General features: G+C 37.0%; 3 protein-coding genes and 3 pseudogenes across 3 annotated transcripts; 3 read left to right on the top strand and 3 right to left on the bottom strand.

The window, feature by feature from the left end:
* The first annotated feature begins 5,115 nt into the window (after positions 1-5,115).
* LOC137934864 (WEB family protein At2g38370-like) lies at positions 5,116-8,538 on the top strand. The gene is made up of 2 exons (XM_068779423.1): positions 5,116-5,492; positions 6,811-8,538. The coding sequence occupies exons 1-2, from the start codon at positions 5,280-5,282 to the stop codon at positions 8,284-8,286; spliced, it is 1,689 nt and encodes a 562-aa protein (XP_068635524.1). The 5' UTR covers positions 5,116-5,279; the 3' UTR covers positions 8,287-8,538.
* Positions 8,539-24,374: 15,836 nt separating this feature from the next.
* LOC137942927 (ERBB-3 BINDING PROTEIN 1-like) lies at positions 24,375-25,667 on the bottom strand. Its single transcript, XM_068788647.1, has 2 exons — positions 25,333-25,667; positions 24,375-25,267 (listed from the first exon to the last, which is right to left on the bottom strand). The coding sequence occupies exons 1-2, from the start codon at positions 25,665-25,667 to the stop codon at positions 24,625-24,627; spliced, it is 978 nt and encodes a 325-aa protein (XP_068644748.1). The 3' UTR covers positions 24,375-24,624.
* A 24,306-nt stretch (positions 25,668-49,973) lies between these two features.
* Positions 49,974-51,387, top strand: LOC137942926 (uncharacterized; annotated as a pseudogene).
* A 1,421-nt stretch (positions 51,388-52,808) lies between these two features.
* Positions 52,809-53,988, top strand: LOC137942925 (uncharacterized). Its single transcript, XM_068788646.1, has 4 exons — positions 52,809-52,812; positions 53,247-53,386; positions 53,507-53,576; positions 53,681-53,988. Exons 1-4 carry the CDS (start codon positions 52,809-52,811, stop codon positions 53,986-53,988), a joined length of 522 nt encoding a protein of 173 aa, XP_068644747.1.
* Positions 53,989-55,937: 1,949 nt separating this feature from the next.
* On the bottom strand, positions 55,938-56,056 carry LOC137943337 (5S ribosomal RNA; annotated as a pseudogene).
* Positions 56,057-56,446: 390 nt separating this feature from the next.
* Positions 56,447-56,565, bottom strand: LOC137943344 (5S ribosomal RNA; annotated as a pseudogene).
* Between the last annotated feature and the right edge of the window lie 15,524 nt (positions 56,566-72,089).

Genomic DNA, 72,089 nt, shown 5'->3' with positions numbered 1-72,089 from the left:
GGCAGTCAGATTGGAAGTGGAATTACTTGGTCTGACAAATTTAGACTCAGCAATGAATTATGCCAGAGCTGTGGAACACAAACAAAGAGTTCTAAAAGAGTCATTACAAAGAAAACCATTTTGGCAAAACAGAATACAGGGTACTGCATCTGGTCCACGTTTTGGGTCCTCTGCCCCTAACTGAGCAGACCAGGCTACTAGTGTGCCTCCACACTCTATGCCAAGTAAATTTTTGACTAAACAGGAAATGGACGCTCGAAAGGCAAAGGGCCTATGTTTTAATTGTGACGAACAATTCCTGCCTGGACATACCTGTAAACGTTTATTCAGTATTGAATTGTTGGAAGAAGATTCAGAAGAGCTTCTTGAAAATGAACTTGTTGAAGAGGTACAACAGGAAGCAGAGCTCTCCCTCCATGCCATGCATGACTTGCGTAGTTCTAATACCATGCAGGTAAAGGCCAGGTTACATCATCTCATGCTACTTGCTTTAGTTGATTCGGGCAGCACACATAATTTTATCAGTTAACCAGCCGCGTAACAATTGGGATTGGAAATTGAACAACAAAGGGGACTCTCAGTTTCAGTGGCCAGTGGGGCCAAAATTGCTAGTGTGAGGTTATGTGCTAACACCCCTTTCACCATTGAGGGGCATTCCTTTCAGGCAGATTTACTAGTCATTCCATTGGCTAGATTTGATTTGGTGCTCGGGGTCAAATGGCTCCAGTTATTAGGACTGATATTATGGGACTTTCAGGCTCGGACTATGACATTTTCAGCACCACAGGGCCAGATTACATTACAAGGCATTGTGGCACAGGTCCCTAACGCACTTCACACTTTGCATATTCAACACACGGGTGATTATCAGTTAGCTCCTTTACTTACAGCATTTGCAGATTTATTTAATGACCCTACAGGTCTACCACCAGTGTGTCATTGCAATCACCACATTCATTTAAAGTTGGGAACTGATCCAGTAGTGGTGCGACCTTATCGTTACCCGCATATCCAGAAAGATGAAATAGAACGATAGTGCATGCATATGCTCTCTCAGGGTGTGATCCAGCCCAGTCGATCTCCTTTCTCCTCACCAGTGTTACTTGTACGTAAAAAAGATAAATCTTGGAGATTTTGTGTCAACTATAGGCAACTCAACTTGCACACAGTTAAGAACAAGTTCCCCATTCCAGTCGTGGATGAGTTGCTGGATGAGTTACATGGTGCTACAATTTTTACCAAATTAGATTTGAAATCGGGCTATCATCAAATACGAGTTCACCAGGCGGATGTGGAGAAGACTGCCTTCCGCACACATCACGGTATTTCGAGTTCCTCGTCATGCCCTTCGGTCTCTCCAATGCACCATCCACCTTTCAGGCCCTCATGAATGAGGTCTTTTCATCACTTCTGCGCCACTATGTGTTAGTCTTTTTTTATGACATTCTGGTCTACAACAAAAATTGGGAAGAACATCTCCACCACCTCCATCAGGTATTTACCATTCTACACTCTCATCATTTGGTTTTGAATAAATCGAAATGTTCTATGGGTACATCTGAGGTGGCATATTTGGGCCACGTCATATCAGTTGTGGGCATGAAAGTTGACCAGAGCAAGATACAAGCAGTTACAGATTGACCGATTCCCACCTCCACCACAGCATTAAAGGAATTTTTGGGCTTAGCGGGATATTATAGAAAATTTATCCAATCTTATGGCTAGATAGCAGCACCACTCAACAACCTGCTAAAAAAAATGCCTTCCACTGGTCTTCTTCAGCAGAACATGCCTTTAACTTGTTAAAGGAGGCCTTAGCCTCAACGCCAGTCCTACAATTACCAGATTTTGAGGCAGAATTTGTGGTGGAATGTGATGCCTCCGGGGGAGGTATAGGGGCAGTGTTACAACAATTGGGACACCCCATTGCTTATTTCAGCCGTCAGTTGGGACAACACCACCATAAGTTAGCTGCATATGAGAGGGAATTGATTGGGTTAGCCAAGGCTGTCCAACATTGGCGACCTTATCTTTGGGGACGACCGTTTCTCATTCGTACAGATCATTGCAGCCTCAAGTATCTTCTTGAACAGCGCCTCACCACATCCCCACAGCAGCATTGGTTAACTAAACTCATGGGCTTCAATTTTACGGTTCATTATAAGCCAGGTAGTTCGAATTTGGGGGTTGATGCCTTATCACGTCGGGATATTTCTGCCACTCAAATTTATGCTATCAGTCACCCACGTGCACTGCTATTAGATTCTATTCGTGAGGAAGTAAATCAATATCCGGATCTCATGTCATTATATCAGGATATTCAACAGGGGATAGCTACTCCTCATTGGACAATTCAGGATCGTCTCATTCTCTACAAAAATAGGATCTTTTTGCATAATACATCCCCACTTCTTCATACCATCCTGTCCTCTATCCATGATAGCACATATGAGGGTCGACAGAAAACATATTTCCGAATCAGTCGGGACTTTTACTGGAAGGGCATGAAGAGCACAATTGCTGATTATGTAGCTGCTTGTCAGATTTGTCAAAGAAACAAGGCCGAATCTTTAAGTCCAGCCAGCCTACTGCAACCTCTACAACTACCATCTCAAATCTGGTCTGATATTTCCATGGACTTCATTGCTGGACTTCCCATTTCATCAGTTAAATTGGTGATATTCGTCGTCGTTGATCGGTTTTCAAAATATGGGCACTTCCTTGCTTTGGCGCATCCATATACTGCTGCTCAGGTCGCTCAATTATTTATGGACAACATTGTCCGATTACATGGAATTCCCTCATCCATTATTAGTGACAGGGATGCCATTTTTACCAGTCTCTTTTGGAAGGAATTATTCAAATTACAAGGCAACCAATTGGCATTTTCGTCTGCCTATCATCCACAAACGGACGGCCAAACAGAGGTTGTCAATCGCACGATTGAAATGTATCTTCGTTGTTTTGTGGGGGACGCACCTAGAAGATGGGTGAAATGGCTTTCATGGGCAGAATTTTGCTATAACACATCTTACCACACAACACTGGGTACTACTCCTTTCAGGGTAGTTTATGGCAGAGATCCACCTCGTTTGTTACCATATGAACCGGGGGCATCCAAAGTCGTCACTTTGGACCAAGCATTAGCTGAACGAGAAGCTATGCTCACTGAGGTACGTACACATCTGCAGGCGGCCCAACACTCTATGAAACACTTTTATGATAAGAAGCACCAGGAGGCATCTTATTGCCCCTGGAGACTATGTGTGGTTAAAGCTTCAACACTACCGCCAGCTGTCCCTGACTGTAGCCAAGTGCCATAAGCTGTCTCCAAAATATTATGGTCCATTTCCGATATTGGACCAAATTGGGCCCGTGGCATACCGCTTGCAGCTACCACCGGAAGCAAAGATCCACAATGTCTTTCATGTCTCCTAATTGAAGCCCTTCTAGGGTGACTCGCCCCTACTGCACACTCTATACCGCTACTACATGAGGGCAGAGTCCTTTCTATTCCGGGTCAGGTAATACAAGCATGCCACATTCAAGGGGATTGGGAAATTCTAGTCCAGTGGGCAGATGCCGATCCCAGTGACACCACATGGGGGCCGTTATCAACATTTCGACTTTTATATCCTTCCTTCGAGCTTGAGGACAAGCTCTTTCTCCAGGAGGGGGGTGATGTTATGGACTCTATAGCATCACGAGTTACCAACAGGCATAGGAATTAATGAATGTGTTTTTCAATTTCCATGTAATTGTTTCTTGGTTTGGTTTTGTCTTTGGTTTGGGTTGGTTTAGCATTTATTGGTTTGAACCATTGACCCAAGAGGTCTTTAGGGTTTTGGACGTCCTCCACCCTATTTAAGGGGACGGCTAGGGTAATGAAGATTATCAATTGAGTTCACTTTAGTTAACGTAATTTAGATAAACAGGTCAAGAGCTCCTTCAAGCTCTCTTCTGTTTTTCCCCCAATTCTCCTTTCCGAAATTCAATTCCCTTCAACCCCTCATTCCATCTCAACGTCAAGCAAGGTAATGGAAGGAAGAGAAGAGAGGAGAGTGACAAGATCCATGGCTCGTGAGGATCCTAACAGTGCGGACGGAATTTTATCGTCAGGTGGAAGAGTAGTTGCATTGAAGGCGGCTGGTGCGGACAAAATTTCATTGTCAGGTGGCAGAGCAGCGACATTGAAAACTGTTAATGCGGACGGAATTGCCTCGTCCGATGGAAGAGCAGTGACACTAGAGGCGGATGGAATTGCATCGTCCAAAGGAAGGGTAGGGTAGCGGTTGGGGCGGATGGAATCACATCGTCCCCTACCCATGAGATTAGTAAATCTTTTGTTTTCCGAGTACGCAATACTCATAGTACAATTTTTAACATTTTACAATCCTATGGGCAAAATGTACCCATGAGATTAGTAAACTTTTTGTTTTCCAAGTACACAATACTCATAGTACAATTTTTAACCTTTTACAATCCTATTGGCAAAATGTGATTATTAAGAGGGAGTTGGTTAGGGAAGGGGTGATTATTGTTAATGTGATTATTACAAAAGATATTATTAAAAGAGAGAAAGGTTAAGGTGATTATTACAAAAGATATTATTAAAAGAGAGAAAGGTCAACTCAAGTCTAGTCACCCGTTGCTTGTACCCAATTTTTTTCTTAGAAAAGTTACTCAACGCATAAAAAGATCATTTACTTCATTATGTTTTAAATATTAAAATTATCTTACTTAAATAAAATTAATAAAATTTTAAATTTGAAATAATATTAATATAAATACATAATATAATAAATAAATATAAAATAAAAATAAAAATTTAGATGATTTTACTTTTGATTATAAAAAAAAATAGATGCACTTACACAAGGGTTCATACGTGTTTTCCTTCTTATTTTGAATTGTCCCGGGTCGAGTAGCCCAATTAATGGGCCCAGCCCCCAAGAGATCCACTTCAAAGTTCAAAAATACTTCCCTCCACAGTTCCGCGACAACCCGTAATTATCCGAAATGTTAGGCCCTTTTATCCAATCCCAAAAGCAAAATCGAACGTTTCCTTCAGAGTTAACCCCCTACACATTTCCCCACCACCATCGACATCATCATCACACCCTCTCTCGCCATTTCCGGTACTGTGGACTAGGGTTTATATTCGTTCCCTATTTTCAGTTTGGATCAAATAACGCAAAACGGTCCACGTCTGGCTCCATTGACTTGCATTTTTATGCTCATATCGCTTTCTTCTTCTCGATCGATTCAGTTTGGTAAATATGCCGGAATCCCCACATTCTGAATGGAAATTTGAAAGTGGAAGGTGTGGAACTGACGAGGCTGCCTCTTCAGGCAGCTCAGAGACGAAGAAGGTGATCTTCGGGAGAGCGGAGATCGATACGGCGCCGCCGTTCGAATCGGTGAAGGAGGCAGTGAGTAGATTTGGAGGGAGTGGCGTATGGAAGCCTCAGCGTAAGTTAGTGGACACTGAGGTGAGAGGTTCGCAGAAGCTCTTTTCTTGATTCTTTTTCTATGTTTTTCAAAGAAGTCTGTATATGTCGTTTTCGTTATGACTTAAATAACTCTTGAAAACCAGTTTTTCTTTTAGTCTTTGGTCTCTCTCTCTCTTTCCCTTTCTCTCTTGGTTGGATGGTTAAAATGTTGAACGAAAATATTTGTTCTCCTTTGGAAATTTGAAATTTTACTGGAATATACGACTTTTTTTATTTTTTTATTTTTGGAGATGATTAATTGATTATAGTAAATTGTATGGGCATGAGTTGAACTGGATTTTGCATCGCATTGTCTTTGTCTTTTTCTTTTTCTTGGTCATTGTTTTCCGAATACTTTATTCTTTCTCTTTTAAAAGCTTTAAAAACTAGTCATTTAACAGCTGCTTTCTTGTCTATGTTCTTTGTTTTACGGTCCGAAATGTTCTGTTTGTTTCTAATATCTGATTTGGGTGGTCGGGCTTTCCGTCTTTGTTCGAGAAGAGTAATTCTGTCATGAAAAGTGTAGATTATATTATTTGTGGTCATTCTGTTTTTTCAGTTTGTGAACCTCTCAACTTCGTGACATGATTTTGCTGGGTATGTGCCCAAGATATAAAATTATTTCGAGTTTGCAAGGACATTTGACAGTTGTCTTGTTTCCAAGGCAATGAAGGGGGGGAGACCATATCAAGTGGATTCTAGTACATTCAAATTAAACTGCCTATTGAACCCACCGGGAGCCTTTTGTTGAGAATTTTAATCCTTTTAACCTCAAAGGAGGTCCAAATTTGGTCGTGGTAAATAGCTAGGTCCGAAAATTACTCTCTTTCTCTCTTGAATCACTCACTCCAAAGAGTGATATGCAGAATAAGATCATCATAGAAGTGCTACGGATTATAATGTTTTTGCATGAATTTTCAGATGTTGTTTGCCTAAATTAACCTTGGTTTAGAGCATTTAGTGAAGATGGAGGAAAATAGGAAAAAGAAATGGTAACTTATCAGTTTGACAACATTGGAAGGAGTGTGTAGCTTGTTACATGGAGTCGTAGATCTCAATTAGCTTTCATAGAAGAGTCAATTAATGGATAACCAACTTACGGATAGTAAAAGGGAAGGTAAAACTTTTGCTCAAGTCAACTTCCTGTTAAGTTGATTGATTTGCATCTCATAAATTGAGATTGAACTCTAGATGCATGTATTTGGAAACTGCCCTTCAGATAATGCTTTTTCCAATTCTGGAATATTGAGCTAAGTTTTCATCTGCAATTTTTGTAGTCATTAGTATGTCTTGGGGTTTTGACTTAAAACTTTATCAGGCAGGGGACAACTACAAAGAAGCCAGTGTTGCAAAAGTGGAAGAACAAACTGCAAAGTTGGAAAATGATCTAATTGTGAAAGAACGAGAAACTCTTAAAGTACTGAAAGAACTGGAAGCTACCAAACGAGTTGTGGATGAGTTAAATTCAAAGCTACAAGAAGAAGAAACTGAAGTAATTAGCATCTCAGACTTGAGTTCTAAGAACAGGAAATTACATCATGTCACACAAGCTCAAGTGCCTACTGGAAATCAGATTCCCCATGTGAGGTCTGTTGAATCAAGTGTGGGACCTACATCATCGCCTGGGTTGATCTTAATGGAACTGCAGCAGGCGAAGCTCAACCTGAGCCGGACAACGAGTGATTTGGCTGGCATTCAGGCTTCTGTCGAATCTCTCACCAAGAAGCTAGAGAAGGAAAAACTCTCACTTGAGAACACCCGTGAACGGCTGGCATCAAACTCTGCAAAAATTTCACTTTTGGAAGAAGAACTGGACAAAATGAGATTAAAACTGCAAATAACAAAAGATCTTGAAAATAAAGGCAGTGATAACCCCACGGATATTTCGATGGAAATCCAGGAGCTCACTTCAGAGGCAGAGCATTTTAAAAACATGGCTGAAGCAGCTAAAATGGAAGTTTCTAAAACAATGGTTGAGATTGAACAGATTAAAATCAGCATAAGAATAGCTGAGATAAGGTGGCATGCTGCTAAAAAGATGGAAGAGGCAGCCAAAGCAGCAGAAGCTGTTGCCCTTGCAGAAATAAAAGCCATTACAAATAGTGACAAATCTGTTACTCTCTCTTATGTAGAATTTGCAGCTTTAACTAGGAAGGCACAAGAAAGTGAGCAGCTCTCAAGGAAGAGAATAGAAGCTGCTATGGCTGAAGTAGATGAAGCAGAGATTTCGAGAAGGGCAATTATGAAGAAGGTAGAGGAAGCATCAGAAGAAGTTATGACAAGTAGGAGGGCTTTGACTGAGGCACTTAACAGAGTAGAGGCTGCAAATAAAGGAAAGCTTGCAGTTGAAGAAGCTCTGAGGAAATGGAGGACTGAACATGGGCAGAAGAGGAGATCAGTTCATAATTCTACTAGGTTTAAAAACCCATATCCATCTCACCACAGAAGGGATTCTCGGCTGATTGATTTGAATGGGGTGAGCTTGGCTGGTGATGGATCTGACAAAATTCTAAGGCCTACATTATCAATTGGGCAAATATTAAGCAGAAAACTGCTCCTACCTGAAGAATATGAAATGGGAATTTCCAACAAGATTGGGAAGAGCCCCGGCAAACCCAAAATCTCCTTGGGTCAGATATTGGGAAAAACAGGTGGGGCCTTTTCACCTCCTAGAGCAGAGAAGGACGGGGGCACACAGAAGCAGTACTCTGTGAGGAAGAAATTTGGTTTTGCCCGCATTACTCTTCTCTTGGCCAAGGAAAATAAGAAGAAAAAGAAGGAAGGCACTAGGTAGGTTAAAAAGTGCGAGACTTGCAGCTGTTGGTTTGAGATTATGATATGGATAGCTTCTGTTAAAGTCGTTCTTGTTGAATGTTAGTGTTGGTTTTATCTGCAATTTAAGATTCCTTTAGGGCGATGCTTGCTATGTATAAAATGAGGAAGGCGTCGTTCTGTTGTTTTTGGACCTGCTCTTTAGTCATGGAATCTTTTGAACATCTCAGCTTGTATTGCCGTGGGATGAACGACTGTGCATTTTCTCATTGGGAGAAATTCTCTCGTTGAATTCCATCGCAATTCCCTGCAAGGAAACAACCAAGTAAACAAAGAAGCCAAATCCCAAGATTAGGTTCAGGGCAGGCGGACAACATTTTGCTCTGAGAAAGCATAATCGGTTTTCTTCTGAGAAAGCAAAATGACTTGACCACCTCTCTAACTAATTTAGTTTATATATCTTAATTGTTAAAAAAAAAAACTATTGTCAAGATAAAAAGCAAACGGTTAAGGAACCGTAGTTTAATATTTTTAGAATAAGGGTGTAATGGCAATATAATCATAGTGAAAAGTTGTTCCTTAGATGAATAGGTTTATGTAATTTTATTATGCACTCATTTTTATCTTATTATCTGTCATAACTTAAATGATACAACGGGTATAGGTAAAATAATTAGGGGCATTTTAGTAAAAAAAAATGAAAAGAGGAGGGAGCAAGAGCGAGAGAGAAGGAAAAGAAGAGACGGCTAGGAGGAAGAAAAAAAAAAGAGGAAGAAAAAGGGGAGAGAGAGAGAGAGAACGGGAGCGAGAGCGAGAGAGAGGGAAAGGAAGAGGAGGCGATGAGAAAGGAGAAGGGAATGGAAAGGGAGGTGACGAGAAAGGAGAAAGGGAGGAAAAGAGGAAGGGTAAGTTCAATTTCTAGTCACCCTTTCTGTTTTTCCCTTTTTCCCCGTCATCTGTTTTTTTTTTTAAATTATTTATTTAGCAGTCTTCTCATTCTTCTCAATCTCTTGGTTTATTTTCTCAATATAGGCGATTAGTGCTGGACTGAGGGGCTTTACATTTGGTTTAAGGTTATTAAGGCCAAGGGTTGGATTTTGTTAATGTACTGAGACAAAATTTCTTTGAGATATGATTTAACTTATGTTGGAATTCTAGATTTAAGGTTTTCCATATGAATCTCGAGATGCTCTTTTTTGGAAGTTTGAATGATTTTCTGTTTTATATTGTTTCCTTTATGTGCTTGCTGAGATGTAAACTTCCAGCAATTATATTAAATTGCATCTCGATAACTAGAAGAGGGAAAATAGTGTGCCCTATCTGCATAGAAGAGTTTGGGTCTCAACTAGGTGACCAGGAGAGGAAAAATAATTGTGCTTCAAATTGTAGTGGGAAGTCCGGGCTTCACCTGGTTGTTCGAAGGAGGACTATATGGCCCTTGTCAAGTGAGGAATCAATACCTCTTTTCAGGATGCTGATTGAGGATAGTGGACTGGCCAATACTATGTTTATGGACTTATTATGTCCAGCTATGGAACATCTACAAAATAAAGACCTTATTGGGAAAACCAATAAGGGTATCTGTGTGTGTGGAGTACCCACTACATGAGGAATAAGGACTATATTGGAAAACGATATGGGTATGTGTTTGTGAGTGGAACTACTATTACATGAAAAATTAAGACCATATTGCGGAAAAAGACCAATATGGAAATTATCACTGCATGAATAAAGATCATATTGGAAAACCAACATGGGTATGTATGTGTGTGTTAGGGGGGGTTAGTCCACAATGAAGTGGAATGAATTCCCCCCGCATTACTTAGTTCATCCCACTTATGGCGTTAGTCCAGAATGACTTGAATTGAAGTGAGATAACACCATTTCATTCGCTTAGGCAAAAACGGGGGAAAACTGTTTCTTACTTATTTTGCGAATCATCAGCTTTCCACGCGCGACGCACGTTGCTTCTTCCCTCCCCCCCTCCGCTATTTTGCTCTCCCTCTCGTCAGCCTCTCCAGACGACCTCTGCTCCCTCCCCGACCGTTATTTTTTCCTCCCTCTGCCCCCACCCCCATCGGCCGTCCTCCCTTTGCCCCCACCTCTGTCGCAGAGCACGGGAGGCTCTGTCGCAGAGCCCCTCGGCCTCCCTCTCTTTCCGCCCCCCCGTCGGCCTTCCTTCCTCCCTCTCTCGACCTCCGTCTCTTTCCGCCTCCCCCCCCCCCCCCCCCCCCCCCACGTCGGCCTTCCTTCCTCCCTCTCTCGACCTCCCGACTTCTCTTCTCTCTCGGCCTCCCTATTTTCTCCCTCTCGGCGCACCGTCGGAGCGTCGCCTTCATCGCCGTTGCCCGCTGCCGTCGCCGTTGCCAAGCCCGCCGCAGAGGAAGAAGACGAAGACGATGTTTAATTTTTCCTAAGTTAGGAAAAATTAAACATCGTCATAATTGGTTTAATTATCCAATTAATTAAACCATTAGTTTTTCATTTTTTGTTAATATATTATTAATTAATAATATTTAAAATATATATTATGTTATTGATAAATTAATATATTTATTTATTTATTATGTATTTATTTATTTTTTATTAAAATAGTGAGTTTTAATGTTAAACTATATCTTATGTTATTACAGAATAATTTATTTATTTATTATATTCACTTCTGTTATTTTTAACTTTTTTATTTATTTTAAATAATTTATTCTAGTCACACGTAATTAGTATATTAATTTATAATAAACTATAATCATTAATTGGTTTAATTATCCAATTGTTATAATTAATTAAACCATAATTATTGTTTTAGTATATAATAAATTATAATCATTAAGTAATATAATATATTTTTCATTAATTAGGATATTAATGTATTCTAATACTACACGTTAAATCACTTGTAAGTGTAGTAACCATGCTTATTTTTGTTAATTATATGTTTAAGTATATGTTCTATTTAAGTATATTATAAAATATTACTTATTCTCTTTTTTATATCATATTTTTCATTTGGGGGCACTAACACTGGAATCTGTTTTCTAGCCACTTGAACAGGTCTATACTAACACCCAAACATGAGTTGAAGTGGAAGCAATTCATCTCACTTCAATTCAATTTTCCACTTCATTTCCACTTCATTGTGGACTAACCCCCCCCCCCCCCCCCCCCCCCCCCCCCCCCCCTTAGTGGAACTATTATTACAGGAGAAATAAAGATTTTATTGGGAGGCTAATATGGGTATGTGGGTGTGTAAACAACCTCTATATGAGGAATAAGAACATTATTAGGAAATAAATAAGGTGATGTGTGTGTGAGTAAGATGACTACTACATAAGAAATAAGAACCTTATTGGAAAATTGATAGGGGTATACAAGTATGAGTAGAATAACTCCCAAAGAATAACTAGGGACCCTAATTGAGAAGTTAGTAAGGGTGTGGATGTGTGAATTCATACAATTGAACTTTGGAAGTTGAAATAGATTCATGCATATGCTAAAAGTCTTTATAAGCTTCCATTTTTAATCGATGCATTACTGTTAAACTTTCTTCATGATATTCATGGATTGACATTTATAGGTTTTCTTAGGTAACCACATATAAGTTTTGAATTTGATTATACTCTAGACTCTTTTATATGGTTTTGTAGTTTTATTGTAACTTAGAGTAGAACTTACACACTCACACATGTATTGAAACACTTTCAGAGGATTAGGGAACAAATTGAGAGACGCCAGCTATTAGTGCCAGTTAGGAGAGCCTCTTTTAGGCAGGAACTGGTAAGCATGAAGATTAAATAATTTTCTTTTATCACATAGTTGTACATGTAATCTCTTTAGGAGACCTTCTTCTTGTAAGGGAAGACAAATGGGGTTGTGCCCCTAAAATATTTTGACAGATTTATAATATTAGGAGGGAAGGTCTTATTTTGTTCAAGAGGCCGACGCCAATATAATGGTCATCAATAGTGGGCTCAAAAGAGCGATTATCTAGTACTGCCATGTGTATGTATATAATTTTTTTTTTACGTGGATGTGGTGAATGTCATTTCACAAATCTGTTAATGTGTGGTGGGTTATTACATTATTTTTATTTAATATATTATCATTTATCTGAGTTTCTACCAGCAAAAAACATGTAATAAGGTTAGGGGAATAATTATTAATTATTTAAAAATGTATTAACTTATAAACATTAGATGTTCAGATTCACAGAATTCCTTTTGATTAGGGTTTACCTAGGCTAGTAGGGCATACACATAAAATTTTAAAGCCTATTTTAGGATTAGGAGAAGTTCTTTGTTTTTCACCTTTAGACAAGATGTATGATTTGATTGGGATTGACTTTTATTCCTTCTACATCATCAAGATACTTTCGTGAACTAGCAGAAGGGAGAGCCTTGAGAAAGATTGTTGAGTGATTTGGGGTATTTTTATAATTTTACTTGAAGTAAGTCTTGTTTTAGTATCTCCATTAGCGGTCAAAACAATTTCATCTAGGGGACACATCTCTTTTATTTGCCATGATTATGGAAGAATAACTTTTTTTTCTCATTTAATCAGTTGATTAGTAGCTATTTGGAAGACAATGAATTGGTTCAACCCTTTGTGGTTTTTCCTGGTTGACTTAATAGTCGAGCATTTGGACATGAAGAGAGCATTACTTTAAATTAATTCCAATAAATAATGCCTATTGCTTCAACTACTCGAAGGAAATTATAACCATGAGTCTTGATATTAAGATGCGTTGCCCCATGCAAATGGAGATTAGACAAGAGTAGGCTTAAGTGTGGGTAAACATTAAAATAAACAGGATCATAACTTAAACTAGTTTCTACGACTCCCATTAAAGAAGGTACTCAATTAAGGAATCTAACATTTCTTTAGCTAGTGACTTGAATTAATCCTATATGGAGGAACTTAGATTTGTCAACATATTTTCACTAATATCTCTTTCCCTAATTTATTTAAATAGTTGTTTTATCAAGATTAACAGTTTGTTTTATATTCTTAATACTCAAATGAGTTCTAAAATAAAACTCCTAGTTTATATATAAATGCGGAACATGAACAGTAATAACAACTACTGTGGAGATCATATTTATAAATATGGAATATGAACAGTAAAAACAACTACTGTACGAATCACAATATTACAAACATGCGGAAATATAAAAAACATTGTCTAAAACAAAACATATAAAATACATACCCTTAAAAAAGGAAAAGAAAAACTACTTATCTACATAACTCCCGAAGTTACCAACCGTGGCACCGGTCGGTTCCCTCTGTTCTACTCAGGCATTACGGCTGTTTAAGCACATACCGTGCTTGAGGAACTTGCCGGAGAAAGATCGCCGGAAATCGCCTTCTTCTTCGGAACTAATGCTCGTCTATTGGTGAGTTGCTCCAAGTTTCGATGTTTCTAACCTCTGGGGGAGCATCGTATTTATAGCTAAAGATTTTTCAGCTCTTCCACCTTTACCCTTGATTGTAAGGTGTGCGTTTAAAGACAAAGGGTAACTTTTGTCTTTTTGGCATGTCTCTTTTGCCCTTGTATTATTACCTTTCGGCGCCGAAAGCAGGGGTAGAAATGTCTTTTCGACGTGTGACATCATGATGATGACGTGCAGGAATCTTTTTTAGCCTTCTTTGTTGACTTGGTGTAGTCGTCATTGATGACTTTTGTGGCCGCCATTGCGGACTTTTGAGCCGCCTTTGCTGACTTTGTTTTCGTCTTGGGCCTAGTCCGCTGACGTGGCTGCTGACTAGTCGGTTGACGTGGCTGCTAACTGCTCATTCGGACAGCTGCCTTTCTGTGCACAGTTTACAGGTGTGCTCCTTAGAAAAAGTCTTCTGGGCCATCTGGCAGAAGCTTTCCTTTGTTGTTTTGCTGAAGGGGATATTTCCTCCAAGGAGTTTCTTCAGCGTAACTTCAAGACTGGTCTGGACGGAGGCCGGAGTCTCTTTATAGCTTTTAGAGATGATCGTCAATGGGACGGAGGTCTTGTAGACGAAGCTTCTCTTCTTCTGAATCAGCTGCTTCATGAGCTGTATCAGGTTTTTGAGCCCGTGGATACGCCTGGTTGGCCAGACTGCTTCTGGGCAAGGCTTGGCTTTTGGAACATGTCTGGGATCATATTCCATGTTGGCGTCACCTTCTTTGATGCCTTCAATAGTCACGACGGAAATGCTTGGAAACATTTTTGTGTCAGTAACAATTTCAACAATACAGGAAACGAAATGCAGTCGAATTCCTTTAGTCTTCGTTATGGAGATAAAGCTTTTGCAAGCCTCCATAATGTCCTTTGGTATTTTCTCCAATACTGATAAGTCGGTGGAGGGCAATACCATTTGTTTTATGAATCCATATGCATAAAGCATGGATGCATATTTTGAGTCTATTTCATGACTCAGCTTCACTTGATTCCAACTGTTGCTGGGCTCAGTGGTGAAGAAGGGAGTGTTCATCCCTTGGCCAATTTGTTCATTCCATCTCTGGAATTGAACAGTATGATCGGATTCGATCTTTGAACGAACGCTGTCCACCTTTTGAGGGCGTAGCGAGGGTTTCTCAGACATAATGTCCGAAAGTTTTAAAGGTTTAAATTTCTTTAAAAACTCAAACTCATTAAAACTAGTTTTATCTGGTTTATTTAGGCTTTTCAACCTTGTAAACTCAGACGGGGTAACCAATTTTGTCTTGAATGATTTTTCATTCCTAGACAAGTCCGTTTCCATCAGGAATGGATCCGTTAAGACTTCCTTTTCAGCTCTAGACTGACAGGTAGAAGTCCTTGATTCCGATTTCAACGAAATCGTTAAGGTTTCCTTTCCAGCTCTTGACTGGCTGGTAGAAATCCTTGATTCCCCTATCTTCAGAGAAGATTGGGTTATGATTTCCTTCTCATGCCTGGCATGACCGGTAGAAATCCCGGGTCGACCTATGTTTATCAAAACACTAAAGTCATCCGTCTGCTGATTAGCTGACGTTGTGGCTTCCTTTTCTCGCAATGGAGATCCGGTAGAAGTCCCGGAGGAGCTTGGCATTTCATGCCGTAGAGTGAGTTCTTTTAACTCTTCGGTTAATTCTTTAACCTTGAGTTGTAAGAGTTCTCCACTTAACCCGTAACGGGCACAATTCTCATAAATGTCTCATCGTTCTGAGAGAACTAAAAGACTGTCGAATAGTGACTGTAGGGTTGAGAGCAATACCGTGAGTGCGGCAATTGCTGCTGCTAGGTCTGTCAGGGTGCTGCTGAGGGATCCATTTTACCTGTCTGTAACACAAGAAAATTCTCGAGTAAGAGTGTCAGGTAAATAGTTTTTATCTCCTTTAATGTGTTCAACAGTAAAAGAGAATTGAAAGAACCATTGCTGCCAACGGAGTAACCTACCGCGACAAAGTGAGTCTTCTAAATTTCTTGTTATAAAACCGACAAAATTTTTACAGTCAGTTCTTACCAGAAATTCTTTGGGAGCGAGATAAATATAAAACTTTTTTATCCCATTCTTTACTGCTAAAATTTCTTTTTCATAAGAATGATAGTTTGTTTCAGCAGATGAAAATGTTCCTGATGTATATTTGCATATTCTTTCAGAATCATTGATTTTAAATTTTAGGACTGCTGCCCAAGTGTGATCAGAGGCGTCAGTTTCTAAAATCAGATTTGCATCTGGATCGGGTAGAGTTAACACCGGGAGGTGTTTCATCATTTGTTTGATCCGGATTACTTCAAGACTATCAGTGGGTGTCCATTCCCATTTGACGTCTTTCTTTAGATTCTTTTGAAGGGGTTTCCTAATTTCTGCTAAATTCTGTATGAATTGTTCTGCATATGTTAGGCATCCTAAGAAACGTTGAAGTTGTTTTATATCTTCAATTTCATTTGGAAAAGCAGCTAGTTTTTCCAAAATATGATTTTGAAGAATGATTTCTCCTTTTGAGATGTTTAGACCTAAGAAATCTATCTTGGTTTTAAACAACTCTGATTTCTTTTTGCTGAGTGCTATCCCAACATTTTTTAAGGCATTTAAGACCTTCAGTAATTGCTCTTTATGTTGATCCTTGGTTTATGAAAAGACTAGGATATCATCAACATAAACTAAGCAAAATTTAAAGAATGGTTTGAGGATATCATCCATTCTTCTTTGAAATATGTTGGGTGCTTGTTTTAACCCAAAGGGCATTACAAGCCACTCATAATGTCCTGAAGGACAACTGAATGCAGTTAGGGGAATAGCTCTTTCGGTTAGACGAATTTGCCAAAACCCAGATTTGCAATCAAATTTAGAAAACCATTGTTTTCCTCTTATGGCAGCTATCAATCTTTCTTTGTTAGGAAGATAGTAGCCATCCATTTTTGTGGCTTCATTAACCTTATTATAGTTAATGACCATTCGAGCTTTACCTCGTTTTATCTCTGCGTGATTCCTTACCAGGAAAGCAGGAGATGTATGTGGAGAATGACTTGCATGGATTAAACCTTGAGCCAGCAAATCATTTATCTGTGTTGAGAATTCTTCAACATTAGAAGGAGTATAAACCATAGGTTTTTCTCGGATTTCTTTTTCAGGATCAAGAAGTTCGAGGTCTGCATATGGTTTTTGTTTATGCCACCATTCTAAGGGTTTCTCAAAACAAGTGGATTCTAGAAGTTGCTGAACTTCAGATTCACAGGACTCAGCGAGGAGTAGAGTTTCTAAGGAAGGAATCTCATCACCACGCTTGCTGCGTTTTTTGAAGACCTGATGGAGGACAACTCCATTGCCAGAAATGGCATAGGCTTCAGTAGGTTTTACTGCGTAGACAAAGACAGCAGTATTGTCGATTTCACGTCGAGTGCGACATCGAAGTTTATAGTAGGCTGGTGTTTTCTCGACAGGGGCATGAAACATGAGCCATTCATTTCCTAGGACTAAATCTGGTCCGGAATTTATGTTTGATCCTAAACTAATGAGTTTTGGAATCATAAACTTTTCACCTCCAATGTCGAGATGAATGTTGCGGGCTTCGGCAAGAAGAGAGATAGTTTCTCCGGAGCCAACTGTTACTTGAAGGGGCGCTTCAACTGGTTTCCATAGATCTGTGGGAAATAGATTTTGTCTAGCTAGACAATATGAACTTCCTGTATCTATGAGAGCGTGTATATGGAATTTGATATATCCTGGTAGTTTAAGCATGACCGTGATATAAGAATTTCCAGATGCAACATGCTCTGCGTTTATGCAGATACTAATTTAGAGAAGGAGCCTGAACAGTCTGACATGTTCTCTGAGTTTTCCGAGGAGTAGGACTCAGTTTCGAGATGAAGTTCATACACTTCATCTTCTGACTGGATGTCATCGTAATGGATGATTTCCAATCCATTTTCTTCGGCTAGTAACATATATGTACTGTACCGCCGTTGTTGTTTATCATTTGGACAATCTCTGGCGAAATGTCCTTCTTTCTGGCATATCCAGCATTTGCATTTGCTTGGGGTTTTCCCCTTTGGGCAGTATGCAGTTGACCCTTTACTAGATGTGGTGGGGCAAGAATTTGTTCTTTTCCGAAAGTATCTCTTTTTAGGAGTATACCTTGTTGTAGAACTTTTTTGTATCCTAAATTTTTTTTGTTGAAATTTCTTAGGATATTTTCGTTGCTTATGGGAGATGGTTTTGCAACCATAAGCTCCGACATTTTTGTTCTGGTTTGAACAACATAATGTTTGTTTATTTGCCTTACTACTTTTCTTTTGTAGTTTTTGGGCTTCACAAAGATTTGCCAACATGTCTTGTACAAATCTATGTCTTCTTCCTAAAGTATCAACGTTTAGGAAAATATCCATGGTTAAAGTACCAAGTTCTGGATTGTTTTGCCAATACTTTGTAATGTAGTCTTTTTCTGCTACATGTGCAAATGGTTCTGGCAATTTTGCATAAAAGATAGACAGATAAGGTTTTTGATCTTCTTTTTGTAGTTTATAGAAGTAACTTGAAAACTCGCAGTAATACTTCTCATAAAAACAAATGTTACAGATTTGTAACTTGTTTAATTTTTGAAGAGTTTCTAAACGTTTTCTTTGTTTAGTACTCTCATTGTAGGCTTCTAAGGTTGGATGTATTCCTAGAAATTCCTTTGATATCTTAGCCACTAATCCTTTCAAGATATTGGCTATCGATATTGAGGTATTAGCTCGTTTTTGGTCTTCGGGAAGGTTGTCCCACCAAAGAGCTACATTACCCTGTAAAGCATGGGTAAAGAAATTAAATGCTGATTCTTGGTTCCAAGATTCATGCATATTTGCAGCATTGCTCATGCTTCTTTCCCAATCTTTAAGGATTTTTTTTCCATCCTTGGGGCAATCCAAGTTGAGGTAAAATCCAAAAGGGTTTATGCTATCTATGGTTTGGTGTACCTTAGTAGCATTTGAAGGATCGACATTTGTGTATTTTGTCGAATACCTTTGTCCTCCCAGGGATATTTTGGAGTGGGAGAAACTTTCTCGTTCTTGCGGATGAACCGCAGTACGGTTTTGGAAGTTATCTTGAAAGCTATCTTCCATGTGGGTATCTCGTACCCTTGAAGTTTCCGCTTCAAAATGGTCACTACCACGAAGCATTCGAAACCTTTTACCAAGATCATCTGCCTTTTTGTCTTTAGCAGAGTAGTCTGTTTTCTTGGTATTTTCTTCTGCAACTTCATCAGATTCCCAGGCTTCTGGTTCACTGTCGTGTTGCTCTTGTTGTTTACTAGAAGAAGGTTTTTCTTCTTGAACATAATAAATCGGTTGACGACCGAAGGTATTATATTCTGCGTAAACTTCATCATCGGTGGAGGATGATGCTTTTGAAGCGATCCTAAAAGCAGGTGGTGCTGGATCTTTTCTTCTAGGTACTATGCAAGGTGTTGCAAAGTACACTAGGTTTTTAAGCCATCTGGTGATGTCAGGAAGGCCTAATGGTAATCGAGTTTCTATATCCATTAAATAGAAAAACTCATTCATTTTTACAAAGCTAAGAGGTTTAGCTTTTGTTTGATTTTGTCGATTTTGCATCGAAATAGATGGATGCGATTCGTATACCTTTCCCAATGGAAATTGTACCATTCCCTAGCTAAGGTAGTATCATCTTCTAGTTGAAGCATGTTTCTTAGCAAGAGAGTGAAGGCTAGACCTTCTCTCTTTTGTTGCAAACGATCTAAAAATTTTTGCCGATAGATCATTTATTTCGGGATGCTGTCCAGGCTTGTTCAGTATCGTCCTTTGTCCGGAATTTTCTATGAGAATTTTCGGGAAATCCTATGACTTGAGCTTTTGCAAACGATCTAAAAATTTTTGCCGATAGATCATTTATTTCGGGATGCTGTCCAGGCTTGTTCAGTATCGTCCTTTGTCCGGAATTTTCTATGAGAATTTTCGGGAAATCCTATGACTTGAGCTTGGGCTTCTTCCCAGCTGTCATATATTCCTGTTGCTCTTCCTATGAAGACAACATACCAATATTTTGTTTTTTCTGGTTTTTCGTATGTACTTGTAGAGGCTTCTCCTGTTGAAGCGGTGTCTACAGGTTGAGATACGGTTTCTTCATGGGTCATTCTGTAGATTTCTCTTTGCAGAATGATTACCAAATCTTCTAAGAATTGCTTAGATAGCATATTCTTGAAGTTCAAGTTGTTCAATCCTGATTTGGTGTTTCAGGTCTTTGATAACTTGTTTTAATCCTACTGGACCGAGTCCTAAGAATCGTCCATCTCGGATTATTCTTCTTCATTCGTTGTTATAATCTACAACTAAAGGATTTTCTTCGAGCTCTTTGAGTTTGGCTTGAACTCGTGCGAGTCGATCTTTTAACTGTCGAATCCAGACCCTCTGGAATTCGATTTGATTATCATACCTTCTGGTCATGATATATTCTCGCAGTCGCGAATAATTTATAAGTCTTATCTCTGGATTAGACCTATTTTGTTCCATAATGGACTTTTGGTTTTGTACATTTGTTCCTTACAAATGTTACTTGGGATGTGACCGGTATGGGTCGTAACTGTTTGGGAGTATGTATACCTAAACAGAAAGAATCAAAGGTAAGCTTTGACCTTTTTGACACATACAAAACCAAGTCTAATACTCGGCTCTGATACCATTTTAAAGCGACAAGAGTCTCTAGCAGACTCGGACAGCGGAATACTGATACCAAAGCACTATTGCAATGATTTCGACACAAAGTCTCTAATAGACTTGTACACACAACGGAAGACAACCTAGGGATACAGGGCAGCGGAACAAGAATCCTAGGGACTGCTACCTGCCAGTCTCGTGAGTACAGGCAGTGGATGACATCTACGGACAACGAAAAACAACAATGACTCACACAATACTATTCCTATAGTCACACTTCGTCCGTCCTATCAGTTTACCATTAGGCCACTTTCTTGCTTCCTACCACATGTCACCGTTATGTACTCAATTGTTTCTATTTCATAGCTATCTAGTAGGCCCAACATGACTTCTGTTGCTACCTAGAACTTCTTCGGGGTTTGACCCTATTCCTGCCGGCTTACCACCAAGTGGGCAATTCCGTCGATGCGGTCCTCACGTTCTCCAGAGGGCCCTTAGCCGTTCCTATTAACTATTGCGGCTCCATGACTGCTTCAGCAGGGTAGAGCACAGCTCCGTTTCATTTTCTACCTCGGAGCGTAGCCGAATAATTCTAAGTCTCTAGCATCTTTCCTATTTGGCACTATTTCGATACTATTTGTCTCGGAGAGACATAAAGTATTGGTATTTGTGTTATTTAAGATTTTATTTCTTATAACTTTTTTCATTTTCAAAAGGTCTTCACAAAGATCTTTTGTCCTCTTCTTTCCTACAAAAGGAAGTGAGCCTTTGCTATTGCAAGAGTGGTACCTTGGTTTTCTATCTTCCATTTGATGACCATGTGCTGACTCTCTTCTTGCTTTTGATAATACCAAAACTTAATAGAGCTAACAAATTGTAAATTAAGTATTTCAGATACTTTACCTTCAAGAGACATGCATTTCAAGGCCTAAAGCTTCAAAACGAATCAAGCTACTGAAAGACCTCAAACTTTATGGAAAGTCACTCTTGTAGAAGCACCTTTGGAAAATGAAGACAAGTGAAAACTAGAGTTTAGGATTTATTGAGATATGTCAAAACTCAGTCTATGTAAAAGAGAACTTCCAAACTCCTACGATTTGAGGTACAGTGCAAACTTGGAGCTTTAGGACATACATGTTTTAAAACTATCATATACATTTTCTAAACATGTTAGAGCACTTAGGACCATTCATTCCCATGTTTTTAAAGTCAATTTAGATGAACTGGCAATGGAATGATTGATCAACATCTACTAATGATCAATCATCCAAAAGTGCATAGGCCAAGATTATAAAGCATGATCGATCAACCTAAGTCGATTGATTGATCATCCAAAACATCGCGGAATCATGCTATAAAGCATGATCAATCATCCCACTTGGATGGATTGATCAATACTCTCCAAGTAAGTGAATTTAACATTCAATGATTAATCATCTTACTTGACTTTTGCAAACAGGACAAAAATGACTAGTTTTGTTTGGGGAACTTATAAATACCCCACCAAATCTTCCATAGAGAAGTTAATAAGCATTTATTGGCATATCCATGAGCTTTTATTCTCAAATACTTGAAAAGATTCTCAAAGTGGTTTTGAGTGAAATAAAGAGCTATTCCCTTGAAAATTCCCAAATTTTTTCCTCCATTCATCTCCTTGCATCTACATTAGACAAGCGAATTCATCTCATTGTGATGCAAAGTTGGATGCTTGGTCTCTCAAGGAGAAGGTACTCTCCAAGTGTAAAGGGTGTAAATGTTTTACCTTACGTCAAAGAGTTTTCTTTTGTGAAATATTCACCTAGAACCTATTGTAATCTAGATTGAAATGACATAGTTAGAGCTAGAATTTACCCAATCTCTTGGGGAGATGGTTCATAAATGCGTGTACTTGAGCTGCACGTGGCTTAAAGAGAGCAAAATTATATTTGATGTAAATTCCAACTATTAGACTTAAAATAGTGGAATTTTCCCAAGCATAGGTTCTTGGGCAGTAAATACTAATAGGGGAACATCAATAACAAAAAAATTTGGTGTTATCCTTGTGGTGTGTGGACGTTTTACTTTTGAAATTAGATGATTGGATGTTTTATATTTCCATGCATTAGTTAAATTTTAAGTTGTAAATCTTAATTCACTCCTCTCTTGAGAAAGCACATGGGACAACAATTGGCATCAAAACAGGCCAAACATTTTACTTGAATCAAAATCCCCTTGATTTTGAATCGATTAAAAGGTATCTCAAGATAAATTGCTCTCCATTATTCAATGGAACAAATTATGGCTATTGGACGGTAAAAATGAAATTCTTTCTCCAATCCATGGATTGGGACACATATGAAACATTACCAAGAATGGGCCATTTGAGCCTCAAAAGATTGAAAATGGCATTCTAGTCATAAAGTAATTTATTGAGTTGACTAGGGAAGATAAGTAGTAGCTCAAAAACAAACTCTAAAGCTATTAATCTTTATTTTTATGTACCTTAGGACCCAATGAGTTCAATCGGGTCTCTATATGTAAGACTGCCAAGGAAATACGAGAAAAATTAGTGGTCACTCATGAGGGAATCACTAGAGTTAAGGACTCTAGAATTAGTTTGTTGATAGCTCAATATAACAAGTTCAAAATGAAGATGGGTGAATCAATAACTGATATGAACTCTAGGTTCACTCACATTATCAATGAATTGAATATCTTAGGAGAAAATATTTCATTTTAAAGGAAAAAGGATAAGCTTCTCAAGATACTTCCAAAGTCATAGGACATGAGGAAGACCACCATTCGTGAGAATGTAAATTTTAGAACAATGAGCTCAGAAGAAGTTGAGGAAGAGTAACCCAAAAGAAAAAATTATTGCTCTTAAGGCCAAAGTGAATGCTAAAAGCATTTCTAGTGAAGAAAGCTCTAATGAAGTGAGTTTCGTGACTAGACATTTATAAAGGATTTATAAGAAAAAGAAATTTTTTAGAAAAGGCTGAACCAAAACTCAAAATGACAAATCTTTTAGAAAAAACTAATGTTTGTTTTGAGTGTGGAAAACCGTGGTATAGAAGGAGAAAATGCCCAAATCTTGAAGGAAAAAGCCCATTCACAAACAAATATCTCAAGAACAACAACAAGAAGGTCTTGATCTTACTTGGAATGCTATGGACGAAGAGTCTAGCCACTCAGCCGAAGAAGAAACAGATGTGGGAGTCATGGTTATTGAAGATGATGATGAGTTTACCTTTTCCGAAGAGGCAAGCGACTCAGACTATGAAACCGAGCCTGAATTATTATTAGAAAAATCAATTCATAGTCTAAACAAGTATAAAAAAATGCAATGATCAAATACACGAGATTGTAAAGCTCAAGGAGGAGCTTAGTGCCTTGAAGGAAGCAAATGAGAGCCATATAGATAAGCTATTTTGTGATAGACTAACATTTGAAAAGAAAAGTAGAGACTTAGAACAACAAGTCAAACTTCTATCTAAAAAATCCCCACCCAACATGAAAGTTGGGAAGAATTAAAAGAAACACAAAATGAGACAAATCAAGGAGTTCTCTCCTATTCCTTACATCGAAGACACTATTGCAACGGGGTGGGTAACTTCGCCCACATTTTCCAAATTAAGAATGAAAATAGCATCAAACAAAGATGGGTACCCAAACCAACCGAAAGGGTTGTGGTAACCCACATGAACATGAGAAAAAAATTTTGGAAGTCCAAATTACTAGTGCTTCAAATGGTATCCCAAAGGGACCTAAGTTAAAATGGAAGGTTTAAATGTCTTGTGATGTAGGTTTATCTCTAAATGAGGCACCAAAAATGTTTGGATTTTGGATAGAAGATGCTCGAGGCACATGATCGGTGATAAGAAGAAATTCGTAGAACTCAAACCTAAAGATGGTGGTCATGTGTTACAGTCCCGGGATCTAACACGACGATTTGTAAGGAAGAAGAAAAGGAGAAGAGAAAATCAAGCCGAAGGGAAGCTTGAAAACCCTTGAGCTCGTTTAGGAGAACTCAAACCCTCTGTTTTAATCTAAATTTAGACTTCCCTCTTTTCATTCCATTCCTCCTCTAAATAGGGTTCATGTCTACAAGGCTCAAGAGAAAATTATAATTTTGCCCCTCCAAGGCATTTTACTTGAAAATCAAAAGGATCAAGAGAAAATTACAACTCTATGGCATTTAACTCAGAAGCAAACTAAATCACTCAGTAACTGACTTATCCAGAGTAATTGACTCAACCGCGGCGTTTGCATGACTCAACCTGTTATTGGGTTCATAACATTACACCCTCCTTGGAAAACGAGCTTGTCCTCAAGCTCGAAAGGAGGGAGGCGCCATTTGCGGGGTCAGTTGTCGCCATGGGTGCAGCCGTGGTAGCCTCACCTTTCTTCTTCGTCTTTGTACTAAAAGCTAACCACGCGTTGATTTCAGTATCATCTTGGACTGACTTGGTAGGTTGCAACTCTTGCAAGGAATGGGAGGTAATCCCCTGGGATTCGTTTGGCAGTAATAGAATTGTAAATTTAATATGAGCAGCAAAGTGACCAGGCTTTTCATGCAGAACAGGATGTGGCTGCAAAGGATCATGATTCACACATTCAACTAAACCAAGCTGAGCCCGTTTCTCTTCCAGCACTCTTGCAGTGAATGGCATCATTGGGAACTTTGGACTAATTTCACTGAATATAAACCGTGATGACTTCATTTTCAACTGATAGTTTTTGTCAATAGCTCTCTTGTAGATAGTGGTTAGCTTTTCATCCAAAAGCTTAGGCTTGCCATCTCCAGTGTTGGTGACAATATCGACCGCAGAGACTTCATGTTCCTCGAATTCTGCATCATCAACTCTAGTTTCTGGATTGCTTACACTGAGAATAACTTTGTTTCCATCAATGACAAACTGTTTAAGCTGATGGCTGAGCACACCTTCCACTATTTTTTAATCATAGGCAGCAGCAACCTTTTGTATAGCTTCCATCACGTCTGTGTTCTTCCGACGACCACCTCCCCAAAATAGAAAGATTTCTTCCCCATGATTCCTAAGCCCAGAAATCTGACCTTCATTTCTGCAGTTTCTCTGGCACAGGGTGATCCATGGACTCGGGAAAAAACTGCTGCTCCACTACCGATGCCATAGAAGCCAGCTCTTATAGCTGCAACAACATTGGCAACAGCCTGAAGGCCAGAAGAACATTGCCAGTTCACAGTTCTGATTGGCACAGTTTCTGGAAAAACCGGCCTAAAAAACTGCCATCCTGCCTTCACTTGCCCTCTAAGAGTCTGGTGCCAAAACAGTCCCCACCACCATCTCTCCATCTTCACTGCTATGCCTCATCTCACAAACTTCATAGTTACCGGAAAATTTTCAAAGACCATTGCAAGACAAGTGGGACAACCAGAACGTAGGGAATCCAACAAATACACGACGTACTGGAGCACAACATCCTCAAAAGACTCCAGTTCTGTCTTTGGGACTTGCTGTATTATAAACCTCTCATCCAGTGTCTTCGCACAATAATCCTGACTCTTTTCTCCATGAGCACTCCATCTGCTGTAGTGACTACTGGTCCTCATGAAGTCTACTGCCCTTGGACAAGATTTCTTCCTGAATGCATCAAATGGCTTGGCAAAATAATGAGTCACTGAGAACTTAATTTTTGCAGAAGGCAAAAAAGACTCATCTACAAAAACCTCATCACCATTTGTTTCCACCTCTTGAACAAACATCTTCACTTGGAAATTTTCGTTCTACTCAGGCTCTGGTAGTTCCAAATGACATTCATCTTTCTCTCTTGACAGAACTTGTTCATTGGAATTTTCTCTAATGGCGAAAGACTTGATGTCGTTTTCCTCTAATCCATGGCCAGGACTGCCCTCCGAAGATAAGGGTTCTTTTTGAGACATGTTCAGTTTGGGAGATGCAACGGCTTTGCCCACAGAAAGAGAACTTTTTGACTTGAGAAATGAATCCAATAAAGAGAGCCGTCGGTCCCACAGGTATGAATCACTGAGAAGCAACGCCTCACACAATTGAGCTCCAAAATATTTGAAGCTACCTGGGTAAAGTCTGAATAATCCTGACCAGCAAACTGCAACAATCCTTCACTCGTTGTGACATTGAGTCGCAGAGCTCCCCTGTAGAAGCCACTGCACCACCCCTGGATAACTATCGCCACCATTTCCAACATGATCACCACCAAAACCACCATCACTTCCAGGTGGGGCACCATAACCACCTCCCCCATTGCCACCATACACATTACCGTCCCCACTAGAGTTCCAAAAACCCCTTGCAATAACTGTTCCTGGAACACCCAACTCATCCACAGTGAAATATTCGAAACCTAGTTTACCGTACCCCCAGGAAGAAGCCTCCACACTACCTTCATGTTGTTGTTGACCGGTATCCCAAGATAGAGGGTGCCTTTCCCCAATTTGTACACACAGGACAGAGGAATTCGAAGACTCACTTGTGATAGCCGTGGTGTTTAGAACCTCAGCCTCCCTTGGATCCTTTTCTGTTATGAAATTTTGAGAAGGAGGTCTGCCCTTGAATGCGAGTCACCTCCTCCACAATTCCCTTACCGGACTTCGGTTTAGGTTTATTTCGGGAATTTCCAGTCTCCCCGACTCCTGATTTCACGACTCTGGGTGTCGGCACTGGATTTCCATGCTCGGAGGAGTTATGTGGACCCTTTGCTGGACAGCCGTTCCCGACGACAAATGGGGAGTCTCGAGAATTTCTGAGACAGAGGCCTCACGGTGGGCGCCATTTCCATTTTTCCCATGTTCGATCTTCGCTGTAGTCAACCTGTTCTCGACGACGAACTGCAGCAAATTGGGGCTGAAGTTTCAAATAGGGCTGGCGCTTGTCGGACTGTTCCAAAGAGCTTTTGCCCCATAAGCCGTTGCTTGTGGAGTGCCAGGCTCCCCGTATTTCGAATTCCCAGCTTTGGATTGTGCGTTTGGAATTTCCTGCTCGACGATTTGAGGCCGATCGACGAACAACAGCAATTTTTCATCATCTGGAACGGTGACCTTCCTTTCTGATTTTTTTTTTTATGCTTCTCGAATTCTAGCAACTTATCTTCCATGTTAATGGCAGACTGATGTACCATTACTGAAATTTCTTTGTGCAGTATTGTGCATATTTCATCTATGATCCACGGATCGCTCATTGTTTAAGCTTTGATACCAAGTTGCTACGGTCCTTGTATCTAACACGGTGATTCACGGAAGAAGAAAAGGAGAAGAGAAAATTAAGCCGAAGGGAAACTTGAAAACCCTTGAGCTCGTTTAGAAGAACTCAAACCCTCTGTTTTAACCTAAATTCAGACTTCCCTCTTTTCATTCCATTCCCCCTCTAAATAGGGTTCATGTCCACAAGGTTCAAGTGAAAATTACAATTTTGCCCCTCCATGGCATTTAACTTGAAAATCAAAAGGTTCAAGAGAAAATTACAGATTTGCCCCTCTATGGCATTTAACTCGGAAGCAAACTAAATGACTTATCCAGAGTAATTGACTCAGCCGCGGCATCTGCATGGCTCGACCTATTGGGTTCATAACATCATGTAACATTTAGAGACAATAGCAAAGGTACCATAAAAGGCATTGGTAAAAGCTGTATCTCAACCTATTTCATATCCGATGTATACTATGTTGGAGGGTTGATGTTTGATTTACTTGGCATTAGCCAATTTTGTGATAAAGGATATAAATTATCATTTGAAAAGGGCAAATGCTCAGTAAAGAATGCAAATGATGAACTAGTTCTAGAGCGTCATAGAAATAGGAACCTCTATGTTGTGAACCTAGTTGATTTGCCCTCAACTTGTACCATATGTTTGGGTGTTGTTAGAAGATGGGTTCAAGCCCACACGACCAAGGAGAAGGCCCACACATGGTGGCATTAGGCAAAATATAGAGTTATCTTATAAAAATGGTATTGATATAGTTAGTTTAAGTTCCAGGGGTCTAATTATAATATTGCAGCATTACTCATCTATAAATAGAGTTTCAGGGGGAGGGTTAAGACACATGTCCATAACCTCTTTCTTCCTCCTATTTTTTCCCCAACATTTCTCTCCTTTTCTCCATGAGCTCATGGAGTCATGAAAATCAACATGGTATTAGAGTATTGATTTTCAGGACTCGTAGCTATGATTTTTTAGAATTCCTATCTTACTGTTGAGATTGTTCATTCAGAGTTGGCCTACCCATATTGTGATTTTGTCTTAACTTCTTCCCATTCCCAATTTTTTATATCGGGCAAGTGCCTCTCTGTTATCTCCTTTTTTTCAATTCTCAACACAATTTTTTTCTCCAAATAGCTGGTCTAAAATCAACATATCTCAAGAGGCATTTAGGCCTTCCTATCTTTGGGTCCTTGCGGGCTGTTTAGATTTTGGGCCCTGGTCATGATTTGAGGACATCCTAGCTTGAAGTGGGTTGGAGCCAAATCCCTCTCGATGCTGCATTTTTTGGTTTGTTTGGCCGAAAAGTTGTTTCAAGAACTGAGTTGGAGGAAGATGGACATGGTGCCAGTGTTTGTGGAGGCTTTGTTCTTGCTTTCGGGTGTGAGAGTCCAATTGCTATTGCTTTACCATCAGGACACCAACAGAAAGATGTAATTCACCTTCTCGGAGATATCTTCCATGACCTCTACCAGTTGAACGATGCAATATGATTTTTAAGTCCTCAGTAACCATGGCTACCAAATCCTTCTCCAGATTCCACTCGGTGATCTTGATTTGAGATGTTGTTGGTTCATCAAACAAGAGCTGAAATGGGATATTCATTGCTTTGATCTCGTTGACTTCTATTACGTAAAGACGATGTGACCCCGATGGGCAGAAACCGAAGGAGATGATTGAAGTTCCAAAGTTGGCAAAGAGTGCACATAGAGTTGCCATCTCTATCTTCACGAGAACTTTGTTGTCTTCGTTGGCTGTCATCGCTGTTCGGAAACATAACGACTAATTGCCACGGAATTGTTGTTCTCAACCTTGCTCTATTCTTCGTTGGTTCGAATTAATCTTGCTGGCATTATGGCTTATTTTGTTGCCTAATTGGTTGCTGTTGTTTATCCAGCCATCCAGTGATTTCATTCTTGACGATGAAAGAAATTTATTTTTGGAAAATTAGTCTGCTAATCATTCTATTGGACCATGCTGATTGCTGCTGATTTCCTTTAATTCTTGCTTATCTCTTTGATGTCCGATTGCCATCCCAGAAGTTCTATTTTTTTAAACTAATATGTTGCTGTGTTGATGAGATGTTATCGAGTTTCCATCGGTTGGCTTGCTCTATTAATCTATTGTCAATCATGGTCTGATTACTGCCGAAGTTCATTGCTCTCAATCTGCTTGAATTATTGCTTCCAAAATCGATCAGAACCCGAGCTGGTATGTGATCTTTGCCGTGAATAACAGTCTCGTTGTTGTTGCCAAAGAAGACGACTCTACTATGAGACTCTGTTGAGTCCTATTACCAATTTCTGTTTCTACTCGCTGGGAGAGAAGAGAAGTCTTGTTATTACTAGATATGGTTTAATCTATCATGGTTATGTGAGTGAGTATTTAATCAACCCAATCAACCTAGTGAACCAATGAGTATATTCTGTTTTGCCTGGTTAACTCGGGTCAACTCGGTTTGGGCCAAATTGGATCTGAGTCAACCAAACTTGACCCACTTGCTCCATGCTTTTGTTACACTAATCTGGGTGCAGAGTTCTATATTGATTTCTCCCGTGACGTGGCTATATTGGTCAAATACCTGACTCAGCTTGACTCGGTCACTTGCTTTAGTCTGACTCGGTGCCTTGTCTGTGGTTGGAGTATTATTTTGAATTAATTGACAACTTATTACTCAATCAATATATTATTTGGTGCACACCTTTCTCATGGACTCTCAGTGGATTATTTCATATGTCCTTTCCAAGGACTTTCATTATTTAGTACATTTTATTTGGGCTCAAGCGCATTTCCATTGTTGTTATTTTTTGGAAGATAAGTTCAAGCCCACACGACCAAGGAAGGCCCACAAGATGGGCCCAAACCCATAAGAAGTAGGACCCACAATGATTACCATGAGCTGACATCCTTATCACATCAGTTGGAAGATTAAGAAGGACTCACAAAAGTATCTTATCTTATGGTCATGTCAAAGAAGAGTTTTAGTTTGAGTTATGTTTGTCTTTTATCTATATTGAGTTATTTAATTATGTTAGAACTTATCTTTAAGTGTTAGAGTTTGGGTGTAATTGGAACATGGGTAGTTCTATTGTAATTGGACTATTCTACCTTCTTCTATTATAAATTGATGTTCATGTACTCTGATTACAACAAGTTATTGATATCAATGAAGTATTTCACTTTTCCATAAATTCAACTCACGGAGGTAATGTGATCATTTTCTCTAAACCTTAAACCCTAAGTGTAGGTTCGTAGTTATTTTTTTTAGTCCCTATACCCATAGTTTTGTTTGGGTTTTTTACCTCTATACAGAGTTTTTTATATTTCAAATTATATATTTACGGAAAAATATTTGAGTCTACTTTCCAAAGAAAAATGATTTGTTCAAATCGAAGTTATCTACAGAGAGATGTCAATATTTGAATGAGCAAAGGTCAGTTTGCAAAAAGGTTCAAGCAACAGCAGAAATCTTTAGATTCCGAGGTATTTTTTTGCTATCAAGAACTAGACTTTATATGGAGAAATATATATCAAAAGAAAGATCTGTAAGTCTATTCTTTTACCTATTCAACCAACTTTTTATCTGAGTTATCTACAAAGAGAAATCGATATTTGAAGCAGCAAAGGTCAGATTGAAAAAGAGGTTCAAGCGGCAACATAAAGCCTCAACTTCCGAGGTATTTTATTCTATCAAGAAAGAGACTTTATATGGAGAATTATATATAAAAAGAAATATACATAAGTTTATTTTCTTACATATTCAACCAATTCTCAGTATAATTTTCTTAGAAGGAGATATTATTCTTAGGAGAGTTGATGGTCATTCTGGAAAAAAAAGGAGAAATAGTACGTAGTTCGGCCAGATGACAGAGACCGAAATCTATCAGATTATTTATCCTTTGATAACTATATGTTATGAAGAGAAGTTATACTTGGATGAAAGGAAAATATCTCACTTCTCCCTGGTTTGAGGGCTTATTTATACATCTTTATTATTTTGGCCTATTGCTACATTTATGATATTTGGTTCAAGCTGGGATCACTGCCATTACCTCCCAGCTTGGAAGGGGAGAAGTAAAAGAAGTACAAGAAAGAGTTTTTTTATTCCATATGTTGTGGGTGAGTTTATATAACCAAAATATTCAAGAAAGGAGAGTACAAAAGATGAAGCTTTTGCATCTAAGAAAAATATTTATATCAGATTATGATTATTTCATGGGTCCTTTTACAAGGTTTATTATTTTGGTTCATGTTATATGTGTTGGAAGATGGTCGTGTTATATACAACTGCTGCTATTATGTCTCTTTGGGGAGATTATTATTGAAGAAGAGGTGATCTCATATCATCATTTATTTTACCCCGTTAAAAAATGTCATAGTTGGGAAACCATGACGGAGGATACCCTATAAAAAAATATCACAGTTGGGAAACCATGATGGGCCCTGTAAAAAAAAATAATATCACAGATGGGAAACCATGACGGAGGATACCCTGTCAAAAAATATCATGGTTGGGAAACCATGATAGGCCCTATAAAAAAATATCACGGTTGGGAAACCATGACGGAGGAACTTATTATTACATCTATGTTATCCCCCCAGTAATGGCTTTTATGACTCCTACCACTTGTGAGTCGTTGTCTTGTGGAGGGACACGACGGTGGACACTTTAGAGCAATGCCGATAGACACACTACCGATAGAAGACGGAGTGTGCCCTACATCCAGCATTAGGACTGGAGTATGAAGCAATGCCTTATCGACTAGGAGTGATTTTTACTCTCACTTATATTATGCCAGTAGGACCTCTTGGAAGGACGCAACAGTGTGAGGGGGAATGTTGGAAGATAAAGGCATATTGGAAGATGTGCCATTTTATACAAAAATATTCTATATATCATTTGCAGCAAGCTAAGAGTTCATGTTGTTCTCTCACCCCTAGCTTGAGGGGGAGTGTTAGAAGATAAACTCAAGGCCACACGACCAAGGAAAACCTACATATCTAAGATTATTATAAGATGGGTCACACGACCAAGGAAAACCCACAAGATGGGCCCAAGCCCATAAGAAGTAGGACCCACAATGATTACCATGAACTGGTATCCTTATCACATCAGTTGGAAGATCAAGGACTCACAAAAGTATCTTATCTTATAGCCTTAATTACTGTACATGAATGTAAACTATACAATTGGCATTATAATATACATAATCACCCCCCCCCACCATGCATGTATGTGACTATGCATATATGTGAAGGTTCTAATACACTTGTAAGAGAGATTTTAGTTGTCATGGATAAAGTCAAAGCTCCCTAATAAGGTTGTAATTTGAGATTGAACCAGTCATCAACCTAGATCCCTTCACAAGAGTCTTACACATGCCTGCATCATTTGGACACTTCACAATCACCTTCATTATCTATCCTATATGCGAAATTTAATGGGATGTCTTTGTAATCGCTCCCCTCAAATACTTATAACATCATTTTGAATTTCATTCCTTTAGTTCTCTTACCAAGGGATACCATTGTCACTTATATCATGTGAGTAATATGTGTTGGACTTTAGGGGTGTTGATATTAGCTTTGAGAGATGAAATTTACCCAATCGAATCCAACACATGGTGCATATTAGAAGTAACCATACGGGCATTACCTGTTATGGTGATTCTTGACGTTGATACCTGCCACATTACTCTAACTCACCTTGTCAACTTTTAAGTGGTTCCTAATTGTAGAAAATTAAACTAAAAAACCACCTTTCCCATAATAAAGCTATCCTTTAACATTAATTAGAAGTGACAATTATCATCTTGTAGGTGTTTTTCCAATTTTATCAAAATTACACCTTAGGTAAAAAAATTTAGTCTAAAGGCAATAGAAGTGAAAATGATTCATAAAGCTGAATACAAGTATCTTGTACAAGGTTTCTACGTTATTTCTTTCAATTTTTAATATTTTTTATATCTTGAATATTTTTGGATATTCTAAATCATAAGAGTTCCCAATGTAGAAATTCTTTATATTCCTTTACATTTCTTTTGGTTTCAAACTGGGGTAAGTTTGTGATCGTAAGAAAGTCACATAGAGATGTTATCATCTTGAAAATCATCTCTTTTAAATTACAAAGGTGATATTAGAAATGCCAGCCCTTGCTTCTCCTGCCATAAGTGTCACCAAATAGTGATTTTATCTCTTGAATGAAACTCATTTAAGGGACAAAAGACAGTCTCCGATTTAATCTCCTCAATCCCATTATATTTCATTTAGTAAACAGAAATTGAACATGCCTCTATAAAAAATTAGGCATAATTGAACAAGATATACCTTTTTTATATTTTCTTGGTTATTTCTAGCCTTTTTTTCATTCGATCTTTTAGAGTGGATGGAGTTTGTATGCCTCGATAAAAGAAATCAAGGAGGTTGATCTTAATATGAATGGAAGCATAAGGCACTCCAAATTGATCGGTTATGATATTTGTTGGATGGAAAAATTTTGAATGTCAAATTGTTTGTTTTCTTGTCATTGATATCTTCTTTGAACTTGACTTGTTGAAAAATGGAGTTTCCTTCAATTTTCAAGGGTCTAGATGTCGGCCTAACATAACCTTTGAGATCATTTTGATGATCAATGTACACCAACATTACTAATGATATGCTTTAAGTATCTTGTGTAGTTAAAAAAACATTGAAAAGAAATTTCTGGCAATATATCCATTCGACTGGCCAGGGTCCACCCAATGGTTCTTACAAAAAGAAAAGTAAGTAGCTCATTCTAGAGAGTACATCATCTAGACAACTCAGCAACAATGTGTAACCAAGCAAGAAAAATGGAGATTTATTTCGCACAAACAGTGAACCCAAAAGAGACAAGAAGAGTAAAATAGGCAAGAAGAGTCGATCACATAGCAAGACATCAGCTACTTCTGCTAGAAAATTGAAGAAATTGAAGTGCCAAGAGTTGAAAGAGTCAAGCTCATGCATAGAAGTAAAGCACATTAGTAAGAAATATGAAGCCCTCAACTGAAAGAGAAAAAACATGAATTAAGCATTTGGTTAAAATGAGCAAAAAGAGTTTACCCTTGTGGAAGGAGCATATAAAGAGAGTCGAGTGCAAAGAAATAGAGAATTTTGAAGGTGAAACAGAGTGGACCCCATCAAAGGAATCAACCCCTCGGTAAAGGAGTTGACTCCATCAAGAGGGAGGAGGAAAAGGATTCAATTATGACAAATAGAATGTTTTGAAAGAAAGAAGAGTTGACCTTCATTATCCAAAGTCAGCCCTTTTTCATAGGAGTTGACCCCTATAGAAGCAAAATGATATGGGGTTGGCTCCTTCCACAAAATGATACTTGGAGATTGTACATGTCACAGTGATCTTACAAACTAAGTCAACTTTTTATTTTATTTCTACTTTTAGCATCAAAACTGTGCTAAAAGGGCACTTTTTGCATAATGATGATGTTCATATAAGGTATTACTCTTACGAAAGGTTTACTCACAAATTAGAAATGGCAAGCTACTTTAGATTATATACAAAATTTTAAATTTACAAAGGGGATATAAATGAAAACTAAGCAAAGAAGTGAAAAAATACCAATCTACATTTTTTATTTTAGAACCTCTAGCCTGAATATGATTCTATTGATGTAAATAGAAAATGAACGTGTTTTTAAAATTCTTCTCTAAGGAAAATGATTATGACTAGCATAATGTTAAGACCAAATAAAAAATAGTAGTGTGTAGCAAAAACATAAAAAGGTTAGGAATAAAGATACTATAAAATGTCACTCAATGCAGTTTCAACAAATGAAAATCTTATTCATCATGTTTCTCTATTATTCCGTTGATATTTTCAATGTGGACATCATTTTTTTATCAATAAATGGATAAACATGTGTAGAACCTCATAGATTTATGACACCAATGTGGACTTTGAAGATCGGTTTACTGTTGGATTAAGAACAACAAATGTGTGCAAGTTGTACACCAACTTTGTTGTAGCTCTATTGAGAACAACGAATGTAAGTTGTACACCAGCTTCATTATAGCTCTATGTTCTCGAGAAAGGAGACAATATAGCTCCATGTTGATAACTAGACAATATATAGTTTCATGTTCCCCATATCTCCTACTGTCTGCAAACTGTAGAGGAATCAATCCTAGTATTTTGCATAAGTATGATGGTACTAATAGGAAGTAAACAATCACTCCCAATAGTTGTGCCAATAAGAATTTTATTTTCAAGTGAATTTTTTTGTGAATGTTCTATGGCCAATTTTGAGCTATAAGTCTTTGTACCTTGTTTCAATATGAAGATTTTTCAAAATCTATTATTACATTAACACACAGAAGTTACAATTTTCCTCATCTTTTCAAACTTATGCATTAGCTTGCATTATTTTGCATTGATTTGTCTGACTAATGATTTTTAAACTTATCCTTTTCTTTTTCTCACTAAGAGATGGTTTCACTTAAATATATGTTTTACAAAACTTTCCCTTATCCGTTGGCATGAGGAACTTTTCTTGTAGACCATTTACTAGCTTTGAACTATTAAATATGTCATAATAGATTTCATTTTACAGGAATCCTTATTTGATATTGACCTCTTTCACATAATAGAATAGTAAGTTGTAAGCTTCTTATTTATTTTAATGAACTAAAATGCCAATAATACTTTTATTAACAATCAGAATGAAGAAATTTTATATGAAATTTTTCAAATTGTTTCTAATTCTTATATATTAAATGTTACAAGGAAAGGATCATTGAATACCATTTATTTATTTTTAAAGGGCCTTAAAGTTTCATTAAAGTGTCATTATTGCATAAATATGTTTATCTTACCTTTTAAAAATAAAATAAGAATACAACTAAAATCTAAATTTTTAATTTTAATGTCAATCTAAGATTTTAAGAACATGTTTCCTTCTCTCTTTATAAATATGAGGAATTCATGCAAACCAGATATAAAGGTATCGCATATGTCACTCTTCTCGGCCACATGGATTTATCTTAGTTCATATCTATTAACTAGACATAAGTTTAAGGAACAATTCAACTATATTGATAGTTATAACCTCCCTTTTATCAAGTTGAAATCCAAGTATTGTCATAAACACCATAGATAGTTAAGAACATCTCTTAAGCATTCGAAAGAATGCTTTGGTTTCTATGCTTTTAGGCATGTGACAAAGATAACTGTAGACCTTCTCACATTGTAAGAGAAGTTACAAAGTTATTTGTGGCTTATGTATTACCTTGGTTCCACAAATAAATAATAATTCATCATGATGATTATGCTATTTATAAGACACAAATTTTCAGCCAAAGTTCTCCTTGAATATCTTTTAGCTAAATTTTGTGATACCTCTTCCCTACCACTTTTATAATTTTCAGAAAATGTAATCGTGATCATGATTCCCTCAAATCAACAACACCAATGGGCTTGCAAGATGATGGTTCCAGGTACAAATGACAGACTAAAAACAATAACCATCATTTCGTAATATACTGAGCCATTTTTTTATGTGAATGAGTTACCTAAGTTTGTTACTCTATCTTGCAGGCAAGAACATCCAAATGAAGAAGACCTTATGAGCCAACTTACCAAAGCTGCAACATTTCAACGAGCAAAGATAAAACTTATAGAAAAACACTTTCAAAGAATGAAGGAACTGAAAAGGAAGCATTATGAACAAGAATTGGAATCCGAGATTCAACATAATGAACATCTAGATGAACTCATGGCCAAGTTCAAGCAAAATGTTCTTTAATCAGTTGCACCTTCTAGTAGTTCTTAAAGGTGAGTCATGCAACTTGAAACTTTTGCTATGGTTGTCATGAAGTGCTTGCACCTTCTAGTAGTTCTAAAATTTGACTCATGCTTTCAACTTTTGACAAGGTTATAAGAAAGTACCTACCCTAGGGTCTTATTATGTTAATAATATTGTTGTTAAAATCATTTAACAATCTAAATAGAGTTTCAAGAATTTAGTATAAGCGAATGGTTTATTATATAAAGAGTTTTTTTTCCTCATTTTGAGTCCATTTAACCATGAAATTGCTATGAAATAAAAGAAAAACTCTTAGAAAAGGATAAAATGTATGTAAAAATAATTTCTTATGAGTTTTATGGTCTACATATGTAATTTTTATAAAGAATTCACCATACTACCTAATACTTTTACTTAAAAAATATGAAGTATTAAATTAACGTCTATTTCTTCATTTTGGAGATCCAACAAATCATAAGTACTCTCTATATCATATCCCAGATGGAAACGGACTTGTCTAGTAATGAGAAATCATTCAAGACAAAATTGGTTACCCCGTCTGAGTTTACAAGGTTGAAAAGCCTAAATAAACCAGATAAAACTAGTTTTAATGAGTTTGAGTTTTTAAAGAAATTTAAACCTTTAAAACTTTCGGACATTATGTCTGAAGAACCCTCGCTACGCCCTCAAAAGGTGGACAGCGTTCGTTCAAAGATCGAATCCGATCATACTGTTCAATTCCAGAGATGGAATGAACAAATTGAGCAAGGGATGAACACTCCCTTCTTCACCACTGAGCCCAGCAACAGTTGGAATCAAGTGAAGCTGAGTCATGAAATAGACTCAAAATATGCATCCATGCTTTACGCATATGGATTCATAAAACAGATGGTATTGCACTCCACCGATTTATCAGTGTTGGAGAAACTGCCAAAGGAAATTATGGAGGCTTGCAAAAGTTTCATCTCCATAACCAAGAGTAAAGGAATTCGACTTCATTTCGTTTCCTGTATTGCTGAAATTGTTACTGACACAAAAATGTTTCCAAGCATTTCCGTCGTGACTATTGAAGGCATCAAAGAAGGTGACGCCAACATGGAATATGATCCCAGACATATTCCAAAAGCCAAGCCTTGCCCAGAAGCAGTCTGGCCAACCAGACGTATCCACGGGCTCAAGAACCTGATACAGCTCATGAAGCAGCTGATTCAGAAAAAGAGAAGCTTCGTCTACAAGACCTCCGTCCCATTGACGATCATCTCGAAAAGCTATAAAGAGACTCCGGCCTCCGTCCAGACCAGTCTTGAAGCTACGCTGAAGAAACTCCTTGGAGGAAATATCCCCTTCAGCAAAACAACAAAGGAAAGCTTCTGCCAGATGGCCCAGAAGACTTTTTCGAAGGAGCACACTTGTAAACTGTGCACCGAAAGGCAGCTGTCCGAATGAGCAATCAGCAGCCACGTCAGCAGACTAGGCCCACGACGAAAACAAAGTCAGCAAAGGCGGCTCAAAAGTCCGCAATGGCGGCTACAAAAAGTCATCAATGATGGCTACACCAAAGTCAACAAAGACGGCTAAAAAGATTCCTGCACGTCATCATCATGATGTCACAAGCAGAAAAGATATTTCTACCCCTGCTTTCGGCGCCGAAAGGTAATAATGCAAGGGCAAAAGAGACATGCCAAAAAGACAAAAGGTACCCTTTGTCTTTAAACGCACACCTTACAATCAAGGGTAAAGGTGGAAAAGCTGAAAAATCTTCAGCTATAAATAAGATGCTCCTCCAGAGGTTTAGGACATCGAAAAATTCAGTATCGAAAATCAAAGCGACACTGAAGTTGGAGCGACTTGGCGATTTCCGGCGATCTTTCTCCAGCAAGTTCCACAAGCACGGTATGTGCTTAAACAGCCGTAATGGCTGAGTAGAAAAGAGGGAACCGACCGGTGCCACGGTCGGTAACTTCGGGAGTTATGTAGATAAGTAGTTTTTCTTTCCCTTTTTTAAGGGTATGTATTTAGTTATTTTTACTTTCTTTTGTTTTGAACAATGTTTTTTATATTTCCGCATGTTTGTAATATTGTGATTCGTACAGTAGTTGTTTTTACTGTTCATGTTCCGCATATATAAATATGATCTCCACAGTAGTTGTTATTACTGTTCATGTTCCGCATCTATGTATTGATCTCCACAGTGTTTGTTTTTACTGTTCCAAAGTTACTGTTCAAAAGTACTGTTCATTTTTACTATTCATGGTTACTATTCATGATTACTATTCATGTTTACTGTTCACTCGTCAAAAGGAAATAGTATCGAAATAGTGCCAAATAGGACAGACGCTAGAGACTTGGAATTATTCGGCTACGCTCCGAGGTAGAAAACGAAACGGAGCTGTGCTCTACCCTGCTGAAGCAGCCATGGAGCCGCAACGGTTAATATGAATGGCTCGGGGCCCTCTGAAGACCGTGAGGACCACATCGACGGAACTGCCCACGTGGTGGTAAGCCGGCAGGAATAGGGTCAAACCCCGAAGAAGTTCTCGGTAGTAGCAGAAGTCATGTTGGGCCTACTAGATAGCTATGAAATAGACACAAACGAGTATATAGCAGTAAAATGTGGTAGGAAGCAGGACAGTGGCCTAATGGTAAAATGATAGGATTGACGAAATGTGACTGTAGGAATAGTATTGTGTGAGTCATCGATGTTTTCCGCTGCCTTTAGCTGTTTTCTCCACTGCCTGACAGGTAGTTGTCCCTAGGATTCTAGTTCCGCTACCCTCATCCCTAGGTTGTCTTCCGCTGTGTACAAGTCTGCTAGAGACTTTTGTGTCGATATCATAGCAATAGTGCTTTGGTATCAGTATTCCGCTGTGTCAGAGTCTGCTAGAGGCTCTCGTCGTGCTTAAAATGGTATCAGAGCCGAGTAATAGACTTGGTTTTGTATGTGTCAAAGAAGTCAAAGCTTAACTTTGATTCTTTCTGTTTAGGTATACATACTCCCAAACAGTTACGACCCATACCGGTCACATCCCAAGTAACATTTGTGAGGAACAAATGTACAAAACCGAAAGTCCATTATGGAACAAAATAGGTCTAATCCAGCGATAAGACTTATAGATTATTCGCGACTGCGAGAATATATCATGACCAGACGGTATGATAATCAAATCGAATTCCAGAGAGTCTGGATTCGACAGTTAAAAGATCGACTCGCACGAGTTCAAGCCAAACTCAAAGAGCTCGAAGAAAATCCTTTAGTTGTAGATTATAACAACGAAGGAAGAAGAATAATCCGAGATGGACGATTCTTAGGACTCGGTCCAGTAGGGTTAAAACAAGTTATCAAAGACCTGAAACACCAAATCAGGATTGAACAACTTGAACTTCAAGAATATGCTATCTAAGCAATTCTTAGAAGATTTGGTAATCATTCTGCAAAGAGAAATCTACAGAATGACCCATGAAGAAACCGTATCTCAACCTGTAGACACCGCTTCAACAGGAGAAGCCTCTACAAGTACATACGGAAAACCAGAAAAAACAAAATACTGGTATGTTGTCTTCATCGGAAGAGCAACAGGAATATATGACAGCTGGGAAGACGCCCAAGCTCAAGTCATAGGATTTCCCGGAAATTCTCACCGAAAGTTCCGGACAAAGGAAGATGCTGAACAAGCTTGGACAGCATCCCGAAACAGATGATCTATCGGCAAAAACTTTTAGATCGTTTGCAAAGAACGAGAGATGGCCTAGCCTTCACCCTCTTACTAAGAAACATGCTTCAACCAGAAGATGATTCTATCCACTCTATGGAAATGTATTATTTCCATTGGGACAGATACACGAATCGCATCCATCAATTTCGATGCAAGATCAAAAGTATTAAACAAAAGCTAAACCTCCTAGCTTTGTAAAAAAAAAAAATGAATGAGTTTTTCTATTTAATGGATATGGAAACTCCATTGCCATTAGGCCTTCCTGACATCACCGGATGGCTTAAAAACCTAGTGTACTTTGCAACACCTTGCATAGCACCTAGAAGAAAGGATCCAGCACCACCTGCTTATAGGATCGCTTCAAAAGCATCATCCTCCACCGATGATGAAGTTTACGCAGAATATAATACCTTCGGTCGCCAACCGATTTATTATGTTCAAGAAGAAAAACCATCTTCTAGTAAACAACAAGAGCAACACGACAGTGAACCAGAAGCCTGAGAATCTGATGAAGTTGCAGAAGAAAATACCAAGAAAACAGACTACTCTGCTAAAGACAAAAAGGCAGATGATCTTGGTAAAAGATTTCGAATGCTTCGTGGTAGCGACCACTTTGAAGCAGAAACTTCAAGGGTACGAGATACCTACATGGAAGATAGCTTTCAAGATAACTTCCGAAACCGTACTGCGGTTCACCCGCAAGAACGAGAAAGTTTCTCCCATTCCAAAATATCCCTGGGAGGACAAAGGTATTCGACAAAATACACAAATGTCGATCCTTCAAATGCTACTAAGGGACACCAAACCATAGATAGCATAAACCCTTTTGGATTTTACCTCAACTTGGATTGCCCCAAGGATGGAGAAAAAGTCCTTAAAGATTGGGAAAGAAGCATGAGCAATGCTGCAAATATGCATGAATCTTGGAACCAAGAATCAGCATTTAATTTCTTTACCCATGCTTTACAGGGTAATGTAGCTCTTTGGTGGGACAACCTTCCCGAAGACCAAAAAAGAGCTAATACCTCAATATCAATAGCCAATATCTTGAAAGGATTAGTGGCTAAGATATCAAAGGAATTTCTAGGAATACATCCAACCCTAGAAGCCTACAATGAGAGTACTAAACAAAGAAAACGTTTAGAAACTCTTCAGAAATTAAACAAGTTACAAATCTGTAACATTTGTTTTTATGAGAAGTATTACTGCGAGTTTGCAAGTTACTTCTATAAACTGCAAAAAGAAGATCAGAAACCTTATCTGTCTATCTTTTATGCAAAATTGCCAGAACCATTTGCACATGTAGCTGAAAAAGACTACATTACAAAGTATTGGCAAAACAATCCAGAACTTGGTACATTAACCATGGACATTTTCCTAAACATTGATACTTTAGGAAGAAGACATAGATTTGTACAAGACATGTTGGCAAATCTTTGTGAAGCCCAAAAACTACAAAAGAAAAGTAGTAAGGCAAACAAACAAACATTATGTTGTTCAAACCAGAACAAAAATGTAGGAGCTTATGGTTGCAAAACCACCTCCCATAAGCAACGAAAATATCCTAAGAAATTTCAACAGAAAAAATTTAGGATACAAAAAAGTTCTACAACAAGGTATACTCCTAAAAAGAGATACTTTCGAAAAAGAACAAATTCTGGCCCCACCACATCCAGTAAAGGGTCAAATGCATACTGCCCAAAGGGGAAAACCCCAAGCAAATGCAAATGCTGGATATGCCAGAAAGAAGGACATTTCGCCAGAGATTGTCCAAATGAAAAACAACAACGACGGTACAGTACATACATGGTACTAGCCGAAGAAAATGGATTGGAAATCATCCATTATGATGACATCCAGTCAGAAGATGAAGTATATGAACTTCATCTCAAAACTGAGTCTTCCTCCTCAGAAAACTCAGAGAACATGTCAGACTCTTCAGGTTCCTTCTCTGAATGAGTATCCGCATAAACGCAGAGCATGTTGCATCTGGAAATTCTTATATCACGGTCATGCTTAAACTACCTGGATATATCAAATTCCATATACACGCTCTCGTAGACACAGGAAGTTCATATTGTCTAGCTCGACAAAATCTACTTCCCACGGATCTATGGAAACCGCTTGAAGTACCTCTTCAAGTAACAGTTGGCTCCGGCGACACTATCTCTCTCCCTGCCGAAGCTCGAAACATTCATCTCGACATTGGAGGTGAAAAGTTTATGATTCCAAAACTCATTAGTTTAGGATCAAACATAAATACAGGACCAGATTTAGTCCTAGGAAATGAATGGCTCATGTTTCATGCCCCAGTAGAGCAAACACCAGCCTACTATAAACTTCGATGTCGCACTCGACGTGAGATCGATAATACTGCTGTATTTGTCTACGCAGTAAAACCCACTGAAGCCTATGCCATTTCTGGCAATGGAGATGTCCTCCATCAAGTCTTCAAAAAACGCAGCAAGCGTGGTGATGAGATTCCTCCCTTAGAAACTCTGCTCCTCGCTGAGTCCTGTGAATCTGAAGTTCAACAACTTCTAGAATCCACTTGTTCTGAGAAACCCTTAGAATGGTGGCATAAACAAAAACCATATGCCGACCTCGAACTTCTTGATCCTAAAAAAGAAATCCGAGAAAAACCTATGGTTTACACTCCTTCTGATGTTGAAGAATTCTCAACACAGATAAATGATTTGCTAGCTCAAGGATTAATCCACGCAAGTCATTCTCCACATACATCTCCTGCTTTCCTGGTACGGAATCATGCAGAGATAAAACGAGGAAAAGCTCGAATGGTCATTAACTATAAAAAGGTTAATGAAGCCACAAAAATGGATGGCTACTATCTTCCTAACAAAGAAAGATTAATAGCTGCCATAAGAGGAAAACAATGGTTTTCTAAGTTTGATTGCAAATCTGGGTTTTGGCAAATTCGTCTAACCGAAAGAGCTATTCCCCTTACTGCATTCAGTTGTCCTTTAGGACATTATGAGTGGCTTGTAATGCCCTTTGGGTTAAAACAAGCTCCCAACATATTTCAAAGAAGAATGGATGATATCCTCAAACCATTCTTTAAATTTTGCTTAGTCTATGTTGATGACATCCTAGTCTTTTCAGAAACCAAGGATCAACATAAAGAGCAATTACTTAAGGTCTTAAAAGCCTTAAAAACTGCTGGGATAGCACTCAGCAAAAAGAAATCTGAGTTGTTTAAAACCAAGATAGACTTCTTAGGTCTAAACATCTCAAAAGGAGAAATCATTCTTCAAAATCATATTCTGGAAAAACTAGCTGCTTTTCCGAATGAAATTGAAAATATAAAACAACTTCAACGTTTCTTAGGATGCCTAACATATGCTGAACAATTCATAAAGAATTTAGCAAAAATTAGGAAACCCTTTCAAAAGAAACTAAAGAAAGACATCAAATGGGAATGGACACCCACTGATAGTCTCGAAGTAATCCGGATCAAACAAATGATGAAACACCTCCCAGTGTTAACTCTACCCGATCCAGATGCAAATCTGATTTTAGAAACTGATGCCTCTGATCACACTTGGGCAGCAGTCCTAAAATGCAAAATCAATGATTCTGAAAGAATATGCAAATATACATCAGGAACATTTTCATCTGCTGAAACAAACTATCATTCTTATGAAAAAGAAATTTTAGCAGTAAAGAATGGGATAAAAAAGTTTTATATTTATCTCGCTCCCAAAGAATTTCTGGTAAGAACTGACTGTAAAAATTTTGTCGGTTTTATGACAAGAAATTTAGAAGATTCACTTTGTCGCGGTAGGTTACTCCGTTGGCAGCAATGGTTCTTTCAATTCTCTTTTACTGTTGAACACATTAAAGGAGATAAAAACTATTTACCTGACACTCTTACTCGAGAATTTTCTTGTGTTACAGACAGGTAAAATGGATCCTCTCAGCAGCACCCTGACGGACCTAGCAGCAGCAATTGCCACACTCACGGTATTGCTTTCAACCCTACAGTCACTATTCGACAGTCTTTTAGTTCTTTCAGAACGAGGAGACATTCATGAGAATTGTGCCCGTTACGGGTTAAGTGGAGAAGTCTTACAACTCAAGGTTAAAGAATTAACCGAAGAGTTAAAAGAACTCACTCAACGGCATGAAATGCCAAGCTCCTCCGGGACTTCTACCGGATCTCCATCGCGAGAAAAGGAAGCAACAACGTCAGCTAATCAGCAGACGGATGACTTTAGTGTTTTGATAAACACAGGTCGACCCGGGATTTCTACCGGTCATGCCAGGCATGAGAAGGAAATCACAACCCAATCTTCTCTGAAGATAGGGGAATCAGGGATTTCTACCTGCCAGTCAAGAGCTGGAAAGGAAACCTTAACGATTTCATTGAAATCGGAATCAGGGACTTCTACCTGTCAGTCTAGAGCTGAAAAGGAAGTCTTAACGGATCCAACACCTAAAAAGAATCTCAATATTGCTCACACATTTGTTGGTGGTTGATTTTGAACAAGAGTCTAATTGTTAAGCCTTTGTTTTCTCCCATGTCTTGGCAGGTGAGGTCTTATCTAATGTAGCATGTTAATAATGAGTGTACTAATGAATTTGTATTATCTTAAGTATAATTTTCATAATATCAAGGGAATGGGTTGGCTAATGGCCTACGCTCCTCAAGGCAAAGGAGTCTCTAGCAACTTAATTTAACATAGGTCATGATGTTCAGGGATTGGGTAGAAGAGAATGTTACACCCTTGTTTTCTCTCCCCAACCTTGGACAATATTACCTCCTTTAGGTGGTGTATTCATAGGCCTACTATAGAATTTGTGTTGCCTCAAGTACTTGTTCTCATAAATCTCCTTTGTGGACTAGTCATGTATGTGTCATGTTGAGTCGCTTTTCACCATTAAGGGAGTTGGCAAGCTTGTGGCCTTGACTCCTCAAGCCACGTATAGGCACTAAATGGTGGTCTTTGATATCTTTGTGGTTGTATCCTAGAATGATATTCAATATAGTCTATAGAATATAAATAAAGTTAAAAATCAAGAGAGATGACACTTAAAGGGCTACTAGTATTAATCTATTGGTGTGATATGGAAGTCGAACAATACTTTATCTATATGTGTATCAATTTTGTCAATAGATGCCAAATGAAGAGCTCCACAATTTCAAATGGACAGGAATAGGGACAAAGGAGTTATTGTTGTATTTCGACTTTTTTATTGTATTTGTACTATATAATATCAAAATTATTTTCTAGGCTCTCTACATTTCATTAAATCATAAATTTACTTATTAGAGGTAAAGTATCCATATATATCATCAATCGATAATAATTAATTTATATTTTTACATTAGCGTGAGACAAGGGATGAGCATGGGTAGAGGAAATAAATCGTTGGGTTTCAGGTAGAGGATGGGGCAAGGATTAGAAAACTAGGTAGAGACGAGATGGGGATGGGCTGGAGATATGGTGATGGAGCGGAACAAGGCAAGAAATGGGGTTTCGAGACGGGGTTTGGTTAGGAGTCGAGGTTTCGGGGATGGGATTTTTTCAAGTTTTTTTTTTTTGGGTCATGTTTTGGGTTCATGGTTTGGGTTTAGAAAAACTAGACCTTGACTCAACCCGTGCCCACCCCTACATGAGGCCTAGAAAACTAGTGAAGTTACCCCATCACTATTCTCAACCCTATATATTGTTGAAATAAAACCATATTAACATACCTTGTAATCTTCAACCACCATTTATACTCTACAAAGGAGTGACGACAATCTATGCCAAAAGTTATGCTTTCTAACTCATCTTAGACTTTTTTGGTCTTATCAACTTACAATCTTCTACCAAGTTATGATTGGTATGTGCAAATCTAGTACTAAACAATAGATTATAAAGGGTTCTACATTTATATTAATTTTATGCAAGTGGAAAGACTTCCATGGTAAAAAATTGAGCATAGTATTATTGTTGCCATGCATATATAGCATATAACAAGCATCCAAACCAAATTATTAACTCCTATTATTCCATAGTCAGATCCAGAGCCTTCCATTCCTGCAGCTGCAGTTCACATATAAGTAAGGACAATTCGTCCTCCACAGCGTTTCTCACCTACTTTGAATTATATTTTGTTGACATATGGTGGAGAACTACAGAGTTACGAATAAATCTTGAAAGATGAATATTCTAGCAAGTGGGAGCTGGGCATGAAGGATGAGATGGATTCCCTGTTAGGGGATCAGACATGGGAGTTGACAAAACTTCCACAAGGGAAGAACCGTATTGATATGTTGACAAAGGGTGTTACTCTTGAGAAACTGAAGTTGTTCGCAACTTCAGTTGGCCTTCTAGTATGATGACAGGGGCAGTGAGTTACAGAGGTGGAGGATATCATGTTTGAGGAAGAGGGCGATGCAGTTGGTGTACCAGTCTCCAAGTGGGAGAATTGTTGAGGACTGTGGAGCCTAGTCCACTGCACATGACTCTGTTGCCGAAACAGAGATGGTGTGCGAATAGAGTCCCTCGATAAGAAGACTTCGTCTATGTTGCCAAAATAGAGACGTTGCGCATTGAGAGTCTCTCGGGAGAAAACTGCGACTCTGTTGGCAAAATAAAAACCCTCAGGGTTTCCAAACAGGGTCAGGGCGAAAAACAGAGAGCGACAGAGGAGCTCTCGGAAAAATAGAGAGGGGTTTTTTGAGAGACCTTCAGGCAACGCCGTGGTTAGGAGAAAGAGTGCTCAGAGGCTCAATGCCACTTCCGTCATCGCTGCTGGAGCTGCAGTACGACGCCGCTGCCATCGCCATTGCCGGTGTTGTACGGGCGGGACTTCGACTCTATTTCTAAAACATAAACAGAGTCTCTCGACATAAAGAGAGACTTAAGAAGAATGATGACATTGTCGTTGCCGTTGTCGGAGTGACTATTAGTTGCTATTGTCGTCATTGTTACCAGTGCTGCTATTCGACACTGCTGTCGAAAGAACAGAGTCTTGGACTTATCGGAACAAAGAGGTTTACGGAACTCCCTTGGGGTTTCGTATCGGTGCTTGTGTGTACGCTAGGAAGATGAAGCGGGGGGAAGTTTCGATCTCGCTGAAACCCGTTGAGACGAAATAGAGAGAATATTCTCTTGGGTTGTATTTCTGGTGTGAGAAACATACTGTATTGTGATTCTTCAATTTATTTATAAAATCTTCTACATCTCCCGTGGACGTAGGCAATTTGCACAACCATGTAAAATATTGTGTCGTGCATGATTACTTGTTACTTGTCTTGTTGTCATCGATTAATTAAATATTCCTTTATAGGTGGGGTACCATTGAATTAAAGTAAAATTTTCTCACAAAAATTATAGAAAATGAATTGATCAAAATTTGAATTTTTAGTGGTTTTAAGAATTTCTCACTCAATATGCCCTACATGAAGGTTGTTGTTGTCCAATCTAATTACACCCAATTACCAACTCATGTAATAAGAAGTATTTTGTGGAAAATTATTATTATTATTATTATTATATTTCAAGGAATTATACCCGAATATTGGATATAAAATTTTAATTTACCTGAATAATGACTTTTTAAACTTATTTCCCAAATCATCTGATTTCAACCTTTGAAATCCTCATACAATCCGTCAACTTCCCACGTTAGTAAAGCTTGTCCATATAGCACCATGCCAGCCCATCCTTTAAAACCTAAATTTCCTCCTTTCCCCATTTTAGTTTTATTTTGATTTTGTGAGCTTTCTCTATTATAAATAGAGAAACAATGTACTCATTATACAATCAATTAATTGTTTTCTCTCTTAATATTTTAAGAATCAATTCCTATGCCTAATATTTTTAATGACTCAAATAAAACAAATAGAAAATAAAACATAGTAGAAAAATAAGATATCCAATTATAACTTCATAACATGAACTAAAAGCATGGTTCTCCTCATTTGTGCTAATGTAACTCATGACATTACCAGAGGATTTCTTAAAGAACAACAAATTGAATAACAAAAAACGTATCAGTACTTTATAAACTTGAGTCTAATAAGTTAATCTTATAAAAAAGAAAAAGAACATGAGATGAAGAGCAGATATGAAAGAGTCATATATGACCAACCAAGAGAAAATGTGATAACTTTGCTAATGAAAAAGTCATATATGTCAGTGCTTTGTCATAGAAGAAGTTGATCATCAAATAGCTGATATGGAGAGTGACAATGGGTATAACCAAGAGAGATTTCCAAGTAGTTTATGAATAGGATTGTTGAAAATCAATAAACATGGGGATTAGGCGATTCTTGAAGATGTAGGCAATATACTACTATCTCACTTTGAAGCAAAGTAGTCACTAAAAAAAAAATCATAATTTATTGTATTTTTTGAGATCTCTGGTTTGCTTTGACAATGAGGGGGCGAGAGAATCCATATTTTTAGCGTGAAAAAGGTTGGTCGGTTAGGCATTTGGGTGGTCAACTTGTGAGTGGGAGTGGAAACCGGAAACTGGAAAACAACTGGCACTCACTCTCCTACTTCAACGCTCCTATCACAGTTTCCCCAAATTTCTTCTCGATTTCGCATAGTTGCCATGGTGAGATCTAAACTCGAGATGAAGTTCATCGACGACGAAAGGGCTCGCTGCAAGGTTTTCAAGAACCGAGTCGAAGGGGTGAAGAAGAAGTGCCATCGATTGTCTCTGCTCTGCGGCATTGACATCTTCTTCTTGTGTTCTCCTCCCGAAAGCGAGAAAAAAATTCTCTCCTCATTCCTGGCCTCCAAATAAGCAAGTTCTTCACATCCTCACAAAGTACAGTAATCGAAGCAATGAAGAAATACGTAAGCATCCAACCACTTTAAGCGCCAACTCGTCGAAAGAATCTCTGCGGAATTTGTCTTACAAAATTTCTTGCAAATGGGAAGAAGCGAAACAGAGATTGGAATTTCCCAAGGGAATGGGACTGGTGTGCGAAGGAGCATCAGACAGAAAAATTGAGATGCAAACCACAGTTGATCACTCGCATAATCTGTGGCTCGTCTGTGAGATGGAATCTCAGGGAAGCAACAGCGCTTATCTTCCAATTTCTTACATGAATTCGTTTCAGCAGTCTCAGACGGGGCTTGGTCTTCCTTCCGATCAATTTTTTTGGGGTAAGACTTAGAGCTCCTCCAGCACAGATCTCGGATTCAAATTTTATCGAACTGTAACATGAATGGGTTCGGGTTCAATGGGAGAGCAGGGTTTATCCCAAAATTTTGCACACATAGGACAGGTTTTACAGAAATTTTGTGAAGTAAAGGTTTTATAGAAGAATTCTAAGTTACGTAAGTAAAGCATATTGGTTCATAATGTATTTTTTACTCTTCAAGTATTTTGTTTGTTCCGATTCGCTTCTCATTGTTTTCTCTTGAAAAGGTGATTTCTGTCGTGACTTTCTTGGAAATCTTCTTTCACGTAGCTTGCTAATCAGATGGAACCCGACACTGCCTTTTCCTCCAAAAACCCGAGACCCCCTCCTAAGCGTTTGTTTCTTCAAAAATCAAGTCCCTGATTCAATTCTTAACAATCCTTCCCTCAGCACTGCAGTTTCCTTGCTCCCCTCAAATTATAACTTCGAAATTCATAAATCAATATGGCGAATTGTATCTTCCGGCGTCAAAAGTGTCACCCTTCAATTCCCCGAAGGTCTCCTCATGTACTCACTTGATCTTTCCGACATTTTTGAAACCTTTGCTTCTGGGTGACGTCACATATGGGGCATGCTGCTGTGTGGATGATTTTTCTGGATCTTTTGATCCATTACGGGCATAGCTGTTTAGTCCCAATAGATTACACCAAAATCCCTGATTTATATGTTTTCGTTGAAATAAATATAGATGTAGACCATATCATTAATACAATTAAAGTGTTTTTTTGTGACAAAAAGATTGCAGTGGCAGGGACCATCCAATTCTCAGCAGTTGTGAGAGTAGTTAAATCTGCTTTAGCTGACTGTGGTATTGATATCATTGTTCCACAATCTAAACCTACAATTAGGGCATTTCGATATGATCCATATCTCAAAGTTTTCTTATTGGAAGAATATGATCTCTATGGGTTGAAATAAGCTGAGGGGAAGTGCATCTCCTACAATTCTTATTAGTGTTCTAGTTGATGCTATTGTATTTTTTGCAGATAGTAGATTCCATCTAGAGGCATTTATGATAGCAAACCCCCATATTAGGGCATTTCGATATGATCCATATCTCAAAGTTTTCTTCTTGGAGGAATATGATCTCAATGGGAAGAAACAAGCTTAGAAAAAAGAAATATTGAATGCAAGGAAAGTTAACTCCTGGGGTATTGTGCATGGGACGCTCGGGCGATAGTCCATATATACCTCATGCTTCCAAACCCTGTTGGGCAACTTGTTCCCTATATTAACCTGCTCAACCAAGAGACCGAGCATTTTGTTGTCTTTTTTGAAGATCCACATGTCATAATATCGAGCAATTTGTGGTCTTCTTACAACCATTTATAATCTAAATCTGAGATGGTTCTAATCAAACCACAAAAAATAAAATACTATGTGGTGGATATTTATAACACTTGAATCGCCTCTCCACATGGCAAATTCATTCTATAGCACTTCAATAATTTTCAAAAATATTCTAAAACATTTCAAAATTGTACCTCGTCAGTGATGGGGGTCGGGTTTCGTCGGCTAATGGACGCCTGTGTAGGTGACTCAACATTGTTTGAACTGGACTCAACACCCCAAGCCCTAAACCCTATTAACCCTAAACCCTAATTCTTGAACCAGAACCTAAACCCTAAACCCTAACCTTAAAACCTCTAAAATCCCTAAAACCCAAAAACTGAAAAACTGAGAACCCAAAAAAAAAATAAAAAATAAAAACTAAACCCTAAAATAAAAAAACCCTAAACCTAAACCCTAAAATACCAAGCACCAAACCCTAAATACACTAAGCCCTAACCCTAATCCAGAAATTAAACAATATGAAGACAAAATTGAATCATAAACCCCAACCCTAAATCCCACAATTAAGAAACAATTAATACACATTACGCACAAAAATTAAAATTAAATCAAATAACACTAAAATAATAAAAACAATCAGGGTTTAGGCATACCTTCTTAAATTTGGGGAAAATCGTAGTCAAAGGGTGAAATCGAAGTCAAATCGAAGTAGAATTGAAGAAATCGACGCCGAAATGTCAAAAATCAAAGAAAATCGAAATTGAAATGGGGGAAATCAAACGAAATCAGGAGGTATTTTGGGCGAAGAGAGAATAGCTATAGGAACAAGGGAGTGGGAGGCCGAGAAGACATTTGCAACGAGAGGGAGAAGGGAGAAGGGTGACAGAGGACGACAGGTGGAAAAAAATTTCGGAGGAAGAAGAGACGAGAGAAGAATTAGACCGAGAGAGGGAATAGTGCAGAAGAAAGACTGAAAAGAAAAAAATTGGCGAAGGTTTGAGGTATCCCGCCCGCTTCATCCAGATGATTCTCAATATACTGCAAAATTCGGATTCCTGAAATTAAACTGTAGAGATGATTTTAGGGTTTTTCTAATTCATCAACATGAATCATGCGCTGGTGCTCCACTAACGATGTTAGGAGATGAACCAAGTAATGCGGCTGAAGCTCATCTCCTACGTGAGTTGACTAACCCCTCCTATTAGAACTGAAGTCAATTACTTTGTGTGTTGTTTTCCTAGAGTGAGCACAAAGGTGATCTGAAATCTGTCAGCATTAGCTTCATTAACTAAAATTGAAACTGAGCTGATGGGTTAGTTCATTGGAGAAAGAGAATAGAAATTGATTCTTATTACATTAACTGAAATTTCGAAAGTGTTTTAGCTTTCCTATCTTACTCTGAATTTTTTCTTTCTACCACATTTATCAAAGAGTGACAATGGGCAGAACTAAGAGAGATTGCCAAGTAGTTTTTGAATAGGCTTGTTGAAAATCAATAAACAATGGGATTAGGCGATTTTTGTAGATGTAGGCAATATACTACTATCTCACTTTGAAACAAAGTAGTTACTACAAAAAAAATCATAATTTGTTGCCTTTTTTGTGATCTCTTTGACAATGAGGGAGCGAGGGACATTAGCATAGAGAATCCATTTTTAAAAGATTTTTGGCGTGAAAAAATGTAGGTCGGTCAGGCATTTGGGTGAGAAATAAAACCCCAAAAGGTTCACCTTCAATTCCGCAAAGGTCTCCTCATGTACTCACTTGTTCTTTCCGACATTTTTGAAACCTTTGCTTCTGTTGATGAGTGCTTTATTCTGGTTGACATCACATATGGGGCATGCTACTGTGTGGATGATTTTTCTAGATCATTTGATCCATTACGGGCATAGCTATTTAGTCCCAATAGATTACTCCAAAATCATTGCTTTATATGTTTTCGTTGAAATAAAAATTGGTGTAGACCATATCATTAATACAATTAAAGCATATTTTGTGACAAAAAGATTGCAGTGGCAGGGACCATCCAATTCTCAGCAGTTGTGAGAGCTGTTAAATCTGCTTTAGCTGATTCTGGTATTGATATCATTGTTCCACAATCTAAACCTTTGTCTTCAAGGGAAGTGCATCTCCTACAATTCCTAATAGTGTTGCAGTTGATGTTGTTGTATTTGTTGCAGATGGTAGATTCCATCTAGAGGTATTTATGATAGCAAATCCCCATATTAGGGCATTTCGTTATGATCTATATCTCAAAGTTTTCTTCTTGGAAGAATATGATCTCAATGTGATGAAAGAAGCTCAGAAAAAAGAAATATTGAATGCAAGGAAAGCTAAGTTCTGGGGTATTGTAGTTGGGATGTTCGGGCAACGGTCCATATCTACCTCATGCTTCCAAACCCTGTTGGGCAACTTGTTCCCTCTATTGACCAGTTCGACCAAGAGATTGAACATTTTGTTGTCTTCTTCGAAGATCCAAATGTCATAATATCGAGCAATTTGTGGTCTTCTTACAGCCATTTATAATCTAAATCCGAGATGGTCCTCATCAAACCAAAAAAAATAAAATACCAAGTGGTGGATATTTATAACACCTGAATCTCCTCTCCACATGGTAAAATCATTCTATAGCACTTCAATAATTTTCAACAATATTCTAAGACATTTTAAAATTAACCAAACTATTTCCATTGTAGATACACTAAACACTGCAAAAACACACATATCAAGTCCAAATCCACCGAACATCCATGGTAGAACACCATATGATTTCACAGTCACTACAAACTGTACCTCGTCAGTGATGGGGGTCGGGTTTCGTTGGCTAATGGACACCTTTGTAGGCGACTCAACATTGTTTGAACTGGACTCAACACCCTAAACCCTAATTCTAGAACCAAAACCTAAACCCTAAACCCTAACCTTAAAACCCCTAAAAGCACAAAAACCCAAACACTAAGAACCCTAAAAAATTAAAAAAAAAAAAAGACTAAACCCTAAAAATACAATAAACCCAAAACTAACCAAGCACCAAACCCTAAATACACTAAACCCTAACCCTAATCCCGAAATTAAACCCTATGAAGACAAAATTGAACCATAAACCCCAACCCTAAATCCCACAATTAAGCAACAATTAATACACATTACGTACAAAAATTAAATTAAATCAAATACAACACTAAAATAATAAAAAAAAATTAGGGTATAGGCATACCTTCTTAAATTTGGGGAAAACCGTAGTCGAAGGATGAAATCGAAGCCGAATTGAAGTAGAATTGAAGAAATCAACGCCGAAATATAAAAAATGAAAGAAAATCGAAATCGAAATGGGGGAAATCAAACGAAATCAAGAGGTATTTTGGACGAAGAGAGAATAGCTACAGGGAGAAGGGAGTGGGAGGCCGAGAGGACGTTCAGAATGAGAGGGAGAAGGGAGAAGGGAGAAGGGAGAAGGGAGATGGAGGATGAGAGCAAGGAAAAAAATTTCGAAGGAAGAAGAGACTAGAGAAGAATTAGATCGAGAGGGAAGAGTGCAGAAGAGAGACTGAAATGAAAAAATTCGACGAGGGTTCAAGGCATCCCACCCGCTTCATTCGGATGATTCTCAATATTCTACAGAATCCGAATTCCCAAAATTAAACCATAGAGATGATTTAAGGGTTCGTCTGATTCATCAACATGAATCATGCACTAGTGTTCCACTAACAATGTCAGGAGATGAACTGAGTAATGTGGTTGAAGTTCATCTCCTGCGTGAGTTGACTAACCTCCTATTAGAACTGAAGTCAATAACTTTGTGTGTTGTTTTCCTAGAGTGAGCACAAAGGTGATCTGAAATCTGTCAGCATTAGCATCATTTATGCTGAAAATTCACCCTTCTTCATGTCTAAAAACTATTTTCTGAGTTGATGGGTTAGTTCATTGGAGAAAGAGAATAGAAACTATTTTTATTACATTAACTGAAATTGCAAAAAAAAATTAGCTTGCATATCTTACTCAGAAGTTTTTCTTTCTACCACATTTATCAAAATGCCAAATTTTATTGATCGCACCCATTTGTGTTACCCTCTCCATTCTACCAATCCCTTGGCTTCCCTCTTCCCCCGTGTTCTGTCGGTCTTTTCCACATTATTTCCATAAAATAAAATAAAAAATTAAAATCTTAAGAAAAATCAAGATATTAAAAATTAAAAAAACACTATGTCATTGGATTAAAGAAAAAGAACGTTCTCTGGCCATGTCAAAACTTAACCGAACTACATTAACAATGGAAAACAAAACAAAATCATAGTTTTTTCCCTCTTCTCTTCTACCAGAACATTTCAAACCGTTAAAAAAGAAAACAAACTATATATAAAAATACTTGTTGTTGCCCCTAACCTCAACATTATGAGGGAGAAATTAATTGGTGGCAAAGGAAAAAAAGGGTAAAAAGGGGTGCAACAAGAGGACTTCTTAGGAGGTCACCCATCCAAGTACAACAATCGCCAAAACACGTTTAACTTCAGAGTTTTGATGGGATTCAATGCATTAATGTTGGTATAATCGCACCCGTTTGTGTTTCCCTCTCCATCCTACCAATCCCATCCCCAGTTTTCCTCTCCCCCCGTATTTTGTTGGTCTTTTCCATATTCCCTCCATAAAATAAAATTAAAAATTAAAATTTTTGACAAAAATCAGGATATAAAAAATTATAAGTGTTTTGTCGTTGGCTTAAAGAATAAAACTTTCATCGTCCATGTTGAAACTGAACAAAACTACATTAATAACAGAAAGTAAAACAAAATCGTACTTTTTTTTCTTTTTTCCCTCTTCTCTTCTACCCAAACGTTTCGAATCGTTAAAAAATAAAACAAACTATATATACAAATATGTTTTGCTGCCCCTAACAGTAGCATTGTGAGGGAGAAATTAGTTGGTGGCAAAGGAAACATGGGGAAAAAGGGGTGCTACACGAGGACTTCCTAGGAGGTCAACCATCCTAGTACTAGTCTCATCCAAGCGCGCTTAACTTCTGAGGTCTCATGGGATCTGGTGCATTGGTGCTAGTATGATCTTACTTGTTGTTGTTACCCTCTCCATCCTGCCAATCCCTTCCTCGGCTTCACTATCCCCCCGTGTTCTATCGGTCTTTTCCACATTTCCTACATAAAATAAAATATAAATTATAATCTTATGCAAAAATCAAGATATAAAAAATAAAAAAGGAGCACTATGTTTTTGGATTAAAGAATAAAACATTCACCGTCCGTGTCGAAAGTGTAGCGAACTGCATTAATAAAGGAAAACTAAACAATCATTCTTTTTTTTTCTTTTTTTCCCCCTTCTCTTCTTCCCGAAAGTTTCAAACCGTCAAAATATATATATATACAAATATGTTTTGTGACCCCTAACCGCAGCATTGCGAGGGAGAAATTAGCTGGTGGCAATGGAAAATAGGGCAAAAAGGGGTGCAACACGAGGATTTCTCAGGAAGTCACCCATCCTAATTATATAACTAGAATGTGTTTAATTAATTAGATAAGTAAGTTATTACTATTTTTCTATTAGGGTTTAAGGTTTAAATAATTGATTAGTTATTACATTAAATATGTCACTTGGCCGATTAATTAGGAGAAATCATTCGGTATTTAATTATTTCTTACTTAATCAGTAATTATATGATTAGTAAATACATAATGTCATTAATAAATTAGTATTAGATATGATCAAGATAGTTATGTATTACATTAAATGTGTTATTTAATTAATCACAACCCAACCCTTGCCCCCCACCTAGGCGTGGGTGAGGTGCGTGGGTGAGCCACATAGGCAAGGCACGTGTGTAGGTGAGTGGCGCGCTTGCATTCAAGTTGTAGAGGCTGGCTATCAATTTCTTTGTCTCATTTAAAATTTAAAATTTTAACTTGAATCGATTCAAATGCTCTTGAATTATATTTTATGAGCTTATTTAGGCATTTGTGATATTGCCAAGTTTGAATTTAAATAAAGGGGTAAACCTCGTACTGAGGTGGGAAGATCATACTAATCCATGTAAGATGAAGGGATAAGGATTCTTATCCCTAGTTTGCATATAAGTAGGCTTTGTACCCATGAGTGTAAACCATCTTCATTTTATGCAAAGAAGTTTCCCTTATTTTCAAAGGTCTTTTTTTTGTTCTTTTCAAACTTCTTGTATTTTTTTAATTTCATATTTTTTTATCACTTTAGAGCACTGGCTATACTTCCATTACCTACATAGAACAAGAGTGCACCCAACAGTCAGAGTGAGTTAAGTTTTTTTATTCACCAAAGTTGTATATTTTTGTGAGCTACCATTAAAATAGTTAATACACTTTCTTTTTTTCATGCACAAAAGTTGGGCTTGTCTGCATTTGAAATTGAAAGGAGTCCTTTTTCAAACATAGACCATTTTTAAAGGAATATGAAGTTTTATCGTTTGGCTAGAGGGATGCTTCCTTCTCTCATATTTTCTATGTACAATTGGGGCCTCATTAAAAGGAAAGGTCACTTAATGGAGAGAAGTAGGAGTTCAAAAGAAGAGGTGTTGAGAAGTAGTGGTGGTAAATTTGTTTTTTTAGAAATAAAGAACATCTAAGTATGGAGGAGGATACGAGATGAAAATTTCTTTTCATGCGAAAGTTAGCAACTCCAATTTGAGGGAAGTGTTGAAGAAGCAAAATGGAAGAGTCTAATATGATTTTCATGGTAAAAGAATCTCATGGTGGAAGAATTAGTAGGACAAAGTTTTATTTGAATCTCATGGGATAGAATCTTACATAAGAAATCTATTGATTTTATCAGTATTCTGTAATACTGATTTACTTTGTTTCATATTAGGAGTTCTATTCAAGTTGTAAGTAGAACATGGGTAGGTTTAATTTTATTTTGATTCTGTGAGTTTTCTCTATTTAATGTACTCATTATACAATCAATTAATTGTTTTCTCTCTAAATATTTTACGAATCAATTCCTATGCCTAATATTTTTAATTACTCAAATAAAACAAATAGAAAATAAAACATAGCATAAAAATAAGATATCCAATTATAACTTCATAAAATGAACTAAAAGCATGGTTCTCCTCATTTGTGCTAAAGTAACTCATGACATTACCAGAGGATTTCATAAAGAACAACAAATTGAATAACCTAAAATGTTATCAACTTGAGTCTAATAAGTTAATCTTATAAAAAAGAAATAGAACATGAGATGAAGAGCTGATATGAAAGAGTCATATATGACCAACCAAGAGAAAATGTGATGACATTCCTAATGAAAGAGTCATATATGTCAGTGCTATTTAATAGAAGAAATGACCAACAAAGAGCGTAATTATTGCCATTAAGAGGAATAATATTGGAGGAATTAAAATTCAGAACAGATAAAGTTTGAAGAATTACAAAATAAACAACAATGCTTACGAAAACATGCAATGGAACAAAAAATTGAATATTTACCCTCGTAAATAAATTTAAACAAATAAATCAACATGTGAGTAGGCTTAGATTATAACACATAAATGATTTATATCACTTTATAATGGCATCATAAATTTATCTCTAAAGGAATTTTCTATTGTTGTAGACGACTAAAAAGTTTTTTTAAATGTTTCTATCCAATCCAAATTAACCACTTAAATATAACAATTACCACGTGAGGTTAAATTATTAGATTTCCATGGACACTATCAAATTTGTATGTCATTAACTTTATGTGATTAAACTTAATATCACTAGACATTTTTCATAATTAAGAATGTTGTGGTTATTACTTAATTATTCAAATGTAAACCAAAATATGACATGAAAATAATTGACTAAAATTTATGCCAATTATTAATTTCTTATATTTAGGTCAATCATAATATGCATAGAAGATTAAGTATGCATAAACCCAAAATAAATTTTTATACAGATAAAAATTAACTAACACTTGCATATTAAACATTCATATATGCATATCCAATTTTTTAATCCATATGCACTAAAATGAAAAAGAATAAAAACTAAAATTTTCTATTTTTCTTGTTATTTATATATGAATTAAATGTATCCAACGATAACATTGGGCTTGGATGGGCTGTGAGCATGTTTGGTGCTCTTGCGCGTACAGTGGTGCGGGACAACCGGAGAGCACGATGTCGTGCTCCTGGCCTTGGCTGCACTCCAATGAGAGCACGGAACACCGATGCACACAACACGGGTCTCTGCTCTGTTCGCTCGCGCCTCTCTCGGCTGCTCACAGCCAAGCGTCTCGTCCGTTTGGGACTCTACTCACCATCCCCGCGCCGCCGTCTCCTTCCTCTGGTGCCATTGTCACCGGTGTGCGTCCAACGAGCACAACACGTCAGTGTACACAGGCTCCCTTTACAGTGTCTCTCTCTTGGTGCTCTGTGACTGCTCCTCTCGGCTGCACTTCGACGTATTGTCTGGTGTTCATTGCCACCCACCAAAGCAACGTCTCTCGACCGAGAATCAATTGTGTGCAATGTCGGTCTCCAGGCGACTGGAAGTGAGGAACGGGACCAACCGGGAGTCGAGAAGAAAATGCACACAAAATGTCGATGATTTGACACCAACACACACAACGAGCCCCGTCGTTCGTCTCCCCACGTTGATGATCCCCTCTGCAGACCCGAATGATAGTTGATGGCTGGCTATGGGCATTTTCTTCCCACGGGAGCATATGTTCCTACTAACATGCTAGCACCTCCAGCGCACTAAGCGAAACCTACTCTGGCGCACCAGTGCAGTCATCTTGTCTGGCCAAGGACGCTGTTCAGAAACATCACTGCCTCTCCTGGATGTTGTCTAACCGGGGAGTGCCAACGTGATTGAGATTCGCTAGGCACACAACGTATTGTCAATCGGACGTGCCACCACTGGCTATCGAAGAAGCGTGGGGCTCATAAGGCCTCATCTTAAGTCTACATCCTCCTGTACTCGAAAATGACACGTAAATTTTTATTTTTTTTACGGCAGAATAAAAACATAGACAACATTTAACAAAAAAAAAATAATGGAATTTTAATCAAGACGAGAGATTTCAAATGTAAATCAGAATTTCTAAAACAATATAAAATTCATAAAAAGAAAATCAGAAACCCAAGATGCATACCTTCAATCATGGTAGACAAAATTCCAGGAATTTGTATAGGAACGTCTTGTTTATCCAAACTCCCGTTGATGGATAAAACTTAGGCTTATTTCTTATCCAAATCCTATTTAACGTACAATCCAAACTCAGGCTCACTATCCTTTTATCTATGGGAAACTACCTAATAATGGGTTAAACCTAAAAAAGGGAAACAACTATCAGACTCATGGGCCATTCTAAAAGGAGGAAGTGGAAGAAGAGTCATGAGATGCTTGGTAATGGGATTTTAGAGATAGTAATTGAGCTTGAGATTAGTGTGGATTTTTTTGCCCTAGAAGATGACTCCATTGCATGAACCCATATTCATGACGTTGTGATGTGAAGGGAAGACGAGGGAGTCTTGGAGCGTGAGTGCTCCTTTTTCATCCAAGCGACAAAACATACATTCACATATGAAGCCATAGTCATATTATTTTCGATAGACAAAACCGATGTCAATTGATTTGGCAGTGAAAGAAGCTAACTTTCTTGATCATATTCTGCCATTTCTTTAAAATAGCTTCACACTTGAGCTGTCATTTCTTGGGCAGATTTGAAAGAACTTCAAGTGAGATGTCTTTGTTGAGGACTGTGGAGCCTAGTCCATTGCACACGACTCTGTTATCGAAACAGAAATGGTGTGCGAATAGAGTCCCTCGCAGGAATACTTCGTATCTATTGTCAAAACAAGGACATTGCGTGTAGAGAGTCTTGCATTTCATTGTTTGTTCACTATTGAAAATAATCATAATTTGTCGTATTTTTTGTGATCTCTCATTTGCTTTGACAAAGAGGGGCGAGGGCACACAGTATACATTGTGAAAAGATTTTTTGTGGGAAAAAGGTACATCTATTATGCACTTTGGGCGGTTGACCGGGAATGGCAGGTCTTCTCACTGTTGGCAAACCGTGTGTGCTCTTTCGTGAATTGCGTGGAGACTTGCGAGTGGGGGTGAAAACTAGAAAGTTGCAAAAAAGTATAGAAAAGGCAAGATTTAACTGTCACTCTATTGGCTCGACGCTGTTGTCGTTGCCACTGCCGGAGCTGTTGTACGACGCTGTTGCCGCCGCCGTTGCTGGTGTTGTAGTGCAAGACTTCGACTCTATTTCCAAAATAGAAATAGAGTGTGAAACAGAATCTCTCGGCAGAAGAGAGACTCAAGAAGAACGACGATGTTGCCGTCATCGTTTCTGGAGTTACTGTTCGTTGTAGTTGTCGTTACTGGTGCTGTTGTTCGATGTTGCTGTCAGAAGAACAAAGTCTGGGACTTACCAGAACAAAGAGGTTTATGACACTCCCTCGGGATTTTGTATCGGTACCTGTGTGTGCACTAGGAAGACGAAGCGGGGAGAGGTTTCGGTCTCGCCTAAACTCGTTCAGACGACAAAGAGAGAAGACTCTCTCGGGTTGTATTTCTGGTGTGAGAAACAAACTGTATTGTGATTCTTCAACTGATCTGTAAAATCCTCTACAGCTCCCATGGACGTAGGCAATTTTTTGAACCACGTAAAATATTATGTTGTGCATGATTACTTGTTACTTGTCTTGTTGTCATCGATGATTTTTTCCTAACAATTGGTATCAGAGCCGGAAGATTATAAGAAGTAAGAATGTGATCTTCAATGAGAAGATTGTGTACAAGGACAAGTCCAGTACAGTTGCTGAAGCAACTCCTCAGGAGTTGCCTTCTTTAAATTTGTTGTGAACACCTTGTCAAGTCTATGATAGTGTTGTAAATTCATAGGGATTCCCACTTGTTTATCCATTGTCTAGGCATAATTGATGTCATCACTGCACACTTCAATGGAAGAAAAGAGAGTATGTGGTGAATAATATTTTCTGGTAACTTGGTTATACTGTTGTTAGTCTTCTCAAGTTTCTCTTATGCTGAAAGTCCATTGACTAACTTTTTGCTTGTTACTCACTGCTATTTGTGATATGAAATAACTTAAAAAGTATTATGTTAGTCAATCTATTTTTTGGGCAAAAACTTGAGTTCAAGTGGACTACATCCCTGAATAGTTCGAAGTAGAAGTCGAGGTCAAGGGTGTGTGTCTTGGTAGCTTCATCCAATGAGGGGATGTCGCTGAAAATGGGTTTTTCACAAAGCTGACCCTTGTACCCAAGACGCTTCAGGTTCGGCTTAATTATTTCCATCTCTTCAACCGAAGATGATCAATCTTCACTGCTTTCATTTTTTAGGGATTTGAGACCCTTGAAATCTTAATGAGGCTCCTTTATGTATCAGGTAAAGTTGAGCGAAGATATTGATGGACAAGAGAACAAACAATCCGGTTTCTAAATTTCTTCATCCATAGAATATCATGAAGTTCAAGCTACTAAACTCCTATGGCAGACAAATCAATCAATCTCATGAGATCAAATGAGTAGGTCTCACAAAGAATAAAGAACAAATGAATATTCTATTGGTGTTGTTTTTTATATGAAATCAATATTCTGTAACTCTTCTAATTCTCAATAAAATTGACAAGATGTTTTCATTGTATAGTAATGAATCTTCTATGGGGTTAATATTTATTCCATAATTTGTCCCCTCAATAGGATTGTTTGTTGCATTGAAGAGATGATATTTATTCCTATTTTACTAACCGGTAATCCAATATATAAATGATCTACAGATTAAGGTATATCTAGTTTGATAAAATAGTCAGATTTTTTCACCTTTATTCTTAATTTTAATTGCTTTTACTTAGTTCATATTTTTTTTAATTAATTCAAAACCTAAGGTCAATTTTATAGATTATGTTCACGATGAAACAATAGCATTCGTATAAGCAATTACATACAAAGTACATATAGGATTTTTAGGTGGTTTGTAGTCCTTCTAGCCGATTGCTAGTCCACCCCCTAAGATTTTTTATAATCTTAAGGAACCACTAATGTTGGCTTTGCCCAAAAATATATAAAGAAAATCACCTCTAAGGCCAATTACAATGTTGTCCATACATGGACTTACATAATTCAATTGACCATAACAACCAACTCACAATGGCAATCCCTTAGATTTAATACCTAATGAGGCATACATGCCTAGATCCAAAAAAAGAGATTTTCCATCAATTCACTAGGCTATGCAAGCTTAGACGAACATAGAGATTTTCATCCACTTACTAGGCACACCAATCTAGACCCACAAAGAGATTTTCAGCATCGCCTACCTACACAACGTCTTATGACTCAAATAATATCAAACACACCTTCCCATCTTCAACTCCTCAACCACAATAATTTATCTTAAATAAATATGGGGTGAGGATGGTCTTACCTAAGGAAGGTTTGACCCAATTGTACGCATTACTTGCTTACCATATAACCCAATATTAATTATCTACCAATAGGCAAATTTTATCAACTAAGTACAAACAAATAGGTACATCTATCCTAGTTACCTATCCAATGTAATTAGTAGTTTAAAATAGTTAGTAACTTGATTTTAAAATGAAAATAATTCATAATAGTCATTTATTATTTTATTTGAAAATATAGGCAGCTCAAGATGTGTTGATTTGAAAATATCAGCTCAATTTAAATATGAGATTGTCTTTGCAAGTTGGGGAACATATTCAATTCAACTCAAAAGTAATAAATTTCAAACTATAGCCCATAAGTAGCACTATAAATTATAGTGAATGATTTTTCAAAGTGTACTTAGCACTAGTTCACAATAAACTTGGATTTGAAATGTTATCCCAAAGTTTAAATACATAGTAAAAGCCATTTCAAATGCTCCAATAAAATGACATACAAGCATGCATTAATATGATTTAAAAATAGAAGAGGTTGTAAACGTAATTTCAAATGGTTGTCAATAACACAACTACTCACAATGCAATGGTTGAATCAAATATGGTCTTAAAATAACTTAGCACATGTTCAATTAACTGATATCTAAGTATTCAATTAAACAACACATAAATACTTAACTTAATAAAAAATATCAAAATTGACTTCCTTTTAAGTTTTATAGGAGCCAAAAACTTCTTAAATCATGTGCAAGAGCTTAGGAGGCTTGGTTTTCTCTGTGAGAAGAGAGAATTTCGTTGGAGGCATGTTTGGGTTAAATAGCAAATTCTCCAACATTTAGAAAAAAGAGGGTGAAAACAAAGGTGTAAAAATTATGAAAAAATAATCATTAGTTCCTATTTGGCTACCGAACATATTATTGGTTACTTACATGATTTGGAAACATACAATTTTTGGATTTGGACCTGATATTCAAGAAATCGAATTTCTACAGCATGGGCTCGTCCTTTTTCTTCTAATAGCTTGATTATGTAGTCAAATCCTACCGAGAGTTTGAATCCTCTCCGCTCCAGGGTTTGACTCCTCTTGCTTTTGCACCTTATAAGGGTCGATTTATTGTTTTATTTCAAAACTTTTTTGTTGCATAGAGTCAAATGCTTTTTTTTTCTTTTTTCTTTTTACTCAGATGGGGTGGATTCCTTCCATGTTGGTGACTCTTACTATATGTACTTTAGTAGAATGATTGACTCCCAATGCGGTTTTGCTCTCTCCATAATGACATGAGGTTGACTCCTTCCATATGGGTCAACTCTTCTTGCTCTGTTTTCACCACATGCTTGACTCCTTAATTTTGTCATTTTACTTTAGGGTTTCATCTTTTTCACTGATTTTGCTTGACTTTTATAGATGGGTTTGACTCCTTTGATTGTTGGCACTTCAATTTTTAATTATCTAACTAAAGTAGCTGATTTCTTCCTATGTAGTAATCTCCTTTTGAGTAATTTATTCTTCTTGCCTTTTTTGAACTAATATTAGTTTTGTTTGCAAAAAATGATTCTTCATTTGTCTTTTTAATTAGATGGTGCTATTGGATGTTGATGGTGTGCTTTCTAGTATGTGCAATGTTTTTCCCTTTTAATGGATTATTGGAATGGGCCATGGTCAATCAAATGAATATGCTACTAGATTCTTTTTAAATGGCTTTTTCACTACACCGCATACTTGACATACGTCATTAGTAATTCAATTGTTTCTCATCATCAAAATTATCTTAATGGGAATTTTGGGGCCAACACTATATAAAATCATTTACTCTATTCTGATTATATGCTTTTTACTCATGTAGCCTGAACATGATTGTGTCCCATTCAAGTAAACAAGACTTCATGCAAAAGCTACATGTCTATACATAATTCAACTTACATTCAAATTAAATAGTCTCTAAGTAGGAGTGTGCTTGTCAGAAGTAGTTCTTTGCCATCTTCAATTGAGTTGCTCTAACCTCTTATGCTACAAAAAAATTGATGTTTCTCAAAGTTTTTTTTTTCGTGAAAATAATTTTTTCGTGATAAGTATATATTTTTTTTATGAAATTTGAATGTTGTCGAGAAAAAGATTCCCACTAATTGGCGAGGACCAATTATTCTGGATGAAATTCAAAAATCACTAAGATATTCTAGTCAAAACTATCCCATCAAGAAAAAGTTAGAAAAAAAAATAACTAAAAATAATCCACTTATTCTTGAAGAAATTCAATGGTTAAAAAAAATATATATTATTTTTGGAAAAAATATTTTGCCAAGAATAAGAGGGGAGATAAAAATATAAAAAAATTCATTTATTTTAAAATTAATTAAAAAATACCAAAAATATGTACTATTCTAAAAAAAATCATCGAGAGTAAGTTAGAACAAACAAAAAAATCCAAAAAATATACTCTTATTATTGGAAAATTTTTAAAATCCCCTAGAAATATATGCTATTCTCGGTGAAATAATTTCATAAAAAAAAGTAGGGGAAATTAAAAATTAAAAAAATAACTTATTACTGGTGAAATTAACAATCTCTAAGAAATATATGCTTTTCTCAGAGAAGTAAAATTCTGTGAGAATTAGTTGGAAAAAAAATCCACTATTCTTAATGAAATGAAAAAATCATTGAGAAATATATTCTTTTCTCAATGAAATAGTTTTGCCCAGAATAAGTAGGAAACATTAACAACAAAAAATAATAAAGAAATATCTACTTATTCTTGATGAAATTAAAAAAGTTACCCACAAATATATGCTATACTCGATAAAATTATTTCATTGAGAATAAGTAAAAAAATAATTATAGAGAAATATTCACTTATTCTTAGTGAATTTATAAAATCATCAATAAATAGATATTATTCTTGATGAAATAATTTTATTGAGAATAAGTAGGAAAAATATTAATTATAGATAATTAATCACCTATTTTCACATATAGTTTTATTTAGCTTTCCTCTTACTTCCAACATAGTGCTATGTAAGTCTTTAACCAAGTATGATAGTGCTATTATGTGAAACAAGATAAGATTTTTATCAATAGAATAATTAAAAAAATTTCACATTAGAATTTTAAATTTTAATTAAAAAATATTATAATTTTATTTAGTATTTTATGAAAATATGTAAGTAAAATATTTTTAGTTAAATTAAATAAAAATAATTAAATGATCAATCAGGTTAATATAGTTAAATAAGTGATTTATTTGATATTATTAATTTTGTTCCATTATACTTATATATAATCATTTTGATAATTTTTTTACTATATATTAGCTTAAAATAGAAAATAAAAATGAATTAAAGAGACACACATAAATTCATTGTATATTGATAGAAATACTTGAAAAATTAGAAAAAATAAACTCTAAACTAATCATAACTAATTGGTTCATGATTTAAGTTATTAATTAGTGAAAGTATAATAATTTGCATGATAATATTGATGCACATTATATATTGATCGAGTCATGTTAATGTAATATGACTTGTGAAATTACTAGTAGAGTTATTGAACAAGTAATTAGTTAATATCAATTATTAACTATAATTTATTACATAATTACATTATTATCTCACAGATGATTTGTTCTTATCCCAATGTTACACAAAATATTTGAAGGTAATTATTAAAATAAATAAATTAAAGACTTGCTTATTATTAATTCATCATTAATAGGATTCTAAAACCACAAACGTAATATGTATTTAAGCTATAACTTATCATATAACAATAGAATACTATAACTTGATTAATTAATTTATAATAATCCTCGGGAACCTATCATTCTGACCACAATTGGTCATATTTATTTTTATAGAGAAATAGAAAAAGCCAGCATAGTTGTGATCAAACGGAAATGGGAGATGCAATGCATGATAGCTCACTTGATTGTCTCATTAGATATAAATCGGCAGTTTGATTAACTGCTATAACTAAGTTTTTTCACATCACTTTGTAAGCAGTGAAGGGTCAGGTTCGGTTCTATGCCATTAAATTTCTGCTTCCTTCCTAAAACGGTTGTTGAGTCAACAACATCTATCACACCCCGTCATCATGTTCGTGACAACCAATTTCATGGTGTCTTACAAGTAACAACTAATTTTCAGGTTCGTTACACCAAATTTTACGAGCGCATTCAATGACTGCATTGTTTGTTATGGTTAGAAATGCGTAACCAAGAGTTATATAAAGCAGAAGAGACTTCAAAGCGATGAGAGCAGGGAAAAATAATCAAGAGTGTTTTGTCTTTCCTTTCATCTTCTTCTTCTTTTTCTTTTGGATTTTTGTAAAGAGTTATACTACAATCGATCCATGTGTAAGCCTTTTCTCATTGGTTCATCTATTTACAATGTGCAATTTTGATGCTCTCTCCATTGCTATTTGAATCTTTCTTTGTTTTTTTTCTTTAATGGTGCTTTCTTAAATCATCTGAATTCCATTTAAGTTCGTTTGCTTGCTTATCACAGGTAAACACTATGAAGTCCTAACAAGAATTTTACTGGAGCTCCGCCATTACCTGAGATATTGACAAGTTGAATTATCCAATTTTTCAAATTGAAATGCTCAACCCAACCGGTCTAGATGCTGAACTGGTTGGGTTGAGCATTCGATTTGACAAATGTGATGGTTCAAGGTAGTAGCTGGATGGGTTGAGCATTCAATTTGAAAAATTTGAGTTCAAGTTGTCTACATCCTTGGATAGATCAAAGAAGAAGTCAAGGTCAAAGATGAACACCTTGGTAACTTCATTCAGAGAGGGGATCTTTGAAAATTGGCTTTTTAGAAACTCTACCCTCGTCAAGTCTATAATAGTGTTATAAATCCATAGGGGTTTCCACATGTTTATCCCTTGCCTAGATTGAATTGATGTCATCACTGCACACTTCAATGGAAGAAAAAAGAGTATGTGGTGAATAATATTTTCTGGTAGCTTGAAGATATTGTCAGTCTTCTCAGTGATGGTTCTCTCATGCTAAAAGTCCATTGACCTACTTTTTGTTTGTTATGCACTGCTATTTGTGATCTGAAATATAAAAAAAAAATATTATGTTAGTCAATCTATTTTCTGAGCAAAAACTTGAGTTCAAGTGGACTACATCCATGGATAGTTCAAAGTAGAAGTCAAAGTCAAGGGTGTACGTCTCAGTAGCTTCATCTAGGAAGGGGATGTTGTTGAAAGTGGGCTTGTCACAAACTTAGCCCTTGTACCCAAGACTCTTCAGGTTCAGCTTACTTATCTTCATCTTTTCATCCGAAGATGATCAATCTTCACTGCTTTCATTTTTTAGGAATTTGAGACCCTTGAAAATGTAATGAGGCTCCTTTATGCATCAGTTAAAGTTGTGTAAATATATCAATGGACAAAAGAACAAACAATCTTGATAGGAAATCAATATTTTGTAACTCTCCTAATTCTCAATAAAATTGTAAAGACATGTTTTTCAGTGTGTAGTAATGAATCTTCTCTGGAATTAATATTTATTCCATAACTTGTCCCCTCAACAGGTTTGTTTATTGCATTGAAGAGATGATGCGCTACTTCCTATCTGAGGTATTTTACATGTGCCAGGCTCACCTCATCTATATTTATATTTATTTATACATCTAGATCTATCTATATACCAAAGGAATGAGATCGAGAGTAAATAGGAGTTTGCTAACATCGCAACCCTTCCTCCCACCACCTCAGCCTCTTAAGCAAAACAATAGTTGAGTGAAAATCTGAGAGATAACATAAAATCATATTGATTTGGATCTTCAAAGAAACGACAGAGATATAAAATGAAGGCTTATCCAAAATGATTTGATCCCAAGATATAAAGTATAAGTCAGCAGTATACAATAAAGGGATTTAAAAATGTGAAATGACCATGATTGTCACATCAATCATCCACCAGTGTAATCAATATCTATTTCCTCCTTGAGGTAGCTATGAGATTTGGCGCTGCTTTCTTGTCTTCCTATGCCTGTTCTTGTTTCCAACGCCGGGAACCAGCTTAAAGAGTGACCTCCCCCAGAAAGTATGAAGGGGAATCACAACACTGCCCAGGCGAATGAAAATCAATAGGGTTGTGAAGACTTTGATCATTTTTGGCATCTCCTTCCAGGGAAAGACCTTGGCCGTCGCAGAAAGTATGCAGGTGCTTCACTTCAGTATTTTTTTTATTGAATTCTCCCTATCTTCTTCTTAATTGTTCTTATTCTTGTTTATGATCCTACAGATTGCTACTTTGCACTGAAAGTCTGGAGTGCTCAGAAGGTGGGAGCATCATCTGTTTTCATTGCGGATAACACTGAAGAATCGGCCAAATATGTGCACAATATAATTATCCCATATGTTTTTGTCAGTAGAAGTTTTGGCGACCAAGTGAAAAAGGCTCTCAGCACCGGAGAAATGGTTAATCAGGTGTCTCTGCCTGCGATAACTAGATTGAAGAAATGTCAACCGTGATTATTTTCTCTATTTATATAGTTCATGAATCTGAAGGCGCATAGCGTTTTATTGCGTAGAACGCAAATCAAATATGTCTAAATTATTTATACAGTCCGTGTGATTATTCTTTCTGTTTCTCTAGCTCAAACTCTAAATTAAACTGATGGAGTTATTATAAGATTCTCTTTAATAAGTACTTCTTTATAGTTTTATGGCTTCTCACTTGCGTGGGACTATTACAATTAATTTCCAAAGAAAATCACTTAGGCTATGTTTGGAACACTAGAAAGTGGAAAGAAAAAAAAGGAAAAAAAAAAGAAAGGCAAACAAAAAATAAAAGAAAATAATTTTTTTTTCTCTTGTTTGGATGCCCATGTAAAACGAGAGAGAAAATGAAAGAGAAATGTGGTTTCTCTTGTTTTGATGCACATGAAAAATGAAAAAATAAAAAAAATTAGCAATATTTTAAAATTTTGATTATTAAAATTCTCACAAGTTTCTATTTCTTTTTTTCTCTCCCCAAATTCCATCATTTTGTGAGAGAAAATTTATCAACTAAGAGAAAAAGTGTTTTTCTCTCTTATTTTCTTTGCTGCTTCCAAACAAACCCATAGACTGTGTTTGGAACACATAAAGTGGAGAGAAAAGAAAAGAAAAGAAAGAGAAAGAGAAAGAGAAAGAGAAAGAAAAAAGAAAAGAAAAGAAAAGAAGTTTTTTCTTTTGTTTGGATGCCCATGAAAAATGAAAGAGAAAAGGGAAGAGAAATATACTTTCTCTTGTTCGGATGCATGTGGAAAATGAAAAAGAAAAGAAAATTACTAATATTTTAAAATGTTGATGATTAAGATTTTCTCTCAAGTTTCAATTTCTTTTTTTTTCCTCCCCAAATTATATCATTTTGTGAGAGAAAATATATTAATTATGAGAGAAAGTGAAATTTCTTTTCCCTCAATGATTCTATTGAAGTTATGGAAAAGAGAAAAACTTTATTATAGAAAAGAGAAAAACTTCATAGACTTGTTGTAATCAGAGCACAAAAACCCCTATTTATAATGGAGGAAAGTGGTAGAGTCCAATTATAATTAAACTACCCTTGTCCCAATTACACCCAAACTCTAACACTTAAAGATAAGTCCTAGCTTAATTAAATAACTCAACATAAATAGAAGACTAATATAACTAAAACTCTTCTGTGAGACATCCTTCATAATAAATTTTGGCTTTATAAGACTACTTATTGTGAGAGTCATGTAAGAGGCTTCCATATCTTCTCTTCAACAAATTCCTTGCTGCCAAAAAAAAAAAAAAAAATAATTTTTTCTCTCCTTTTATTTTATTTTCTTTTGTTTTATGGGTTCCAAACAGGTCCTTAGGGAAAGAGAGAGAGAAGGCAAAATCTAGGGTTCTTTAAAGAATGCACTCTTTTGTGTGCTCAAGAGAAAGTATACTAGAAAATAATTTTGTGTGAGTTAGAATGCTCTTTAAAAATATAATGGAAAGTACAAAAATAATTTACTAATACAATACTTTTAAGTTAAATAGTTTATATCTTACTTAATTAATAATAAAAAAAATTAAACTAAGGTTTTATATTAAATTAAATATATCAAATAAAAATTTATCATAAAAGTACCAAAATACCCCATAATTAAAAGTTACTTTTATAATATTTAATTTCTTTGTAAGTTATTAAATAAATATAATATTAAAAATC

The sequence above is a fragment of the Aristolochia californica genome, unplaced genomic scaffold (assembly GCF_029961685.1).
Source record: "Aristolochia californica isolate CCGP_79_NKW_82.1479 unplaced genomic scaffold, dmAriCali1.0.hap1 SCAF_10, whole genome shotgun sequence".
NCBI lineage: Eukaryota > Viridiplantae > Streptophyta > Magnoliopsida > Piperales > Aristolochiaceae > Aristolochia > Aristolochia californica.
The sequence above is the reverse complement of the archived record's forward strand: the minus strand, read 5'-3'. Positions and strand labels throughout refer to the sequence as shown.

Coding starts and splice junctions, on each gene's coding strand:
- LOC137934864 (XM_068779423.1), top strand. CDS start 5,280: ATGCCGGAATCCCCACATTCTGAATGGAAATTTGAAAGTGGAAGGTGT. Junction 5,493..6,810: donor GTAAGTTAGTGGACACTGAG/GTGAGAGGTTCG, acceptor AAACTTTATCAG/GCAGGGGACAACTACAAAGA.
- LOC137942927 (XM_068788647.1), bottom strand. CDS start 25,667: ATGGAGAGATGGTGGTGGGGACTGTTTTGGCACCAGACTCTTAGAGGG. Junction 25,268..25,332: donor GTCGTCGGAAGAACACAGAC/GTGATGGAAGCT, acceptor AGGTGTGCTCAG/CCATCAGCTTAAACAGTTTG.
- LOC137942925 (XM_068788646.1), top strand. Junction 53,387..53,506: donor GATCATTTGATCCATTACGG/GCATAGCTATTT, acceptor TGTGACAAAAAG/ATTGCAGTGGCAGGGACCAT. Junction 53,577..53,680: donor ATCTGCTTTAGCTGATTCTG/GTATTGATATCA, acceptor TATTTGTTGCAG/ATGGTAGATTCCATCTAGAG.